The sequence below is a fragment of the Atractosteus spatula genome, chromosome 6, assembly GCF_055471065.1.
Source record: "Atractosteus spatula isolate fAtrSpa1 chromosome 6, fAtrSpa1.hap1, whole genome shotgun sequence".
Lineage (NCBI taxonomy): Eukaryota > Metazoa > Chordata > Actinopteri > Semionotiformes > Lepisosteidae > Atractosteus > Atractosteus spatula.
The window spans coordinates 34705679-34768932 of NC_142711.1; the positions used below are offsets into that span (position 1 = coordinate 34705679).

The window sequence follows — 63254 nt, forward strand, 5'->3', positions numbered from 1 at the left end:
TGTTGTGTAACTCAGAGGAGCAGTGTTGTGTTTGTGTATGATTGAAGCAGTGTTGTGTGTGTGACTGGAGCAGTGTTGTGTGTTTAATCAGGTGGAGCAGTGTTGTGTGTGTGTGAGTGGAGCAGTGTTGTGTGTTTAATCAAGTGAAGCAGTGTTGTGTGTGTGAGTGGAGCAGTGTTGTGTGTATGTGAGGAGCAGTGTTGTGTGTTTAATCAGGTTGAGCAGTGGTGTGTGTGTTTGTATTACGGGAGCAGCAGTGTTTCAGTTCCAGTGCTGTGTTGCCCCATGGCTGGTCAGTCAGGGCCTCTTCTTGCTGACCAGGCTCTCCCTCCCAGATGTGTATCGACAGACGCTCAGATTGATCTCCCGTCAGAGCCTCACACAGACAATAACCGCGCGCGGAATCCCCCAGCCGCCACTAACGGCCCTCAAGACAACTTTTTCCTGCTAAATTAATCTCCTTCCATCTCAGCTCGCCGCTCTCACCCTGCTTAGCCAAGCTGATTTCACTTCTCCTGCTGTTTGCAGTTTTTTTTTTCATTCTCTTGTTTTTCAGCTCTCCCCCAACCCCTCCTTAATTTTTTTCCTTCGGTTTCTGCTCCAGGTTTCCTTTCTTTTGTGTGCCACCTTGTGAACCTGGTTCTGGTTTTGCCTGGAGCAGGATTAACCCTTGTGGCCCTGTCCCATCCCATGGTTATCCACTCAGTTTGTCTGTTTGCCAGGCTGCTGGCAGATGTGTTCTACCTGTGTGTGCGATGAAGTGGTGCTTGTGCAAACAAGCATTGCCAGGAGGTCAGTACAAACCCTTGTCCGGTGGGCACCTCATTCTGAAAACCGGCACAAGCAAGACAGCCAGGGCACAGTATACACACTGAGGTTGAACAGCTCAGTTAAAAAGGACAACAGTGTACTTAGAGCAGGATAACAAATGTCTAAATTGTATAGTGCACTAGTGAGACCTCGTTGAGAATACTGTGTACAATTTTGGTCACCACCTTACAAAAAAGTCATATTTGTTTCCAAACAAATACTCCCTGTTTGGAAACAATCCAGAGAAGAGCAATTAGATCCATTCTAAACTTAATGGAATGTCCGAGGCTACCAGGCAGAACTGAACTGAACCTTTTTTGATATTGAACAGAGGAGACTACAAGAGATCTAAAACAAGTATTCAAAATTCAAATGTTATGACAATAACAATCCAGCAGATTTCTTCTGAATGAATAGTGAACCGTGAACCAGAAGACATAAGAGGAAACTACATAGAAGTGTAAAACTGAGAACAGGGGGCACTTCTTTACGCTAAGGATTGTGGTTGTAAGGAATAAACTACTCAGTAGCCACACAGCTGAAGCTGATAATTTGGTGTCTTACAAGAAGAGCTCCCCCAAATGGCCTCCTCCCTATCGTAGCCAGTCTCATGTTCTTATCACACAAAATGGACTCTAAAACAGATCCTCTTCTGCCAAAAGTTGTCAGAGAGTGAATCTGGCGCTCTTTAACTGTAAAAGTAACACTAGCAAATCTCCTGCTGTGATCAAGAGAATTGGAGAAAACTGCAAATGTTCACTACTGACCCACTCGTACACACACCACTGATCCAGTCTCACAATACTGCTCCTCTCGCATTAAGACAACACTGCTCCACTTGTACATACACCACTGATCCAACTCACACACAATACTGGTCCTCTCGTACACACACAACACTGTTCCACTTGTACACACACACCACTGATCCAATCTCACACACAATACTGCGCCTGTCATACACACACCGCTGATCCACTCTCACAATACTGCTCCTCTGGTACACACACAACACTGTTCCACTCGTACACACACCACTGATCCACTCTCACACAATAATGCTCCTGGCATACACACATACTGTATAACTCTGCTATGCTCATACACACACACAATTCATCCACTTACACAATCATAACACTGCTCTTTTTGAATGCCATTATTATCTCTTTGATTCTTTGGGTAAACAATTCAAAACACCTGTCTTTCATCACCATGAACATGTCTGTAGGTGTTAAAATGGGTGTCTGGTGCACTGACAACTTTCCCTCTAAGATCCAAAATCACAAAAGGGTGAGAGGGGATGACAGAGTCAAGTCAACAGGGTACATGGAAGTCCTTGAAGAAAAGGGCTACAAATTCTAAAGGAAATATTAAGGCTGAGAGTATGAGGCACTTTCTTTACACAAAGACATGCAGGAGTTTGGAACTGCATGTCTTACCATACTGTGAATGTTAGTATTCTGAGGTCCTTTAAGAAAGCTGGGTACTTGTTACTAAAAAGCAGGGTATTACTGGTGAACTATTTAGATTAAGACTGTATTGAGTCAACCAAGTGCCAACATACAAAGACTTGAATTCACCTCCAGTCTACAGTCACAGTGCACAAGCAATGAAATTTTGCTTCTGTTGTGTGTGAACGGTTGCTTTTCACAATTTTAGTTTATGGTAAATAATTGCCCAACACATTCAAGAATTATCCAGAGCTCCACTTTAAAAAAACTGTTGTATAATGTGCTTCTGCTTCTTTTTTTTTAAAGCTGTGACAGGGAACTGTTTCACCAATTTTGTTACCAGCCTGAAGTAAACCCATCTACAGTTTCCTGAGAATTTAATTACTGTAACTGTTCATATTTATTGTACATCATTAAAAGTGCACTTATTATTATCTGACACCCATTGACTGATTAAGGAGCAGTTATGAAACTTGTATTGTTATGGGATGTAAATGAATGGCTCAGGCTCGTGGCTTGAGGGAATGATAAAGACTGTCAATCATCACCAGCTGTCCCAGTCACACCACAGTTTCGGAGCTTCTCAGGTATGGAGTGATTTCTCACACTGACATTAGGCACAGGATATGCTGTGCCAGGACAAGCTTGAGAGCTGAGTTCTGCAGGTCTTCTCTCCAAGATACATTGGCAGCACACTGGTGGCAATCCAAAGAAAGGGGATACTCCCTTTTTCTGAAATGTTAACTCCCTGCTTTTGCAGCAGATTGTAGTATTCCTAAAGCAATAGATATTGTGCTATTCTAAATGCAATTAAAATGGTCTATCAAGAAGCTTTTGTTTCATTGCAAACAATGTTTTATATGGCAGTCACATTTGCATGATGTTGTTTGCTCGTTGAATTCCCTTTGCCCTTTGTCATCAGTGTGCTTCTGTGGGTGATGAAATTGTGTTTCTGGTGCGCTGAGAACTTTCCCCTGTAAGATTAAAACACACAAAACGGTGGAAAGGAGTGAGCAAGTTGAATCACACAATTTGCAGGAACAAATTCTACACAGGCTAACTCAAGGCAAAGAGCTTTCTTTACACAAAGACGTGCGGGAGTGTGGAACAGCAGGCCATACAATATTGTGAATGCCGGCTCTCTGAGATCCTTCAAGAAAATCTTGGCATGACTTCTGGATCAATAAGCTATTAGCAACCGGATGAGCGAGATGGGGCCAAATGGCCTCTTCTCATTTGTAACCTTCCTGATGTTGTAATCATTACATTCTGTCACTGTTGGGAAAGTGCATGCAGGCTTCTCTCAATGACTGCGGAAACTGAAAGGTGTGTGTTTAACTGGGGGACCTACTGCGGCTCTCTTCACAGCTCCGTCTCGTGATGAATGGCTTGTCCTCCAGCAACAAATTACCAGCGGCTTGTGATGGTATACATCAGTGACCAGAGGGGCTGAGGGGGCTGGGGCTGCCCCCACCACCCTCATTTATTACCCCGGCGGAGAAAAAAAAAGATTTCATTGTGTGTTTAAAGCTCGGCTCTCTCAGCACATTGCAAACCCCCAAATCGACTAAGTGAATGTGCAGGGTCTCCGCAGGGTCAGAGCCAGCAGCTGCAGGTGTGACACATGATGACACCACCTTGAAGGAGGGCTCAGGAGCGCCACCTACTGGCAGCCAGGGTGTGTGCGTTGCTCAGAGCTTGGAAGACACTGGCAAAGAAGGCCAATTTCCATACTACATATGAAAAAGCTTTGTGGGGAACTCGTGGGGAATGGCTATACTACAATTTGGGGAAATTCAGAATCGCTTTGTTACAGAATGTGTCTGAATGTCTTTATTTCATAAGCCCTCCTATTAAGACAGTGTGGTATGGCAACTGCAGTATTGCTGACCGCAAAGCCCTACAGCTGGTGTTGAAAACTGCCCAGTCCATCACTGGGGTTGCTCTCCCATCCATCCAGGACATTTATGACAGACGGTGCTTGAGAAAAGTTCTAAGCATCATCAAAGACCCCACACACCCCAGCTACAGACTGTTTGACCCTCTACCATCTGGAAAATGGTACCGGGGCATTCAGGCCCGGACTACCATACTCAGACAGTTTTTACCCCCACACTATCAAACTATTAAACTCCCAGCCGCTCTCACCTATGATCTGAACCTCACAGTGCCAAACTCAAACACACATTGAAATCTACCTCTACCTCACGTCAAGAAGCTCACTCCGCATAATTTTCTATCCTTTATTTCATTCTGTTGATGTCTGATTTTGCACATCTGAAGTTGTTTTACCTGTTTTACCTGTTACCTGTTGTTGTTTTGCACATTGCCTGTTGTTTCTTTCTTTTCTTATACAATTGTATTGTTGTTGGGTTTTTTTGTACTTGTCATAATATTTTTGTACGTCATTAAAATGCTTTACTGAAATACTGGCTCTTCTCGATAACAGGATTTTTAGATAACAGGATTTCTTCTGAAACAGGGCTGAGTTCCTCTGAAGCCAGCTGAATGTGCTCAGATGAAACCACTAAAGCTGGAAAAGAAATAATAATTTTCCCTCAGCCTATTTAACCTGTCACCCATTTCACCTGTCCTGAAAATGAGAGCTAGGATACAGAGGAAACTGTGAAACTGTGACATGAGTGTGGAAATCAAAAACTGATCACCGACAAGCGTGCGATGAAGCAGGGCACACAGTCAGGACTCCAACAAGCCCTCTCAGGGACACCCTGTATTTACAGTGCATTTGAAACTGAGAACAGGGGGAACCTCTTGACTCAAAGATTTGTAGAAGTATGGAACAAGCTACCCAGTCATTGAAGCTGATAGCTGAAGCTGATACCCTGTTTTTTTTCCAAGAAACAGGTGGATGAGATCCTTGGATCAATTAACTACTGAGCTAGATGGCTTCATCTCATTTCTAACTATTCTTCTGCTCTTACGTTCTTACAGGCCTTCCTGAAGATAGAGCAGGTGACACGAGGGGAGGTTTCGAGTGGCAGCTAATTTCAAACGTCCTTCCTCAAGGAACCACCTTGGAGCCATCTCCATCTCGTACAGATGATGATCCACACAATTCCCCCTCACAAACAGTCTCTGTCCAACATTACCTAAAACTTCTAGAGAGTTCTATTGCCGATCTTGGGGAAGGAGAGGAACTGATGATCTACGTCGGTATGTAGAGTTTACTAAACCATTATCCATGCATGAAAGAAAGTAAGATTTGTACATTTGTAAAGATCAGAGCTGATTTTATCAACTGCCCTACAGTGATTTATGTATAAATTGGGAAATATTTATTGAATGCAAGCTCCCAGATAAAAGTACAGGGCTCTCTTTCTGCTATGGGTTCCATGATTTTTGAGATTGTTAATGTTAATATAGTCCGGGTTGTATCAATCCTCATTAATAGCCATGATGATTCAAAATAAGGTTAAATTTAATTGGGTCAAAAAGATAACTAGTGGTATCTGCTTTCATTTTACCAAGTATACAGGGGTCTAGAGGGTGCACACAGACTTCTCAAAGGTTGTGAGATATTCCTCAATAGCATCACTCTCTTCAAGCTTTGAAATAGCCTCTTTAGTCCATCATCCAGCCCCTGCTGTCACTGTAGGTTTGGATCTCCAGGAACGACTTCCATCCCCACACTGCCTCCTGGTATGATTGTTACTGCTGCTTGTGTCCAGATTTTATTCCTTGATGTTGTTCTTTAGCCTTCCAGATTTCCCGGTATGGATTGTAAGAGGGCAGCCCTTGTCTAGACTTCATTCCCCAGAAACCAGTGAGCTCCTACAAAATTCCTAGCACCTCCTCTACATGGCTCCCCTTAAGTGGCAGTATTCAGTTTACCCTAGATCCCTAGTAATTATTTCAACTGATACTTAGACTTCAATCCATCGAATGCAAGATTACATTAATAACAAGGCCTGATTACATAATTGTACTGGTATGTCGGCACCATCTTTTCCTCTTGTGTTTGGTTTACGTTTAGTCCAAAGTTTCCAGTTTAAGATCAAGGTGCGCCATATCGCCTCTTAATTTGAGGAATTTACAGCACATCTAGAACCAGAATTCAGTTGTTAATACAGTACATCACCTAACCCAGCAGTGTACAGCTCCACATTATCTATGTCTCTTGTTACATCTCTGCTTGTAATTATGTTACCGTAATAAGTTATTAGGCTTCAAATATTAAGTAATATAAACTTCATCCTATGGTTGTCTCACACAAATGTTTTGTTTTGTGCGTTGTATTTGAGTATTGCCAGTTAATATCATGTTTCTGCCAACCAATTTGGGATCCTCCAATTTTTTAATATAAGTTATCAATAGGCTCCTATTAACTACTAGTGACAGATAATGTTAGAATTAGACCAATTGATTGTTTAGAAAAGCTGAAATATGAGTATTATTGTAGGTAAGAATGCTGTTAAAAAATTTGTGACATTCAGTTTGTTTCTTGTCAATCCAGAGATTTTGTCCAGAAAGTTCACATTAAGTGTAGACCTTCTCTAAACTAATGAATATGTTTTAACTGCGATTATTCAAACAGCTGAACTAGTATTATTGGTCTTACCTTTATTTTTTAGTTTTTTTACTTATGGTTGACTTACATTTAATATTAGGCCTAACAATACTAAGAAGCCAAAATTAAGACATTTCCTTTCTGAGATCAAATTGTATCAAACTCAAGGTCATATTTAACTGTGATTCTGGTATGTACATGTATAAAAGCTTACTGCTCACAAGTGTTAAATTTGATCAGAGATAAAACCACACACATTCATCCAAGGAGCTGTCCCATTTTTACCAGGAGCACTGAGAGAGCTTGAATGGTAATTTGGTTCTGCCTTTAAAGAGCTGGGTTTTAAGCACGAGTAGAAGCAGCTGAGATAGATACCCTTAGGGAAAAGTTTTAGAGTTTTATTTTTATAATAAATGAAGACTGGAATGCAAATGTTATGATAAAATTCAATTTTCTGGTGAGACTTCTGTGACTTTTACAGCCAGAGCAGTTTGCCAGCTTCTGTATCTACAGCATGTGTCACCAGATGTGCAGCTCATCTATACCTGGATGCTCATGCAGATCCAGGACATGACTGGGATTTTATGGAAAGCATGTAGTTCTGCTCTGACCCTACCGGGATTCGATCACAGTCTCTCGCAGGCTCAGAGCAGACGCAGTGCCATTTCTTAAACAGAGGAGAACTCTGTGACATCTGAAGACCGCCACAGGAGAATTCGACATGGAATCCATGTCAGGTGAAGCAGCTCTGTCAGGAATCAAACACGGTCACTAGAAGGCCCAGAGCCATGCAGAATTGCTTTAGAGAGCGGAGAATTACACTGCGCCACAACACTGGGTCTTCAGAACTGACAGAGTTCTGGACTGTCAGAGGAACTTGCTCAGTGTGCCGAGCCAGCTTGTGTCCAGTCCTCTCCTGTTTTTTTTTTTGTTTTGAAGCTGGGAAACAGTTCCGCAGTCAAGAGCACAAGAGCAGTGTCTACAGTGGGGACTTGAACCCACAAACTGTGAGTTAGGAGTCCAGAGGATCACCCACTACCCAGTGTCCCCCTAGTTGCCATCTAACATCTATTTCACTGTGCAAAAACTAAAATACAGTATAAGGGGAGTGAGGTTCAGGAACAAAAGGCTTTTCTTGTCAGATTATTCCAGCAGCTTCTCAGGTTTTAAGTTTAACTTACACAAAAAATATTATTTTCCATTAAATAAAGAAGCCTTGAACTGTCTTCAAAAATTACTCCTTTTAAAATTCCAAACAACAAATTTGCTCAGCTGCGCAACACCATGCCAGCTTGAAGTCAATTTTTATTCAACCATTGGGAAAAAAATCATATATTTCCTAATTCAATGGTCATTCAGCATGTTGTTTCAATCCTGTCAAGATGAGCATTCTTCCCATATTTATTAGCTTTTCAGCGTCCCAATATTTACTACAATACCAGTTTTTTAAATTCCTTTGATCAAGCCATTTCGTTTTTTGTCAAAGTTAGGGCTAGAGCTGAAAGTTAGAAAAGGTTTGGGGCTAAAATAAACATGGCAGTGCTTCTCAACAAGTGGTCAGTCATGTTAAGTCCAGAAGTGGTTAACCTGAGCACAGTCCCCAGCAGTGTTGTCCTCACACTAGGACATTAGTGCCCAACACTGGGCAATACAACCATTCCACACTATTTGAGGCCACATTCCCTGTACTCTTTTCCTCACAAAACTGGGGTGGAATGGGAGTGTAGGGAACAAGGAGAGCCTCGCAAAACAAGCACTTCCGAGAAGAGACATGAATTGTTCCCATGGGGAGGGAGAAGAGAGTTGAGCTCATTCCCCTGGAGAGGGATTGGAATTAGGAAAGCAGTGGCAGTCGGAAACATGTAGTGCGAAAGCAATGTCTTACTGGTAGAAGTAGAGGCAGCGGTTTTAGGGGAAAGAGTATCTGTTAGGGTGAGCTCACACCTGTCGATTATCGTTCGCAATACATGTCATTGACTGGCCGCAGTTAATTGCTCTTCTCCTTGCTGCTAATATTGCTAGGGTTTTATTGTCACTCAAGGGTTTTTATACAAAAATTGCAATTTTTCCATTAGGCTATCAGTGATTTAGCAAGATTTTAGAAAATAATTACAGGACGCATATAAGCATAAGTAGCCTCGCTATCTCTGTTTGCTGTGTTATGGAGAACTATTCCCAATGGGCAGTTATTTGTAGTGAAATGTATACAAAAGCAGTGAGTTGTGGAAGGAAACCTGAGTGTTGCTCTGAGCCACCTCCCATGAACAGCAGTGTGAACGCAGTAAATACCTCCTGCTGCACCTGTCTCGCCTCTGGGACCAGTGAGAATTTGAAAAGGAGACTAAGGAGTGGTGAAGACATGCATACACTCACACACACACTCCCTTCCTTAATTAACCACAACAACAAAAATAATGAATCAATTAGAAGCCAGCTCTCATCTGCAGCTGAGCAGAGCCGTTGTTTTTGTATTAATGTGATTAATAAGACAGCAGGCTACAGCAGTAATTATCCGGTAATATGGGACAACAGGGTCAATCCCCAGTCTCTCTCACACACTCTCCCTGGGCCTGTTCCTTCTCACTCTCTTCCTGCCTTCATTTTTCTTTTCCTCTTATCTCTCTCTTGCTCACACTTTGTATTTCCAGTTTATCTCATTTCACTTCCTTTCCCCCTCAACCTGCTTTAACCCTTTCTGCCCATTTCTGACAGTCTCTAAATTCTGGACCCATGGGTGACCCAGACAGGCAGCGGTGTGGAGCAGCCATGAGGATTCTGGACTCAGGACTAGAAGAGTGTGGGTTGAAATTTACCAGGAGAAATGCTGATGCTGTACTCATGAACAAAATACTTCAACTGAATAATCCTAGTAAAATAACCCAACTAGATATAAGGAGGTGCAAATAAGTGACTTTGGATAAAATTGTCAGCCAAATAAAACTAGACAGGCTGAATGACTTCTTCATGTTTGTAAACCATTTTTATGAAGTTGTAATTGACACCAAAATTAGGAGGAAGCAAATGCCATAACAGCAGCAAAAGCAATGCTAACAAAACTCGAGAGTGGGCTTGAGGAAGGTACAGTACCTTCTGTATAAGAAGGACTTTTTTATTTGAGGTGAAAACACTTGCAAGGGTTTTTATGTGGCCAAATGTGCTAGGCACTGTGGAAACAATAAAAAAGCTAAGAGAATACACTTAGAATATTTTAGAATAAACTTCATGGATAAAACTGTAAAATTTAAACCATGTTAAAACTTTACAATATACTAATGGCATCTCATATGAAACATTGTGGTACACTGGGGTACAAAAAATATCTCTGGAATGAGTTCAGAAATGAGAGGTCAGGCATAAAGGAAAGTCATTTATAAACTTAGGCGCATTTTCTCAAAAAAAACATGTGGAAGAGATCCTTTTACCAAATATCTCCCAAAAACCAGATGAGGTAGATCTAGACTTACAGTCTGTAATTCATCGGCTTCACAGTTAACCCTTTGCTTTACCAAGTGTAAGAATGAAACATATGATTTATGTTGTTATGTCTATATATTGCTACCCTTTAAAAAAATCTTTCCTGGACTAAACCACTTAAACAGAACTGAATAAGGCCCTTATTTCTATGTATTGTTGATCATCTCTTGAAAATTTCATGAGTGAGTGGAGTTTACATGATGAGGGAGCAGCAGGTTGTGTGTGTGTTGTGCCTCTCCATGTGTGTGCTCACCGGGTTGTGGATACCTGTGTTAAATGAAGCCTGTTGTGCAGTCAGGAGGCCCTGTGTGGCTGCAGTAACAATGAGCAGAGGGCCGAGGCAGGCCAGGGCCTGTAGAGCAGAGCAGGGATTGGAGAGCACCAGAGCGGAGACTTTGTGTGTGCGCAGAGGGGTGCACGCACACGGGCCTTAAACTAAAACTGCTTGTTTGCTACATTATTATCAAATCTATTGTAATGGACGTCCTTGTTTCATTTAACAGCTCCAACATGGTAGTCCAGAGAGCTCTGGGTGTGCTGACTATCAGATCAATTTAGGGGAGCCCTATAGACCCCTAGTCTGTCAAATAAAGGCAAATAAAGGCAATCAATGGCAGAATTGTGAGCATTTGCCTTGCATTTTAAATATCATGTTACTGATGTATGAGTTACATGGTTCAAGTTTACTGTGAGCTCCAATTAGAGGGCCCTGGTAAGAGTTAACCCAAGTTTTCTTTTTTTCTTCAAGGCAGTTTAAAAAATGAATGTTTGGCCATTATCAGATCAGCAGCGCTGTGAAGCCTGGGTGTGCCACCATCATGTTCCCATTTCCCCTTCCAGGAAGCTTTGGAAAATGCCCCCTTTAACTCACTGGGCTGCTTGAACTTCACATATCACTGCAGGAAAACAAAAAAATGAATTTGAGAAATGTACACATGGTTTTCGGATTTCTTCACTTTATTCATCTGAGCACGTCTTCCGTTTCGTGTCGCCAGCCAAGTGCTGACAACTGGGTCTTGTCAGCCGTTTCTGTGGAGATTCTACTGTGTGTGAGCACCACCTACTGACAGATCGAAGCAATTGCACACACATGGTTCTCATCAGTAGAGCAAACTGTCTTGAAATTTGGTGCTTTGCTGTTTTCAGCTTCCCACCATTAAGTCTAAAGGATCCGAATTGTTGAACCACAGCACACCATTTCTCTCAAACTCTGTCACTGCACTTAGGAATATTAACTCACAATCAAAGCAAACAGCACACAATTTCCAAAACATAGTATTTTTACATAGAAATTGAAACATGGGCATTAAGACATACACAAAATACACTAACCTCTGGAAGATTTCATCATAGTTCACAGCTGACCGCAGAGAAAGACCCTGATGGTAGCAGCAGAACCATTATACATATATCTAACAATACATTAATGTTCACAGGACAGAAAAACCTTAAATACAAATTTTCCCTGGACAAGGACACAGCTATGTATAGGGCCTCTTGGCACAGTCATTTCACCTAGCTCATTTCAGTGATTTTGGGCAGTTCTCCATGACACACACTACTTCTCAGTTTCCTTGTATGATACCAATATTGCAACATATTTATTCAGTGTAAATATTAACAACTTTTACCAGCGGTTAGTGCAGATCACCCTATTGTACAAGCATGTTATGACTTGGACTAATTAGTATGTTAACAGAATGCCTTTCTCCATTAGTTTGGCACATTTTTTAATAATTTTCCAGACTGGACAAACTTGTAGGCTGTTTTGTGCTATCCAAGGATCCATGATACCAGTGACAAAGGTATCAGAATTGAACTACAAAGAAATAAAGACAGAAAGCTGCTCGGGGTACTCTGTATCACAGCAAAGCTCTTCAGTCTCACAAGTCATGTGAGTTATTGTCACATTCTGTACCCTTATGCATTCTGCCACAATCTCACCTCATTATAAATTAAAATAACAGGAAGAATAAAAATCCCAATTTACATTGCAAATATGCCAAGGACCTGGTGGGTTCTGCAAAACCTGTGAACAAGAGGTAATATTCACTCAAACACACGTATAGAAAGCGAGTCTGAGGGCACAAAATTAAGTGTATCACACTGAGAAGAGGAGGTGACTCCAGTTCTCCAGATGCAATAGGAAAGGCTTTCTAGGCAACTGTTTCTGTAGTCAGGGTAATACCCTTATTGGCCTTTGCCTTTTCAAAAATACGGTTTCTCTAACCAGAGTGAGGAGCAGGGCAGGCTTTGCAAGTCCTACCTGAGCCAAGTGACACACAGAGAATAATGTACCATAATTCACTGCCAAGCTGGTTTCTAAAGTCCCGACTGAGAGATGCAGAACCCTACAGACCTCAAAAACTAAAAGAAAAAATGCAATGGCAATAACACCCATTTAAACACCTGCAAACACTCTGAAAAGTCCCATAAGACACTGCACGATCCATCTCTGATCTGGATTAAAGAATCAGAGAGCCTTGTCCCGGATTTCGGCCTGGGCTCGTCTGTGTTCATCCTCAGGGCTTAGCTCAAGCTCCCGGCTTCACACAATCCTGGAGCAACCAAAGCAAGCAGGGGCTTATCCCAGCAGAGAACTGGCTCATTAGATGATTCCCAAGCCACACCGTCCAGGAAGGACTGAAGAGCTGAAATACCCTCTCCGCTACAGGAAAAACAGAAGTAAGTTTTGATTTGTGTTCTTCCCGTCTCCCCTGACGTTTGTATCGATCAGCAATACTTTAGGAAATAAAACTATCTGTTCAGATAGGAACATCTGGATTTCCATTGAAAAAAAATTCTTTTGTTTTACTCTTGTTTTTTTGCAAACACCTAAGGTTAAGGATGCATCTCAAATTCACAGTGTATCTTTTTTTTATCAGCAAAAAGTATCATAATCCAAATAATCATGCTACTAAAATTTTCAACTGTCATCTACTTTGTCTTCAAGAAGATCTACTGCTTGATGAAATAACCACTGTACATCGCAGAAATTAAAATTCAGCTCGAACAGAAACAGGTGATTGATTTAAATTTTATCAACCATTCCATGGTGCTATACAGAACTCCACTGATCTTCTTAAACCTTCTTGAAGGAATGCTGTGAATTTGCTTCATACATCACAAGCTCAGATGATTAAAAACAGACATTTTCCTTTCCACTTCATTTAAACATTATTTTGGCTTTTAGATGATTTTATTGAAACCCCCACTACAATATGCAATTGTCCTATTCCAAACCAGAACTATTAATTTGTGACAAAATTAAACATAAAGGACAGAGTGTGGCACCCCTGAGATATATTGTATGAAACAGTACACAATTTTATCCTACACAAGTGGGACTCCCCCATTGGAAACAGTTAACTGTTTCAGGTTTCTGAGGCAAAGAACCTTTCCCCAGGTCCCTGTGTGTTCTATGTAAATGCACCAGAAGTATGACTTCAGCATAAACAGCAGTGCTGCATCAGAGCTGAGAACACAACATGCCATTTTGTGCATAAGAACAGTGTTAATCCACAACTCCTTTAAAATCATTAGAAACGTTCAGCCTGTCATGCTTGGTAGCAGCCTGCTGATGTTGGGAAAGCGTTTCTAAGAAAGACTCCCATGTACCCAGGGACTCAGCCTAGCGCCCTGAGACTAGAACACTCCAGTACATAAACAGCTGTCCTTTATCAAGCACCTCACTCACCAATTTCAAACAATACATCCACTGCTATTTTAAATGGCCAATTGGATTGTTTAATTGTAAAAAAAGAACAGACTTCTCCCATAAATTAATGAAATTATTTGCTTGCTGTAGTTGCTTCCACTTTGAAAGCAATATTTAAACAATACCAACATCTTGGTGTCTGGGGGCATTAGAAAAACAACACCAGCCAGGGAGAAAACAAGTGCGTTGTTATGTTTGAGGAGAAGGGCCACTCAGTATGTTCAACTGATGTAGGATTCCCTGGAAGGTCACAGTGAACCAGCTACCTTAACAATACAGCTTGACAAGATCTTCCTTACCCCAGGCAATATTTCTCTTGGAAATGTGCATCGTACTCCAAGTCTCGGATTAAAACTCAGTTTTCCAGTTGAGCTGCCTTAGTCCCCCGCTGGCAAGGAGGGTAGCAGTGTGCAAAGAGCAGCATCTCCACGAACAACGTGGCTAACTGTACAGAGTTCCGCATGTGGGTGAAGCCAGTGTGTCAGGAAAACCGTCTGTAAAGTATTTTCACAACAAAGTGCATCGCACAAGGAAACCTTTCAAAAGAAATATGATTTTATCCCTCTCTGTTTCATGCTGTTTTCAGACGATGAAATGACTCGGACATCTGAGTGTCAACACAACAATGCTGACTGTACTAATTGCGGCCCTGTTTTGGGGGGCAAACCACAAGAGTGCAACACAAGGTAGGGAACAGTGCTGGAAGAAAGATTCCCTCCTTGAAAAGCCTGGTGTTTAAACAACCACTGAGAAACAGAACAAGGAAACAAGTTACAGAAAAATGCTTCCAGGGTGAGCCCAGTAATATGAGCTACATAAAACCACTGTTGTTAAACCCATTGACTTCCTATTTAGTGTACTGCAAAGGACTGTGGGAAGGAAGTGGAAATATGGCTGCACTATTCATCCACGCTTTATCAGAAAGCTGCTTAATTCTGGTAAGAGAGGTGTGAGGGAACCTGGTGCCTCTACCAGGAGCAAAAGGCACACATGTAACAAGCACACAGGAACAATTCAGACACACCAGTTAACATAACTAGCATGTCTTTTAGAGGAGGTAAACACATCATATAAACTCTATATAGCAGGCACCCCAAAGATACTATCCACTGTGGCACCATGCCACCCATGGCTCCAGAAAGTTAAATGAAAAAAGGGTTAACATTTTCATAATGCTCTATGTTTGTGCATGTTAATCAGAGTGTAGATATAAATAAAGTGTAAAACCAGGAAAGATAACACTGATAGGCCTCCAGGCTATTTATCGAAACATAATGCCATTTTTTCAAGATCAAACTCATGGATTTGTTTTTTAATCACTTGTGTAATGTGTAATTAATATTGTTCCACTCAAACTTGAACTGAGAGCTTGTCTGTGTTACAGATCCCAGGTCACTCATCTAAAGAGAACCCAGCGCACGAGTCAGGTATCTCCAAAAATGATGCTGGCAATACTGTATATTTTCTAATTTAAAGAGACATGATCTTCCATCTTGCTTTCCTCAGCCCCTACAGTTTTTCTCTATAGTCACTTTGCAAAAAATATATTGCATTTAATTACATTTAACAGAAATGGTTGTTCTTTGACAACTGAACCAGTCACGTCAAAGAGCAAAACATTGTTTATCTTCAAAAGGTTTTGTTTGTGAATTTTAATTTTCTTTTCATTTACACTGACTCCCAAAACACAGCTGCAATGAATGTGCTGGTGTTTAGACTTGAGATTAGTTCAAGAGGGTCCAGTGGCAGCTAGAATGAGTACAATATAGTGCCCAGGTGAAACACTGTGCTTCCCCACTCTGCACGTGCCTTGGTCAGTTCTGCCAGGGTAATAACACTGCAAGAATCTCCTTGCTCAGCCATCAGGAGCCTGTGACAGGGGCATCTCGGTTTCAAAACACTGAAAGCTGTGTTGCGCGGACTCCTGGTTCTGTGTGAGGGGTCAGTCTGTTAGAAATATATTCTGCTGCTATGTGGAATGGCCACAGTCTGTAAATGAAGGTCATTCAGCCCATCTAGCTCACTGGCCTGCTTGTGACACCATTTATCTCAGCCATCCGTTTCTGGACAGAAGCGATGGATGATACCATTTCTTGGTATCAGCTTGAATAAGATGGCTGGACAGCTTGTTCCAGAACCCAAAAACCCTTTGTGTAAAAAGCACGCTTCTTGTTCTTGGTTTAAGAATGACTTCCAGTGAGTTTCGAAGTGTATCCTATGGGTCACATTTCACTCTTGAATTCGAAGCAGTCCACAGGCAGAAGCAGTTATCAATCAAAGCCGAAGAGCTAGTCAGTATGGTGTAACCAGGAAGCCACACAAGAGCATGGTCTCACTGGCTTATCGGCTCTACATGCTGGATGGCTTCCAGCTCTGAGTACTGTTGCGCAGTCGTCTACCTAAAGTTAGCTGCAGCTCATGTTGTCCCCAACATCCACCTCACCTCACCACAAAAATGTCTACACTGCTGCAGTTCCTGAAATGGGCACATTGCCCATGGTTCCTATTTTCTTCTCACTACACGCTATGGCTGTGTGTGAATTTTAAGAGCAGACAGCAGTATTAACCGTGTCTCTACCATGTGTGCCACAGTCATACCCGGCACCACCTCAGTCCGCCCTCTGAGGGAATCTCTGTTTTCTCCATCGCCGATTACAGGCTCTCCCTCCAGTTTCTGCGGACATCATCCCGGCGTGTCTCTGAGAGCCTGCTGTCTTGTTGGCCCGGGCATCTCACTCCCTCGCTCACTGTCCACCCCCTGCTTAGTCCACCTGTATTCAAGGTCGTTCTCAGGAGGTGAGCTTGGATTGGTGTCTCTCTGGGTCTCCCTCCGCCTCCCTGCCTAGTACATGGCCTCGCTGTCTCGGAAGTTGGCAAACGGGAGGTTGAAGGTGCCACCTGCCCTCTTTTTGCTGGCAGTGCTGCTCTTCTTCTTATTCCAGAGCAACAGGGAGCCAGAGCCTCGGACAGCCGTGCTGGGATTCTTGAGCCGTGCGTTTTCCTTGTCACCCCCCGCAGAGAGCAGCACACACTTCTTCTCACCCTGCACAGAGGAAAATCTGGTGAGCATGCTGTCAAAGGAATACAGGCCCGGTGCCAGGAAGTATATTCAAATCATAAGCTGTTTTATTTAGCACCTTTCAATCATCTCAAAGAACTTGAGAATACATACAGAACACAGTACACAACAAAAAATAATGAAAGAAAATTCCAAAGCCAAGAAAATAAACCAGATATGAAGAAAAAAATAATTTCTAAAACAGCATTTACGGTTACTGGGCACCCTGAGAGGACAAATTACAGCCATCCTGGTGACTGAAAGTAATTGATTTGGTGCTTTGTTTGGACACAACAAGCTGCGGTTCTGAAAATCCAAAATATTGGCCCTAATTTTAGCATCTAATTTGGCTAAAGGCCTTAGAGACAAAATGTATCCTTATTTTTTAACGCAAAAAAGTAATCGCCACAAAAAGTATTTTATTCTTATATTATTCATCCAATACAGGGTCACAGGGCAGCCAGAGCCTATCCCAGCAAGCAACAGGTGCAAGGCAGGGTACACCCTGGATAGGACACTTATCCATCGCAGAGCAGACAGATACAAACACAAACAAGGGCCACTTTTTCTAGAAGCTAAATAACCTTGAAGTATGTCTTTAGACTGTGGTAGGAAACCCACGCGAACACAGGGAGAACATACAAACTCCATGCAGACAGCACCGCAAGGCAGCAATGCTAACCACTGCACCCCGGTGCCATTGTATCAGAATTTCTTTATTATAACCAAATGATTGACTATCCCAGCCCTAGTACTGGATACCTAGGTACTAGCCCTAGTACTGGATTTTTTAAGTAACTACTGATACACCAAAAATGAAGAGTTTTTTCAGGAGCTGTGAAAAGTGGTTCAACATTCCCTGCAGAGTCCCTCTCGTGCCCACGGTAATGGAGACAAGCCAGTGTGGAGCGTCCTACCTGTCCTCCCTGCTCTGGGCTGTGCAGGGTGATGACGCCCAGCTCCACGCCTGCCTCGCCTGAGCTCTTTAGGATCTGCACCACCTCGGCATGCTTGGCCCACCTGCAGTCCTCCCCATCCACCGACACAATGTAGTCTCCCTCCCGCAGGCCCGCCTCCTGAAACACACACAGCATCTCATCGCTGCTCCCCTGGAAGACCTTTACCGATACCACACACCTGACAAAGTATAATTACTGATGGTCACACTGTATAGTCAAAACCTCCTTGTATTATCCTGAAGAGGAGTGCTCGCTACATCCCTCGGGGAACTCCTATTTAAGTTGTGTGGTCTAATTAAAAGGGAGTAGATTTGAATTAGTTTGCATTACTGGATTACCCTCCTGGCTGAGGAGACTGGTATCCCCCAAAAGAAGCAAGTGGGACCCCTTAACGCTGATGCCAAATTAAAGTTAGAGAGTTTCAAACAGAAGATGAAAGGGGATAAGGCTAACAGATTAACAGGACTGCCAGGGATGTGAACGGGGAGTCCGGACTGCTCTGTTCAGGTGGATGCAGGAAGGGAAAGAAACTAATACAGAAGATGTTGCAGGATGTGGGGGAGGGTAGGACGCCTGACGATGAAGACGGAAAGAGAAGTTTGAAGAAGGGAAGGAGCAAACCAGGCAGGCCAGGAAAGATTGAGAGAGTGATAGTGGGAAAGAATGGATGGGTATAGAGGGCAGGACGGGTGGCAGCCCCTGGGGCGAGACTCTGCTGGAGCCCCAAGGAGGGGAGCCATCTTCAGGATGGGCAGATGGAGAGGGGAGAGTGGACAACTCCAGCAGGCTGTTTGTTTTCCCTGTGTGGACAGGCCGGACTGGTGTGGCTCACTTTTGAAAAAAAAAAGACACGCGAGGGAAAAAGACGCTGGACAGAAATTTGGCTACCAGAAGAGTTTCAAGCAAACTGGTTTGGCTGAGACAGACAGGGTCAGACGAAAGGCAGAGTGGCGAGTAAACAAATACTTGTTAAGTCAGTAATGATATTCTTAATAGAAGAAGAAGGCTCCACAGCCGAAATGTTGTTTATTTTCTTCTCTTTGCAGCATGGAATAAACTTTTGCTTGTTTCTTTTCAGCTTATGTATGCCGACGCAGCTACCTACAGTATTTGAACTTCTTACTAATACTATTATTATAATAGTAATATATACAATAATACAGATAATATCAGTAATGACATTCTTAATAATCTAATAAGAATTTTCTCTGTTATGGATACACTACATGAGCACCCTGTTAGCTGTAAGTTAGGGCTGTGCAGTTTTAAAATGCCAAGAGGAATGAGCCGAAGAGTAATGGAGAAGAAGGGAGTACCGCAGCACAGCCCCCTGGCACGACGCCGGCAACCAGCACAGGTGAGTCCCCCCGCAGCGTGAGGCCGAAGCTCCTCTCCCCCCTCCCCAGACGGACCCGCCGCTGGGCGCTCCACCGGTGTTTGGCCGAGAAGACCGACAGAGGGCCCTGGAGATACACACACAAGCACATCCTTTTACTTAGGACATATATACAACGTAAAGCAGCAGCTCTACAGGCAACCTGGTCTTTCAAACAAAGAGTCTTTTAAAATCAAGGGCAGCAGGAGTCTGAAGGACATTACCCTGCCACAGTACCTGGGCTTGCTCAAGAAAATGCTCAGATCAATGGGCTACCAAACAGCATGGACGGGCTGAATGGCCTCCTTTCATCTGAAAACTTTCCAATATTCTTAGGTCCATTACAGTACTCTCACATAGCTGCCACACCTATTGTTATAAACAAAGCCAGTTATAATGTGTGAGAGAGGTGACAGAAGTAAAATCAATGCGAATTCGAAGGGCTGCAGAGTGAGCAGTTGATCGGAAGCACGTTCTAAGTTTGCGCTTGTCTGATTCCAGCAGAGGGGGCTGCTGTGCAGCTTCAAGGACATGTTTCCAGCAGAAGTACAGTATACAGTAGCCCTGCAGGTTCATGTCTCGCCAGAGGCACTGAAAGTGAACCCATCTCTATAGAATGGTGGGGGCTACTGAATACTGTTACCACCTTCTTTAGACTTTAATTTCAATGTGGTAAGTTATTGTAAGGAATTGTTTCCAAACTAAATTTGGATTTTCTCTTTGCTTTAATAATGGTGACCAGAAACAAGAGCTGGATCAGTAATGCCACTATTTCCACACACATTTACACAAAACATTGGCACTGAAGAAGGCTCCACGGCCGAAACGTTGTGTTTTCTTTCTTTTTTTTTTCCAGCATGGAATAAACCTATTACTTGTTCACTGGTACGCAGTGGTACATAGCCTACTTAACAGCCAACGTCCTGCATGTCCCTTTACAAATACTTACCAGCTGGTGAAAAATGTCGGTAATTCTAACTTTTGAAAAGTTTGGAGTTTTGATTTCTGGCTTCTGCTGCGTTTTAGCTGAAAAACAGAAGAATAAAAGCTATTCTGATATTTATCTCAATTTCACAGAAATGTTTTGCTAGAAGAGCATGTAGAATGAACTTTGTGGGCTTGGGATTTGGAATAAACCCCATCAGAGGCTCCAGCACTCTGCCGTGGTAGAATGTCACAAAGCAGTGACATTTCACAGAAACATGCCAACACGAAGACTGCTCCTTACAGATAATCTCACTTTACTTAATATCATAGTGTCAGAAAATATATCACTGCCCGGACTCACACAAGAGACTACGTGAAAAACCCAGTTTGTGACTTTCAGCAGATGAGAATCTTTTGGACTTCTTTATTTCTAAGGGCAGACTTCTGAAAAAAATGCAAGACCTTTTAGCGGCAATTCAATTTCATGAAATTTGTGTACAAGAACTAGAGACTGTATCACACCACAGCTTTAGTGAGGGTATCTCAGGCCAAAAAGGCATGCAAAAAAATCAATTATAAAGAAGGCAAGCACACAGCAGCACTTCAGTGCATAAATATTTATTCTAGTGCAATATAAGCTGAGAAAAACAGAAACTTGGCACAACTTTTTAAATTGCTGTTCAACTTTTTTCTCTGCCTCTTACAACTTGCAATTTTCTTACTTTTATGTATAAAATATTAAATTAAATAAATTGTAATCATTTCAAACATACTATTCTTTAAACATTTATATATTATTTTACTCAATTTGAATTAATTAACAGTAACTAGGCATTAGCTGGTCTCTCCCATCTCTGGAGAACATTTTTCCCTCTGGCACGATAAAGACCTATTGGTGTCTGGTTCTTTGGGTCCTTCGAGCAGGAAGTAAGTATTATTGAGTCTGTTGTTTTGTATAAGTATTTGTGATGATTTTAAATACCTTTTGAACCTGTGTTCTTTATCTGTGTGCACCCACAGGTGCAATACTAGCCACAGCAAGAAGAACCTATTGTTTGGTCGAATGTGTATGTTTCACTTTTCCTAACATGGTGGTGACTGTAGGCTGGAGCCTGCTTTGTCACAGACCGCAAAAACTGGTACTAAGCAGCTAATTGAAAAAAAAAATTCTACAATATCTTACAGTACATGTTAGGAGACATACGATGGCCTTCAGAGGGATAACAAAGAATACCCAAAGCTCCAGTACTCACGGTGAATGCTGGGAACCTCGCAGGTCTCAAAGAAGTCGTCCTCGTGGTCGATCTCAGAGTATTTGTCCAGCGAGCGCCTGTGCGTGAAAGACAGCACTTCCTGCAGGATGTCCATCTTGCGCAGGATCCTGCAGAGGCTGTGAATGCGCATGGCCTCCTCGTGCTGGATGACAGCCCTCTTCAGGTGCGCCTTCCCTGCACACAGCACACACCGGCCATGAGCTTCGAGCTCAGGAACACACACATTCACAGTGAAGGGGGAACTGCGGTTATTAAATAAATTCCCTGACGGTATGGAAAAATGTTCCAAATTTTGAATTAAGCACAAACATTTTGTGAAAATACTGCAAGTCTTGTTGTTGTTGTTGTGGCACCTTCCTGCTCACTAGTCTCCGTAAATGACTAATGCAATGTGATGTATGAGCTTATAAATACAGATTGTGCAGCAGACGTTTCACCGCAGAAATGTTCCAGCGCGATCTGCATGTAGAGTTAACAAATAAGTAGTATTTGTCGGAAAAATAGTCTCAAAAATCGAAAGCAATATTTCTATTGGATTAAAAGAGATATATTTACTAGCTTGAAGTTTTGTTGCCACGTTCTAAAAAGCAGAACATAGCACTGCACATACCTGGAAATTTAATCTATTTTGTGATGTAAATTATAGGTTTTACAAGTTACTGTGTACATTTTAGTTCATTATTTAGTCACTAGTTCATCAATACTGATTCTTTCTAACTCCAAAATATAAAAATAGCGCTGCAGTTCCTTTTTAACACCACTGAAAATTGCCCAGTCAACCCTGTGCTCATACACTGAAGCATGAGATGTAGTGAAGCATTAAAAAAAGTCTGTAACTATCCCACTGTATTACACAAAAGAAAAAAAGATGTTACAAATGAGAGGACCTTCAGGCCAGTTTGGTGGTTAATAGTTAATGATCCAAAGATCTCATCCAGTCATCCCCTGAAAGAAGTCAGGGTACTGGCTTCAACAACACGAGTGGGGTAGCTTGTCCCAGACTTCAACATCCCTTTGTCTTAATAAGTGCCTCCTGTTGTCTGCTTTGCTGTAAATGTTCTTTCCCATACCATTCCAGGTATGTGCTCTGGAAATGTTCATTCTTCCAGTGCTGTTCTGTTAAATGTTAACTGTTAATTCTGAAGTGGCTGACGTTTATAGTGCACTTGAGGACACTTGTTTTGGGTCTCGTGATCTTCTCTATTCAAGTCTAAAAAGGTTCAGGTGTTATGCTAGTCTGACCCCAGAATAACTCATCTAAACGGGATTTAGGCATCACTGATTTAGATGGTACCTGGACGCTATTAAGGTGTCAGAGCAGAGTGTCTCTGGAAACTGATGAAACTGATGAACAGCAATCGAGACAGTCAGCAGTGTTGCATAATGTCTTACGCGTAAAAACAGTGACAAACAACAGGAGGTCATTAATCCCATCTAGCTCATTTGGAAGTTAATATTTAATTGATGCAAGTATCTCACCTCAACAAAAATCAGATTTTGGCTTCAATTACATGGCAGGGTAGCTTGTCCCATACTTATTTACACAGCAGATTTTGTCATTTGTGCTCTGATCATTTCTACACACAGCAAGTGTATAGTTTTACTTACAGTGAACTTACTGTAGCTTTTTGTAAAGGACAGATGCATGTGAGAAAACTGTCTGACTAGTTTTTAACAGTCGAGTTCTGTCCTGTTGGCATTTCAGGCTCATGTATAGTTTGAAGAACATCAGAAAAAGACTCAGTCTTTGAGACCTTGAGACTCAGTCTCAGTCTGGGACTTCTTTGTGAAGTCTCAAAGAATTTGACCTGTATTTTTTTTTACACTGAACACCCACAGCAAACACTACATACTGTACAAATAGGATTTGCCTTGTGCATCTGTTGGTTTCAGAGTGGGCTGATCCAGTCTCCTGTCGTACAGGTGTGGACCCCTGAGATTCTGTGGACACGTATGGATCTGACACTGAAGGCAGACTTTCCTGCATCTCTATATCTGTGGACCCATGCAGACGTGCGGTGAGGAGACAGTGCTCACCCAGCCTGCGCCTCTCCTCGGCATCCCGCAGCACCACATCGAGCGAGGGCCCCTGTGGCTTCGTGGCGTGAAACTGCAGCAGCGCCTTCTCACTCTTGCCTTCATCCTCCGCAGAAGGCACTGCCGGGAGACACACGCACACCTTAACGTGGCGAAGTGCATACATACATAAGAAATATTTCTAATGAGAGGTCATTCGGCCCTGTTTGATAGTTAGAATGTAAATGATCCAATAATCTCATCCAGCTGTTTCCCAAAACTAAGATTTTGGCTTTTTTCAAGAAGGCTGGGTAGCTTGTTCCCTACTCCAACAACCCTTTGTGTAAATTAAAATTGTGCAATTCCTCCCGTTCTCAGTGTTAAATACACATTTCCACCTATGTCTGACATTGTAAGTGTGTGTAGTAAAACAATGTGCCATGTTGTGAAAATGCAGGCCAGAATGTGAATCTCTTGCTGATTCTCTCCAGCAAGACAGAACATCCTTTTGCTGCTGTGTTTACTATTGCTTTGGTGGTGTTACTCTCGAAAGTCTTATACTAGGTCTCCCAATCAGATTACAGTAGCAAGGCAATGTTTAGTAAACCACTGAAGAATGACTGATCCATTCAACATTTTCACATTTACTGCACTCTTCAAAAGAAAAGACTTGGAGATTGAGAACAGCAATGAATTGGAAAGCGCAGAGACACTCACCATCGTGGTCGCACAGCGCGACAGCAGCGTAGTAATGAGAGAGGGCCTTGAAGTGCTCCGCCTTGACCTGGACCATGGTGGCCCAGGAAAAGGGCACATAGTCCTTCACGGGTGGCTGGGCCATGGTCTGGAACACCAGTGAGTACACATCAGCCACCTGCCCAGGGCCGAGAGAGAAGTAGCGCCTTCAGTTCATACCTCAGTGCTCTCCATGGAGTCGCCTCTTTCACCGGCTCACAAACTGTCGAAGGACTGGCTACTGTAGCGTTGTATGAAGTCACAGCACAGTTCAGCAACGGTTTGAAGTAAGTTTTAATTTTTCTTACGAATAGACATCTTCAGAGAGTAGAGGCATACAATTCTCTCCCTATCTGCCCTTCTATACTGTAGAAACATTAAAATGTCAGAGTCCGGGTATTGGTGAAAGAAGAGCTGTTTATTCAGGAGATCATCTTGTAGAAGCTAGTCTCTCCGAAAGATGTTGCTCAGCGCTTTTTATACACAGTAACAGACAAACTTCCTACCTTTAACATAGATTACCTAATCCCTAAAATGAACCGTTAGTTCTTAGTCAAGCTTGGATAATGGAAAACAACTCCTTACTGAGACTTTCGTTATTGCTTACATTTGCAAAACAAGAAATTCGACTTCCCTTTTTACTATATTTAAGACATGAGCTGTACTTTTCCACAGACCTATAGATACCCCCTCGTATGTTCCCACTTGCCAGTGTTATAAGCAGTTAGAAAACTAAAAGATAAGCAGTTTGTTAGTTTTTATAAAATGTATAACATTCCTTCAAAACTTTGAAACATCTCCCTCATGCACCGTAAATGTTAGCTTTAAAGAAACATCATGAGCACATACAGTGGTGCTAGAAAGTTTGCGAACCATTTAGAATTTTCTGAATTTCTGCATAAATTTGACCTAAAATTAGATCTTCATCTAAGTCATAAAAATAGAAAAAACAGAACCCAATAAAACAAATAACACACAGAAAGATATACTTTTTCATTCATTTATTGATCAAAATGATCCAACATTAAATGTTTTTGCCAGAAAAAGTATGTGAACCTCTAGGATTATCAGTTCAGTTAAGGAGATAATTAACTGAGTCAGGAGTGTCAATCAATGGGATGACAAGCAGGTGTGAGTTTGGGTGTCCCTGCCCTATTTAAAAAACATAAACCTGAGTCTTCACTACCAAAGGCTGGTCTTCACCACAGGTTTGTGAGTGCATGCCATGCCATGCCATGCCATGCCATGCCTCGCCTCGCCTCGCCTCGCCTCGCCTCGCCTTGATCAAAGGAGATTTCTGAGGACAGGATGCTCATCAGGCTGGAAAAGGTTACAAAATGATTTCTAAAGACTTTGGGCTTCACCAGTCCACTGTCAGGCAGATGGTGTACAAATGGAGAAAATTCAACACCACTGTTACTCTCCCCAGGAGTGGTCGTGGAACAAAAATCACTCCAAGAACAAGACGTATAATATTCCGGGAGATCACAAAGAACCCCAGGGTAACATCTAAGGATCTGCGGGCCTCTCTTGCACTGGCTAATGTCAGTGTTCATGAGTCCACCATCAGGCAAACACTGAATAAGAATAGTGTGGATGGGAGGATAGCAAGGAGGAAGCCACTGCTCTCCAAGAAGAACATTGCTGCCCATTTAAAGTTGGCTAAAGACCACCTGGACGAGACAGAAGACTACGGGAAGAATGTTCTGTGGACCAACGGGTCAAAAATAGAACTTTTTGGCTTAAATGAGAAATGTTATGTTTGGTGAAAACCAAGCACTGCATTCCAACACAAAAACCTCATCCCAACCGTGAAACGTGCTGGTGGCAGTATCATGGTTTGGGGCTGTTTTGCTGTCACGGGACCAGAACGGCTTGCCATCACTGACGGAACTATAAATTCTGGATTGTACCAGCACATTCTACAGGAGAATGTCAGGGTATCCGTCCATGAACTGAATCTCAACAGAAGATGGGTCTTGCAGCAAGACAATGACCCTAAACACACAAGTCAGTCTACCAAAGAATGGTTGAAGCAGAAGAAATTTCATTTTTTGGAATGGCCGAGTCAAAGTCCAGACCTTAATCCAATAGAAATGTTGTGGCAGGACCTGAAGTGGGGAGTTCATGCAAGAAAACCCACAACCATCACTGAGTTGAAGCAGTTCTGTAAGGAGGAATGGGCCAAAAATGTTGGATCATTTTGATCAATAAATTAATGAAAAAGTATATCCTTTTGTGTGCTGTTTGTTTTAGTGGGTTCTCTTTATCTATTTTTATGACTTAGATGAAAATCTGATCACATTTTAGGTCAAATTTATGTAGAAATTCAGAAAATTCTAAAGGGTTCATAAACTTTCTAGCACCACTGTACATTTGTAAAAAGAGGTGCAAGTGTAATTCGTTCCCAGAAACCCTTTTGTATTGTGAAAAGTCCTAAAAAGAAATATTTATTTCCATTTCTTATGGGGAAAAAAATATGATCCACTCTGGACCCCAAAAATATCACTGTTTACTTTTTTCACCAAAAAATGACAAAAGAAACAATAGTAATAATAACTGACATTCATATTTTTAGTAATAAAAAACACTGCTTACCTAGTTAGATATCATGAATCATTAAGTATAGTACAGTACTGTACAGTAACCACTTCATTTGCTTTTAGCGTAATTAAATTCACAATTTCATTCTCTTAACGCCTTTAGGGTCCATGAAAAAGTCTAACCCACAAATATTCTTATGAATAGGGCGGAGCAGTGGTTAAGGGTGGAGAGGTGGCTCTGTGGCTAAGGATCTGTGCCTGTGACTGGAAGGTTGCTGGTTCAAATCCTGCAGCTGGCAGAGGAATCCTACTCTGTTGGGCCCCTAAGCAAGGCCCTTAACCTCAACTGCTCCAGGGGTGCTGTACAATGGCTGACCCTGCGCTCTGACCCCAAGCTTCTCTCCCTGTTTGTGTGTCTGTGTCTCATGGAGAGCAAGCTGGGGTATGTGAAAAGACGAATTCCTAATGCAAGAAATTGTATAGGGCTAAAAAAGCAACACATGAAAACTAAGTTCAAACAATGCAGAAAACAAGATGTGGTGAACTGTATGTTGTTCCTGCCACACCTTATTCTCTGTGCTAGTTCTCAACCATACTAGCTAGTGATGGGAACAGTTGATATAAAACGAGTTGCATGAGGACTTCCTCTTCACTCACTACATTGGGTAGAGGTTTCTAAATTTTTCTTCGTATCGCTTCTTGGTAGTTTCGTAGTTGGCTTTCGTTGTTCAAAATGTGGGTAACAATTTACATGGTTTCGAATTTGCATAAAAAGAAGTACGGGTGTATTTCAGGACCAGTATATATGTAGGATTAACACTTGTTCAACATACAGATTATTTTATACAGCACAACAGTATTTTTGACAACACTTATCCCCCACCCTCACGTCGCTTTGAAATGTGTCAGTCTGCAAACATTCCACACAGCTGGTGTCTCTCTGTCATCCTCGGCACATACAGAAATTAACCGAATTTAACGCTGCTCTGTCCAAACCCTGGCGCAGGCCGCGGCGAGGGGTTGGTGTGGGACACTCACCCTGGCAGCCTCCTGAGCCACCTGCAGGTGGGCAGCAACGTCACCGTCCCCCAGGAGCAGCACCACCTTCTCAAACACACACTCCTGCACCTGAGCGACCATGAGGCGCACCAGCATGTTGAGGGAGGGAGCACTCATGTCGAGGCTGGGCGCATTGGAGAAGTTCTCCTTCAGGTAGTTGAAGGCACCTGAACAGACACGGACCATAAACGCCCAGGAAAGCAGGAAAGTTTAGTACTTGTTCAGAACCACTTTCAACAGAGAACGGTCGGCCAATGGGCTGTGGTTTGTGGTGCTAACGATTGTCATGACCAGAATCACACATGATCTACTCCTGGCAACACTGCAAAATCCGAACCCTAACCAACCCTAACAGCCAGCTACCTGAAAATCTAGCCAGCAGCCATATCACCCTGCAACTGGCAACCCACTGAAGCTTAGCAGGTTTGAGCCAGGTCAGTACCTGGATGGGAGACTCCTGGGAAAGACTAAGCATGATGCTGGAAGAAGTGTTAGTGGGGCCAGTAGGGAGCGCTCACCCTGCAGTCTGTGGGGGTCTTGATGGCCCAGTATAATGAGGGGGACACTATACTGTAAAAGGGCGCCATTCTTCGGATGAGACATAAAACCAAAGTCCTTACTCGCTGTGGTCATTAGAAAACCCAGGGCGTTTCTCGAAAAAAGTAGGGGTGTTACCCCGGCGTCATGGCCAAATTTCCCATTGACCCTTACCAATCATGGCCTCCTAATAATCCCCATCTATGAATTGACTTCATTACTCTGCTCTCCTCCCCACTGATAGCTGGTGTGTGGTGAGCGTTCTGGCACACTATGGCTGCCGTCACATCATCCAGGTGGGGGCTGTACATTGCTGGTGATGGAGGGGATCCCCATTACCTGTAAAGCGCTTTGAGTGGAGTGTCCACAAAAGTGCTATGTAAGTGTAAGCAATTATTATTATTATTATTAAAATCTACCTAGATTTCTAGGCACAGAATTAAAATGGATAGCCCTCTACACAAAGGCATAGCAATGCTCTATCTTTGCACAAAAACACACAGGTGCTTCCAGCATTATAACAGCGTGGAAATGCCTTAAACACTAATATTGAAAGCGGTGACACCTGTGCAGCAGTGAAGATGTAACAGGTCTGGGTCATGAAGCGCGGCGGTTGTTTTGTGCTGCGGAGGCACGTACCTGCGGCCCTCTGGAATGCGTCGATGGCGGTCTCAATGCCCTGCACAGTGGAGCGGTCCTGCCGCGCCCCTATCTGGGTGTACAGCGCCCCAATGTTGAACAGTACGCTGCCCTTCTCAAAAGCCAGGGCTCGCTGGCAGGACGGCACTCCTGTCAGAGAGTCGTACCTGGGGAAGTGAAAACAGGCGAGGGGAGGATTTTCATGGAGGCCATTCATGAGCCTGGAAAACTGTGGTGACTTTCAGCTACCTGATTGCGTACCCCTGCACTGATTTCTGAATGGGCAGAGTGTCCGACTGGCTAATAACTGTACCTGAACACATAGACATCAGCTGTCTGTAGGAAACAAGATTACAAAATTCTCCCTTCAGCATAATCCGAATAATAGGGGGATTATACAGGAAAATCCCTATAACATTGGGATGCAGCAGGATGCTTGATATGAATTTGTATGGAATTCTAAAATCCAGTTACAACAAATTTGGTCAAGTAATAGTGTTGCCCGGTACCATTGATTATAAACTGATTAGCAATTTGAAATTTTCAGGTAAACGATTAAAAAAAAAAAACATTCGTCTTTTCATTTTAAAACAGTTCTTCAAGACAGCAGTCTATAATGCTGACAAACACCACTGCTCATACCGTTCCCACACACACAACTGTGTGTGCTGTCCCCACACCCAGCCTCCCCAGACAATGTCCTCTGCAGCCTCACCAGTGAAAGTAGACGCCCAAGTTCTTGCCCGGAGGGAAGAAGCGATGGTCGAGGAAGTAGAGCTGGTTGTAATACTCCATGAGAAGCTCCAGACCGGCCTCGTTTCGGCTGGGAGTGCGCATGGCCTGGTGGGACAGAGCACACAAGCAGCCCCTGGTCAGTACAACATGAACGCCGAGACTCGCAATCTTAATGAGTTTTACCAACGCCTCCTTCTTCAAAAGACGGGCTCTCCTGCTGCTGCACAAATGAAATTATGGTCATAAAAGTAAGAATGAGACAATTATCACTCCCTGGAAATGAGGGAATTTGGCTGAACTTTGTGTCATTCTTTCCATCCTGCTGCTATTCATGTGACATAAGGTTTTATTCACCTTTGCAGATAGGAAAAAGATGAAGAAGATATGAACCAGAAAGGTATTGTCTAAATCCAACTGTTAGATAACTTGTATTGTAACATAGGTTTCCAGTGATTTGTGGTCTGGAGGACATATGAGAGCTCTGGACCAATTGGTGGCCATTAACACCCATACACAGATTATTTCTTGTACAAACATATTCTTGAGCACTCCTGAAAATACTGATCCGAGAGCATGCGTTTTCCTTTAGTGCTGCAGGACTCTGGGTTTAGGCTAGAAACCACTGGTTTCAGGGATCCCCGTAGGAAGCAATCCAGAGGTGGAAGATCTGGACTATGAGGCCTGCTTCTTTTAATTTGTGCTTTTAACATCCGAACATGACCTTTCTAATATTTTTTGCAAGGCGTAGTACAGCGTAGGGAACTGTTTTGGTGGAGGGATGAAGTGCTTAAAATCAATTTCTTCTTTCCAAGAACATCACCTTTGACCTCACATAATACTGATAAGACCTGGTAGGGTTGGAAACAGCTCTGACAGTAGTTTCTCAGGCTGGCTGCTCACAGGTGGCATCGGTGGTTCAGCAGCTGAATTCTCACACACCATGCAGGAGGCCCAGGTTCAAATCCTGGCAAAAGCACACATTTTATTTTCTCAGGCTTCTTCTTTCCTTCTCTTTCACTGCAGGTTTGAATTAACCAGGAGTACCAGTTATTTCTCTGCAAACAGATAAGATACTAAAATTGCAAGATTTCATTCTTACATAGGTATTGTGTAAAAGCTGCAAAAAAAACAACAGCAGGCAAACTGATACCTGGAAAACATTATTACTATAACACACTGCCAAACCTCCACACTGGAAAGCTTCTGGATTTTTAAGGGGTGATCAAAATTTGCACAGATAAAAAGAACTGATGACAGGAACACCAGTCATCTCTCTCCAACTACTCCACACTAAAACGTTAAAGATACACTGACAGAGAGCCATGTGGCTAAAGTAACTAAAATGCAGTTGTGAAGAACAGTTTATGGCTCAGATTACAGCAAAAACAGTTGTGCAATTAACCAGCTGCTCCACTAGATGGTAATGTTACAGTACACGATATTTTCACTAAGATATGATGGGTTACGGTCAAACCACGTATATGCACATATATTGCAGAAGAAATAAATAAGGCAAGACTCAATACTTTTCTTAAATTAAGAAATGCAAATTAAGTTTTGCAATACCGAATCACCCAACAGTAAGTTAGCATGAATAGAGGGGTAATGTGAATCTCGGGCAAGCTCAAACTAGTCGCAGGGCAGCTACTGCACAGTACGCTGAAGTTACCCTGACCAGCTCCAGACAAACCACCCCTGGCGATTTGGGTTAAAACCCGAGTCTTTGCACGGCACATCTCCACCTGCCTTCTGAGCAAGCACCTTTACTGGTTCATCCACTCGGAGGCTCCTGAATTTTTTTTAAGACACTCATTAAATTCTGTGGGTTGAACAAAATGCTGTGAACGTGAATGCATTATTTCTGCTAGTTCAAAACGTTTACAAACTTCCTAACTGCTCAGTACATTTCATAAAAACATTTCTTGAACGAAATCAGGATATTGACTTCAACAATGTAGCTTGATCTATACTCTTAGTATCCTTTGTTCAAATACTTGCCCCCAGTTCTCACTTCTAAATATAATTTCTACTTAGTGAAATTTTTTTAAATACTATTCCATTTATCCACCCATCCATTTTCTAACCACTTCTATTCAATTCAGGATTTAGGGCAGCCGTAGTCTACCCCAGTAAACAACGGACACAAGGCAGGAGTCATCCTGGGTGGATGTCAGTCCACCGCACGGCACACAGTCACAAAAATACCCACACTCACACTAGGGCCAATTTTCCTAGAAGCCAATTATCCTACCAGAATGTTTTTGGACTGTGGGAGGAAACCTGAGCCCCCAGAAAAAAAAAACACGCAAACACAGGGAGAACATACAAACTCCACACATATAGTACCCCAATAACTGAACGCAGGGCTCCAGCACCGCAAGGCAGCAAAGCAAATCACTGTACCACTGTGCCACCCTATTCCATTTATAATTCCAACTATTTTTTGCCAAAATAAAAAACCATGGACAATTCAGAAATGTACACACACACTATCAATTAAGCTGACACTTAAACTAATATTTACTAAGACGTCTCCCTAGATAAAGTGCTGCAGAGGCACAAGTGAAGCCAGATAGTGCAGGCAGACACCAGTTTACTTCAGCGGGGATTTCAAAAAGTTGAAGGCAGCCTGGTTCTTTTTATTCTTAAACCAGTTTCTGTAGTGCAGAAACTTCCCAAGTAGCTTTTTGTGGTTTATATCTCTGAAGACTCTTAGCTCTCAGTATGCCGGTTTTGATGAGGCAGCCAGCATATTCACACCATGGAGTAACACCAGCTCTGAAGAACTTCATTCATAAATTCACTACAACAATGTGCAATTATAACACTAAAAGGAGAAAAAAATATAAAATATGGAAGAGCTGGAAATATGAAAGACTTTGTTGTAAGCTAGTGGTCCCACACACCCTAAAACCACTAATAATTTAAATGGGAATCAGGTCTCCCAACTACTAGTAAGTCTTGGTTTTAGTGCTACTGAATGGGTTGAACGGGAGTCTGCACAGGGTTAAACATCCTGTGACAAAAAACAGCCTGTGAGGGGTGGAAAGGTTAGCCACTCCTACTCCGGCTTTCACTCTGCTCTCTTGCAGGCAGCAATTCGCAAAGGAGGAGGGCTGAGATTTCACAGAGCAGGGGTCAAAAGTCACCTGACCAGATACACATGAAGAACACACATGTCATGCTCAGGCAAACCTGTGCTGCCCTTGAAGGCATTATGTTTCTCATTTTAGAAGGTCAGTCCACTTTTTCTCCATGTATAGCAGTTTAAAACAGCCATTTAAAGACACCACTCAAGCAAGGACCCACATACTTGAAAACATGAAGGTTTATCACACTGAAGTGATAACGTATCAGAATTCTGGTTATATCCCAGAGAAACTGAACCAGTTATGAGATAGTGGCTCACCGTTGTCAAAGTAGAAACAGGCAAGTGTCACCTGCAGGGACAGACTACAGTGGCTAAAGCCTCAATACTGTGAACGCTAAACAAGACTAAGTGGTTATCTCTACTGCTGGGAAGCTATGAACTGCACTCCTGTTTTTTTGGGTCATATACTACCAAACTGACATTGGAAATAGAAAGCCAGCCTTCCTCTCTATTATGGATGAATAACAGGATATTTAGAATAAGTTAAATTCCTTTTTCTATATTGAAATTGTTCCCTTTATATTTCTGAGCTCTGGGTTTGAAAGGAGCAGCCCAGAAAATTACATTTATTTTTCAGTCTTTTGCATTCCTAGTTCTCTCAGCTTGGGGACGCACTATAACACTTCATGTAGTTTTCCATTTTAATGGATGATCCCCCTTTAAGATATACTCTGTGCTGCTCTAATCCTGTTTAAAGGCACTTAAAATCCCACACCTGCTCCACTGAAAGACGTGTTTAATGAAAAAACAGGTTCTTCGCAGCCCCTCAACCAGTGGTTACTCAAGCTAAATAGCACAAAGAATAATAGCACATAAATTGTTTGCAAGCTTTCAAAGGACCGGAACGTGTTTTGGTAACTGATATGTCGGATACTCACCTGCCTGAGGTCCATGAGCTCCTTGATCTCCTTCTCGTACTGTGATCCGTCTTCTCCATAGTGCTCACAGATGAAGTCCTGTGGAGGCAGGGGACAGAGTCAGAGAGCCACACAAAGCCGCACTACTCTGTAGTACACGTCAGAGTTACTTTTCCTAGTTAGAAAGAACAGATTTCATCCACACTGCTTTGGAATCTTAATGGATGTCTGAGCTCTGACAAAGAATTGTAACCTCTTAGGAAGATTGGTGTGATGTGCTAAATCTAGAGAACCACTAAGCAGCCACCTTTCCTTTTCTGTGCCTAGGAATAGTCTGTTTTCTAAAATAAAACCCTGGCAGATGAAGATGAATGTTTTTTTTTTCAGACAAGAACTGTATAGGTTGAAATCTCTACAGTTGCAAGTAAAAGTGTGTCAACCCTTTGGAATTACCTGGATCTCTGCATTAATTACTCATAAAAATGTGGTCTGTCGTCTTCAACTAAGTCACAATAATAGACTAACACAATCTGCTTAAGCTAATAGCACGCAAACAATTGTACTTCTTGTCAGTACTGAAACTCTAGGCTAATAACTTCTCCAAAAGCTAACTGGAGACAGGTGTTCCAATCAATGAGATGAGATTGGAGGTGTGTGTTGGAGGTGCCCTGCCCTTTAAAAAAGGCACACAAAGGGTGGTTATTGACAGAGTCTGCTCTGCTCAAGAAAGAGCTGTTCATGTGAACCATGGCCTGATTAAAAAACAAATCAGAGGACCTTAGAAGAATTGTAGAGATGCATAAAGCTGGAAGAGGCTACAAAAGCATTTCTAAAGGCCTGGGTGTTCATGAATCCACAGTAAGACAAACTGTCTACAAATGGAGGAAATTCAGTAATGTTGCTACTCTCCCTAGGAGTGGGCATCCTGCAAAGATCACGGCAAGAGCGCAGCGTGCAATGCTGAAGGACGTGAAAAAGAACCCTAGGGTAACAGCAAAGGACCTGCAGAAATCTCTTGAACTTGCCAAAGTCTCTGTTCATGTGTCCACTATAAGAAACCACTGCTCTCCAAAAAAAACATTGTTGCACATCTCAAGTTTGCAAAAGACCACCTAGATGTTCCACAACGCTGCTGGGACAGTGTTCTGTGAATGGATGAGACAAAAGTTGAACTCTTTGGCAGAAACGCACAATGCTGTTTGGAGGGAAAAAAGCACCAAAACCTCATCCCAACCATGAAGCATGGTGGAGGGAGCATCATGCTTTGGGGCTGCTTTGCTGCCTCAGGGCCTGGACAGCTTGCTATCATAGAAGGAACAATGAACTCAGAATTGTATCAAGAACTTTTACAGGAGAATGTCAGGGTAGAGGTCCATCACTTGAAGCTTAGTAGAAGTTGGGTGATGCACCAAGACAATGACCTGAAACACATCAACAGAATGGCTTAAACAGAAGAAAATTTGTGTTCTGGAATGGCCAAGTCAGAGTCCAGACCTCAACCCAATTGAGATGCTGTGGCATGACCTGAAGAGAGCTGTTCATGCAAGGAATCCCAGAAATACCAATGAACTGAAACCAGTTTTATAAGGAGGAATGGTCTAAAGGTGGTTCTACTAGTTACTAAATACAAGGGTTCACATACTTTTTCCAGCCTGGACTGTGACTGTTTAAACAATGTGTGACAAGATTGTGTGATGTGATTGACAAGAAGTACAATTGTTTGTGTGTTATTAGTCTAAGCAGATTGCGTTTGTCTATTATTGTGACTATTGTGAATCCAGGCAATTTCAAAGGGATCCCAAACTTTTTCTTACAAATGTATATCACTGGGGATATTTTTCACTCCTTTGAATGCCCTTGGGCTCACACTTTACTTTACCCAAAGACAACAAGCTTGCACTTATGCTTCTCAGATGTGTACATCAGTTGACATACAACGCCAACAGTTGCCCTGGCACTGTAGTGCACTGCAGAAAGTCACTGTACACCTCCTCTGGAGATAACTGTACAAATTCATAACCATACAAAGAGACAGCTTTGACTGTCGCACAATGTAGACGTACATCTGTTTTTCAACTTTAATTTCGGAAGTCAGCCTAGCAAACAATCGTATGCTGCAGGAAGTTTTTTGTGGACTATTTTTGCCATTATCTTGCCAGAAATGGAAACACATTCATTTTGACAAAGCTTGAATCAGTATATAAATATACTCCCTAAATTACTGTTTTCTGCTCCTTCAACATCTAACACTATTTGTTTTCAGCAACAATCTGATTTGTGTGCTTCTTCAAACAAAACATTCGAAAATCCAGTCAAGGGTACCAATGTGCCGCTTCCAGTTTATGCAACAACTGCAGGTTCTGATGTAATGACATTCACACACTCTCGCATAGCAGCAGACCAACACTTGGTCGTGCATGACCACTGCTTGCAGGTCTCTTAGAAAACATAGAAGACATAATGAGAGCACTGAGAGCCAGAACTGATGGCTGTACAAAAAACTTGCCCAACATTTAGAAACTTGGCATCACCCGTTAATTAGCAGATATTCAATTAACTAAAATCAAACCAGGCCACAGATGTTGCCAGAATAGAGAGGTTCAATGTGTGCTACAGTTTCTGAAGTAGTGACTTTGATATCCATCTTCTATTTTTTCTGTTTTAAGCTCTTCACAAACAGTTGAACAGAAAAGTCTTCAAAGATATTAAAACATTCACACCACTCCACCCATGTCTGGATGATGTTTTAAGATGAACCAGTGGAAAGCCCCGAGTTAGATCTGAACCCTGATGCCAGACCAGATGAAGACACAGGCTAGTGAGTTAAAACACCTTGGCCTTTCAGAATGAGCTCCTCCACAGTGATGTCTCACCTTCAGAGGAACAGCAAGATCCACCTCCTTTGTCTCCTTCAGCCCCAAAGGAATCATGGGCACATTGATTGATTCACTGCAGAAAATAAAAAATACATTACTTCATAATCCAGGTTTTACAGCAGAGTAGGATGAAGATAACACCATATAAAAATAAAGTGCGGTAGATTAATTCTTGGCTAAAACCCTGGAGCAACACCTTTACACTACCCATAGAATTTTTAACTGCTTCATCCAATTCAGCGTCGGAAGGAAGCTGGAGCCTGTCTCCACAAGCAACAGGGTGCAGGGTGGGATACACCCTGAATGGGAAACTAGTCCCTCGCAGGCCCATTACACATTTACTACAAAAAGGAGCACAAAACTGCAAGAATTTTAAGTTAATGTTCTCTTCTGTCACAAAAGCTTATTCAACTCTTGTCATCAGGGGTCGGCCAAAGAACAATTATGTATATTTAAGGGTAATTAATGTCCTATTTAATTTTTTTGGAAGAGAAAATGCTTTAAATTGAAACTAATCCATCATAAAAATCCACATCCAATGATTAACTCACAACAGCCCTTCTTTACAATTAAATTAAAAACAAAAAACGCTTATTACACTTTGCTCTAATTTAACACACCTGTAGAAGAACATTCTCCCATTGAGCAGAGAACACACATATTCTTGCTAAACAATATCTGAACATGTCTATAGAAGTGGCCTTATTCTCTAAAGCCCCTTTACTTTTAATTATAAACTCCCACAATAAACAAAACTGCATCATTTACTTCCACGCAGACAGAAATACAACCATTGCCAAACAACAAACGGCCTTGCCCTCATGTCCTTGTTGTGAATTTTTTCAAACAAACACAAATCTCCTCTCTATTAGTCTACCAAACACATCATTAACCTGTGAAAAAAAACAAAGGCAAACCTCCAGTACACTTAGTTTGTATGCCTACTCATTAAAGCAAAGAGGAGCATACAGAGAGCTAAAATTAGTGTGAAAAACACACTCACTTTGTTTCTCTTAATAAGTCCCTGAGTTGGAATGCAGAAAGCCCCTCAAAAAAAGAGTTCACTGCAGATTTAAAATTGCAGGATCACTCTTGGCAAATTCTGAGATAATAATAACCTCATTAGGAGATGGAGGGGCTTTTCACTCTTAAAAAGCCAATACAGGTACTACATTAAATTTAAAAACAATGTTTCTGTAAGGGAAAACTGGATTTAGTTACAGGAGAGTGGAAGCTAGCAGATCACCTGGTTTTGACAACTGATTCCACCCGTGTGTATGTGCCGATCTCTGACTGTGGTGCTGTTGCAGTGGGTGTTGCACAGGATTATGAAAAGACTCTTGTCTCTGGTAAATTCAGGCAGTCGCTCACTTCTATTCCTGGTAAACCTCCATGGAGCAGATCGGTTTGTCGGTGCGTCGTGGTTGTGTATCTGTACTTACTGTCAGTGTGTGTTTTGTCTATGTTGTGCTGCGTCAGTACAGTTCAGTTTATCAGGGTGTCATGGTTGTGTATCTGTACTGTCAGTGTGTGTTTTGTCTGTGCTGTGTCATGGTTGTGTATCTGTACTGTCAGTGTGTGTTTTATCTGTGTGGTGCTGTGTCTGTACAGTTCAGTTCATCAGGATGTCGTTGTGTCTACCTCTGTACTGTCAGTGTGTGTTTTATCTGTGTTGTGTCAGTACAGTTTGTCAGAGTGTCGTGGATGTGTATCTGTACTGTCAGTGTGTGTTATCTGTGTGGTACTGTGTCTGTATAGTTGAGTTCATGACAGTGTTGTGGTTGTGCACCTCTGTACCGTCAGTTTGCATTTTGTCAGTGTGGTGCGGTATCAGTACCCACCTCTCAGTCTGGTACACCTCCATGGAGCTATTGAGCTCCTCCAGCTCTTCCTTGAGCAGCTGCAGGTTGGAGTTGACAAAACTGAGCTCCAAAGCCACAGTCTCCTTCACCTTGTGGTTTGTGGTGGCCCTGGAAGACATACAGCACATTTACTCAGGCTTTCAGGCCATGACACAGTCTTCAAGAAAGACATTACAAACTGAAGAAAGACTGCTATGATATTTCAATAAAAATCAACTCGAACACAGGAATTAACTGGATTAGCCACAGTCTTCAAAAAAGTCAGCAGAATCTGAAGAGGATGCACCAGTTAGACTTTCACATCCTGTAGTGAGTTAGAGTTATAAGGATGTCCTTATTCATCATTGTTTTCTATGCCCATTCCCAGCCACTACAGTAAAAATGCTCACATCATGGCCATATGACTTCTTAAGTCCCTTCGGCCTCTGGCACAGCAGGAAGACTGACAGCTTTCTAATAACTCAAAAGAAGAACTCTAACCTCCTTCAGAAAAACCCATGACACGCAAAATCCAAATAAGATCCTCTGATTTATTAGGTAATTTTACACAGCTTTCAAAACACATTAGACTCACTTGAGTAAATATAATTTGGGTCATTCAGTTCCTGTTAGCTTAAAAAGCCTTACCACTCCATTTTGTTTTCCATAATACGCGATCACTGTTTTGAAATCACTCATGTATTACAGAATCTGGCCAGCTGTACAGATATGTAAATAGATCACACTGCAGAAACCTTTGCAAGTCATGTTTGGTTATTTTTTACTCTAATCACACAACAACAAGCTCTAGGCTCTAGGCTGATGTAGCTGACCTAATGTCTTAGTGATGTCTCAGATACTAGCAAGAGATTCTCTGTGCTCCCCTTAAAGCTTCTGTAAGGGAATCAGGGCAGAGAAGCTGAAAAAGCTCAGCTATCCCCGCCAGAAGACACACCTCAGCTATCCAATTAGTCAGATCTAGGCTGGGAAGACAGCAGCAGGATTACTTTGCTCCCACAATCTGTCAGGATACAGAACCACAGCTCTCACACTGACTAACCCATTGGAAGAGGAAGAAATGGGAACTCCGCTCTCTACGCAACAACAAACCAGGTATCCCCGATTTCCTTAGTCAGGACCTACTTCTCCTTCACTCACAGTAAACCCCATTTTAGAAAATACAATACAGAAGTCAATTAAGTCTGTCCCCCAAGTCTTTTAAAAAAAGCACTAGTCAGCAGGTCAGCATTCCCATTGCTAGACAACAGTAAAGGCAGGGATCGGGAAACTAGCTTGAAGCTCAATTCCTAAACTACCGATACAACTAATTTTGTTTTGGTTAGCTCAAATAATTGTATTTGTAACCAGCTGAAATGTGAGAACTTGTCTATCTCACAGTCAGATTAGATTACCCACAGGGCACTGAAGCTATTAAACATTTAAAGAGTGATGCAGAAGCTACTCCACCTCCACAATTGCATATATGTTTCTATAATGAACTTCTTACACTCTGCAATCATAATCTCAAAACAATATTGGAAAGTGTAATATCTTTTATGGAATGTGTAGATCACATTCAAACAATGTACAGAGGTGACTACATTTATATGCTCCAAAACACATACAAGAATACCATACGTAAGTGGATTACTGTACTGTATAACAGTCCTGGCTTTGTATTTCAAATTATTTGATCCCAAGTTACTTAAATAATTATTTTAAGAATATAGCAATAGTAGTATTTCAATTAAATACCCAGATAATTATATAGGAACCCTGGATTAATATATATACAATACCGTGCTCTACGAATTATAAGAAGATCCAATCAAGACACCATTAAGTACAGGTCTTCCAAACAACCAGGAAACTTCAAGCAGTTCTGAAAGCTTCCATGCAGCATGGTAAAAACACCACTTGAACAAAATGAAATCTTGATGGTGGATGATCTTGAAAGGCAATGGCTACAGGGAGATGAAAATCCATCCACTTTAGTCTTAATAGTGTGGGGAGCCAAGAGTTGACTATGAGGAAGCAGAATGATTCCAACCAAGTCCAGAGTTCTTTGGCCAACCGGTTTTTGAAGAAGTTCAGTTAGGGCATGTTTGCCCAACAAGTGATGACCTGTCACAGTGAGTGTCACGCCCTCTGCAGCCAGAGGGCGCTCCTTCTCTGTCCTGTCCCTGGTTTCCGGTCTGCTGTCCTTCCGGTCCCTGTCTTTCCCTTGGGCTATTTATTTCCGGGTCTTGCACTCTGTCCTCGCTCAGCATTGACGTTCGGATGTCCTGAGACCCACCTAGCACCAGGGCGCCCCACGTCCGCTCCCTGAGGGCATAGGTTTCTATACGGCATTCCTGAACTCTTTGCACTATGAGCCCGGGCCTTTTTCCCGTCTCGCCGCTACGCATATGGGTCTTTTTCTGCTCTCCTGCTCCCCACGGTTAGTCCCTTTGGATGTCCGTGACAGTGAGAAGTGTCACTGTACCTTGTGAGGCACAAGTCTGAAGCAGGCTTCAGTGTGCAGGAATCTCCCACGTTTCAAGCCAACCGGTGTGGCAGCTCCTAAGACAGTGGCAGGTGGATGTTGGGAAATTTAATGCCAGCCATCATGATGAGGAATAATGATGCATCAGATTTTAATGGTACACGAACTAGAATGATATTATTTTTAAAGTTAAAAACAGTTTTGAACAGAAGTATTTAGTGTTATGGGCCAAATCTCAACACCAAAGACTGATGTAAGAACCCAGTTTTTAGAAATATTCACCCAGTTGGACCTAAAATTAGAACTGTATAGTTTATTATTAGGGGTGGACATGACAGGTGGTGTTCCAAAAATAATTTATGACACATCCACTACATCCCTCAGGCTGTATGGAGCTCCTGCTGTCTCTCTTGCAGATACTGCTTTATTTTACTTCTTCAGGAAATGCAATGTCATCACTAAAGCACTCTGTCACTCATCTGCAGCTTCTCCTCATCAAACTGTCTTCATGTACCTTTTGAAACTGCACACTCAAGTCACTGATGTTCTCAGAGGGCTTTTTTTTAGCCTACTGTGTCCATAGGTCTGAAGTGGTGATTTCTCCTACTCTCTAGTACTCCATCTCAGAACCCTAATCTTTCCCCCTCTCCCCTCTATCTTTATCTATAGTTCCTGACAGAAGAAACCAGGCAAAACCGGAGATTATTGTATCCAGTCCTGTTTGGCCAGAGTTGCTTATCTGTAAAAGAAAACAAGCTCCCTGACAGAGGGAGCAGGTGATAACAGTTTCGTCTTCCAGCCTACTCTAGACGTAGACGCAGTTCCCCTTCTGACCTGTTCTTTTGAACTCTTGGGAAAGATGCTTCTCGGAACACGACTATAATTTCCAGGTGAGAAACATATTCTCCAAATTTCCCAGTGGAAATCACGGGAGAACTTGCTCAGGACATTAGCTACCTCTAGTGGCTACAAGCAAGGCTACAGGTCTCATCCGATGTCACCGTGCCACAATACAGTCATCACTTATCCTTCCCGCCTCCGATGTGAAATTGTCTGTGGATAACGGTCAATCAATTTACACTAATCAGTGCTACGAATGTTGTTTCTGAAGCAACGGCAGTATTTACTGACAAAGCACTTGCACAGCATAAGTCGCCAGCTCAAGCCTGCTGATCCATAATAATAATAATAATAACAATTGCTTACACTTACAGTATATAGCGCTTTTCTGGACACTCCACTCAAAGCGCTTTATAATAATAATAATAATAATAATAAAATGTATTTTAAATAGCGCCTTTAAAGGTGGCTTCTCAAAGCGCTTTACAGGATGACAACAAACAATAAAAAGAAGAATACACAAGATAAAACACAATTACAATATAAAGAGGAGACCGTGGATGGTGGTACTAAGAAAAGCAGAGGGGTGAAGAATGGAACCAGTTAACTAAAGGCTTTTCTGAAGAAGAGGGTTTTGAGTCTGGATTTGAAGGAGTTTAGAGAAGGTGACTCTCTGATATCCTTAGGGAGAGAGTTCCAGAGCTTGGGGGCATAACAGGAGAAGGCCCTGTCACCCATACAATGTAGATGGGCTTGGGGGACAGTAAGGAGAGCAGAATTAGAAGAGCAAAGGTTGCGAGATGGGGAGTAGGGCGATAATAGTTCAGACAGGTATTGTCAATTTTGATTGAAGCTCAAGTACAGAACCATCTAGGGTTACAGAACTGGCTTTACGAAGTTGATGGGGGATGCCGTCGCAGTTAAGATGAAGGAAGTTTTGAGTCATCCAAATTTTTATGTCAGAGATGCAATTAGATAGAATAGAGACAGCCACATCAGTGTCAGGTTTGGTATGGATGTATATTTGAGTATAGTCAGAGTAAAAATGAAAGCTGAGGCCATGTGATCTTAAAAGCTGACCAAGTGGAAACATGTAAATGCTGAAGAGCAAGGGGCCCAGTATTGAGCCCTGAGGAACACCAGACTTAACAAGACCAATTACAGAACTTTACAGGTAGTGGGAACTCCCCTCCACCACCACCAATGTGCAGCATCCATCTGGATGATGCGACGGCAGCCATAGTGCGCCAGCACGCTCACCACACATCAGCTATCAGTGGGGGAGAGCAGAGTAATGAAGCCAATTCATAGAGGGGGATTATTAGGAGGCCATGATTAGTAAGGGCCAACGGGAAATTTGGCCAAGACGCCGGGGTTACACCCCTACTCTTTTCGAAAAACACCCTGGGATTTTTAATGACCACAGAGAGTCAGGACCTCGATTTTACATCTCATCCGAAGGACGTCGCCTGTAGTGCTGCTCAGCCAATTGTGCATTATTGTTGAATTCAAACCTAGACTCAGAATGCCGGTGTGGACTTCAGGGCTCTACATCAGGACTTGACAAGCCTTTTCAGTGGAGGTACACTTTTCACACCCCAGACTCTTTAGCAACACATTTATGACAAAACATTGACCACAATCTTTTGAAATGGCTCATTCATTCATTTTCTTGTCCAGAATTTCAATGTAAAATGTAAGTTTGCTTCAGTGAATAGAACCGTTTAGTATTTTGTTCACACATTTTGTCCACACAAAACTCTCAATCCACACTTTTTAAACATGGTCTCTTCTAATTCCACAGCACACCTGAACCCTTTCCACAAATGGTCTAGAAAGCACAGCTCTGCATGAATTTGGTGTTTTTGTTACACTGAAGCCTCAGGTTTCAAAACGTACTCCTTGGGGCTTTACACTGAATACTTCTAAGATATCAACGCCCTCATAAACCTATACGCATTGATGTCTGGACTCACACCACATTGTAAACAATTATTTTTTCCAGTTGAGCCACTCAGGAGCACAAACACTCAGATTAAAATCTGCATCTCTTAAAAATGTGTATTTTCACAAAGGAACTCCATCGCAGAAAAGCAAGGCATCACTGTTTTAATTTGAATACTATAATACTCATAGATTTTAATCCAACAGAGATGAAGCACACTAGCACTCGAGTCCATTAGGGGTGACGGCGTTTGGCTCTCCTCGTTAAACGCCTGGCTCTTGAGGTTTCGGACCTGTAGATCAGGGTGCTGCTCTCATCCTAATGGAACAGGCAGGAGGAAGAGAAAAATCGCACCGAGAAGGGCAATTCCATTTCGATTCATTTTTTAAAGTGCAAATTAAAGTCACACTTTGCTCGTAGCAGGAAGTTTTACCATAGATGCCTGCTTTCTAACAATGCTTTCAGAGGGTGGTTTTCAAAGCTCAGCAGTTTTCACTACTGTGTTTCAAAGCAGGATTCCAACTCATTAGCGGAGAAATGGATTCCAAGAAGCGGAGATATGCCATTACCTGTTAGTGTCTTAGAAACGAGAGGCCTCTGCTGGTTCAGGTCATGGCCAAGACAGGAGAATTTCCCTTTATAATAGAGCTGATTTCACCCTCCCTAATTAATTTTGTCCAGCCACTCACATCTGTATGAATCCACAGCAATGTGTTAAGAAATATAAGCCTATTATTTTAAACATCAAAACTCCATGGGCTACAGCATCAGCACAACCCAATCTGGAAACATTCGGGCATCAGCATGCACACAGTTTCTTTACTAACCAGCTCACCTTGCTTTGGATGATATAATAACATACAGTAGCATAATAAAACTGCTAAAGAGGGTTATTCAACTCAGGCTAATTTATTGCCGGTTTACAGCATGTTGCGTAATTCAGTCATGTTACTGAATTAAAGCAAACTACACTGCCATCCCAGGATATGGTATGTAATTCTACATAACTGTTTTTCAAAAAGATGAATGTTTTACCTCCTTCTTATAACCAGTTCAAAGATTTATAATCAAAGAACCATAGATGCCCGTTTTACAGACCGGGAAATGTTCCCAGCCCTGGTGAACCTGACAAGACGGAGTAAAGAAGAGAGCACACTGGGAAATGCAGCTGTGCAATACAACTTGCATAGGGCCTGAGGGGATCACACAATAGCCTCGTACCCCAACCCTCCGGTTCCCTCACCGCTCAAGAACTGAAACTCGACTTAAAGAAAATGAATAATGAAGAGAAGAGCATCACAATAACCGAGGGGAAATTCCTTGTGTTCCAAGAAGGACTAAAAGGATTGCAGTGGCACCCTTTGCATGACAATCAGAGAGGCACAAAAGCCCAGGCCCTGGCTGACTCAGTGTCACAGGGACTCGGCCTCTTTGTGCCCCTGGTACTCCCTCACAATAGCTTTACCAGATACAAAACTGATAAGGGCTTTGTCTCTTTGTCCCATACCAGTGAGTCATCCCTCCGAGAGAGGGGCAGACAGTGAAGCACAGCGGACACCGCCCCCCACAACCCCATACCTGCCAGAATCTCATGCCCTCTTTCCGGGCATGCCATGAAATGGACTGATTCAAGCAACGGCAAAAGAATAGCGCCAAAAAAGCCCTTTTCAGTTGACTCTGTTTTTCTTTCAATGAGAGTGCAAACCAATTTCTCCAGCCTCCAATCTAGCATATGTGTGACACCCTGATCATCTCTGTAACAGCACTGATACGTGCAATGACAGTCCTATTTGATTAGCACTGGGTTTCGGTTTTGTGGAAGAAAGGCAGCTTTGCAGCCCTTCCCTGTTACAAACACACCTTTTCTGTGAAAAAGGCTCAGCTCAAACACTACGTTTAAACTCCCCCCCCCCCCCCCCCCGTGGATTATTACCTTAGATAACAACAAACAGCAGAATTAGCACAAAGCATGACATTTTGGAAAGTGGCACACTGGATTTACCCACCCAGTACAAAACCAAAGAGTAAATCTTATAACCATATTTTATGTCTTTGTGGGCACACTTTTCTGTTTGGAAAAATTATATAACAATACAAGTACAAATCTAAAAAAACAGTTTCCTGCTGTATTAAGAAAGAAAACCAAATGTTGCTGACGTTCTGATCTCCTGTTTGGGTTGCTAATTAAAAACGGGGCTCTGTGTTTTCATTAGAAGGCAGAGGGAGTGGTGTGTGGCATGCTGGCTGGCATGTTCCACAACAGACGTGTGGGACAGCCTTGTACACTGATACAGGCAGCTTAATTACAATTGAAGGTGTTAAATAAGTGTTTTACTGCTGTTTTAATTAATCGAATCCAACCTTCTTTACTTGCATTTCAGTAATTATTGGCACAGAATGAATGCTGCTTTCTAACTATATTTTAATTCAGGTCTACAATCCTGCTCCTGAAGGGCTATTTCACCCATCTGAATGACTTGAATTAGCTTATTATTGGCTTAACTGGATATAAAAGTTTCTCCCAGCTCCTCAGATACTGGTGTTTTAAGGACACTTGAAAAACTTGTAGACACACTGGCCCTCCAGGACCAGGACTGAAGGATGCTGTAGATACACCGGCCCTCCAGGACCAGGACTGGGGAGCCCTGCTGTAGACACACTGACTGACCCTCCAGGACCAGGACTGGGGAGCCCTGCTGTAGACACACTGGCCCTCCAAGACCAGAACTGGGGACCCCTGCTATAGATACCCTACTCCTCTAAGACCAGGAGTGGGGAGCCTAACTTAAGTATAGCTCATAGTTCAGCCAGAACATTCCAGCAATAATCCCGTTATACAGGCTTAATTTGATCCTCAAAAACTTGCTCATAAAGTGAGAACCCATTTTATGGTAATTAAAGTCTCATTACTTCCTGTGTTATAATCTCTGATTGGCTACCGGAACTCAAGAAAAGTTCCCTAAACCACCCAAACTTCACCTTAAAATGTGAAACAGGTAGGAATTACTTGATCCTGTATAAATGAACACTCATATAGCAAGGGATTACTGTACTTTCAAGTGATGGTTCCTTAAAACATGCACATATGCACCACGTCACCAAAGCTACCGTATAATCAAATACCAAAAGAATAAAATGGCTTACATATAATGAGAGACATTAAAAATACAATAAATTAGTACTGGAAATTCCTCTCTGTATATATCACAGATTTAAACCCGCAATAAAAATTCCAAGTTCTTGTGTTCACACTTAACGCAAGAGAGAAAAAAGAACATGAAAACAGCAACTTAAGAAAGGAAAAAGTCAATCACTCTGAGATTTCCCAGTGAGGGGCAGAAAGTGTGCTTTGTTTGCTTTCAGCCCCTTGTCTAATTGAAACATCTGTGGAGCTCTGGAGGAGTGTGTGCACTCCACTAGCCGGAGAACACAGGGAGTGTCGGAGAGTTATTGCGGCAGGAGAAAGGAGGCTCTCCATGTGCACTGTTTACTCAAAGACTGATGGATGATCCTCCTTCCAAAGTACAGGCCTGCTTGCCTTCACCTAAAGGTGAGAAGCCAGTTCTCCCCTTGGCTGTCAGCCCAGGGTGGAGTGGTTCTGCCCTGTGTGTGGCATGATAAAAGACTATGAGAGTTTAAATATGGAAAATATTCCTTGTTTTTTTAACTTCCTGTTTTCCAATGAACAGTGCTTTCTTTCATCTTTTGGGAAAGGGAATATCTGTAGCATTTCCCCCCAGAGTTACCACAGCACAGAAACGCCACACTGTAGTTTACACTGTCTGCCTGCCCCTACGTTTCCACTTCTTAAGAACACATTTTAGTCACAATGGCCACCAGAAAAGATACAAACATGACACAGAAATGCTACGGACAAAGGCCCATCCTTCTGAATGACACCAGGTTTCTGTGTGCTAATGTTCATGTTGGAAAATTGTGGTTCTACCGGGAAAGAGCTCATGGAACACAGTAGTCAAGCACAGTGAAGTCAAATGAAAGCAGGAAAGAGCGTAGAGGGGTATGGGAAGATATGTAGAACTGTAAAAGGTACAGCAAATGTTAAGTATGGTGTAACTCTGAAAACATAGTCAGGTTTGTTAGAGTACATATATGAGAGCAGAAAGAAAGAAACAGTATAGGAAATTTAAAATAAGGACACCCCCTTCTACCACAAGCCCTGTCAATCAGTCTCATCCATTATCAATCACTGCTCTTTGAGTCTTACCAGTTCTGTGGAAGCAGTCTAGTGTATGAGCCATTATCTGTAACTATTCCGAAATCCTCAGGAGAAGCAGGATGCAAAAGGTTTTACTTACTGCCTTATCCAAAACAGCAAAATTTACTAAAAGGAAGTTGAAAGACAGGCCAAGACTGTGTTTAAAGATAGAAAGGGCCAGGAGACTGCTAACAGCTCAAGGTAAAGAAGAAATTCTTCTGCATTCCTCTCATTAAGGTAGGAATAAATTTTAATAACAGCTTGCAACCAAGCCAATCAATAAACAGTTTCACAAAACAAACATTCTGGTTCATTTTAAACAGTGAAAGAGAAAGAAAATGGTATTGCGAAAAAAATAAAAGTATATTCATGCAATCCGCTGCTTGTGTACTGTATTGCTTCAAATCTTAATGCAAAAATTCCAGATTAATATCTAACCTAAAACCATTTCAGTTTATTTTTAAAAATAAATACTGTTCCTACAGCAACTGCACACCCATCAGGTTAAAGACAAAAGAACATTGCAATAGGGTAGATAAGTGTTGCCAGACATGACAAAGTACACCAACATATTCCACAAGAAAAAATTCCAGATTCTTCTGAGACTCCATCAAATTAACAATAATTCCTTACACTGGAAACTCTGGACACTCCACTCAAAGCGCTTTACAGGTAATGGGGACTTTCCTCCATCACCACCAATGTGCAGCCCCATCAGGATGATGCGACGGCAGCCATAGTGTGCCAGAACACTCACCACACACCAGCTATCAGTGGGGAGGAGAACAGAGTAATGAAGCCAATTCATAGATGGGGATTATTAGGAGGCCATGATTGGTAAAGGCCAATGGGAAATTTGGCTAGGACACCAGGGTAAGACCCCTACACTTTTAAAGCAATGCCCTGGGATTTTTAATGACCACAGAGAGTCAGGACCTCGGTTTTATGTCTCATCTGAAGGAGGGCGCCTGTTTACAGTACAGCGTCCCCATCACTATACTGGGGCATCAGGACCCACACAGAGTAAGTGCCCCCTACTGGCCCTACTAACACTGCTTCCAGCAGCAACCTTAGTTTTTCCCAGGTCTCCCATCCACGTACTTACCAGGTTCACACCTGCTGAGCTTCAGTGGGTTGCCAGCTGTGAGTTGCAAGGTGATATGGTATGCAATTAAAACCGGTTACCGCTTACAGATGCATCCTGACATGTTTGCCAAACATGTTCGGCATTTATCAGACTGAACTTCTTTCAGCAGGTGGCTGGAAGGGGTTGGGGGCTCAAGAGCTACTTGCAGACAAAATCCACCTGTTAAGACACCAGCTAGCTTCCTGCCTCTCAGCCCTGTCCTGCTGGGTCTGGCTCCCTGGGCCTCACCTGAAGAGGTTCTCGGCTCCGGCCCGCATCCTCATCTCCTTGTTGATCTGCTGGTTGATCCTCACCCGCCGGTGCTGCAGTCTGCTGCGCTGCGTCTGCGCCAGGGGGTCGCATCCCTGCGGGGAGAACATGGGAGGGTCAGGATCGAGGGGACAGCGCCGGCCCTGAAAATCTCCCCCAAGTCCATCCCTAATGGAGCACACAGCCCTTTTAACCTAAACGTGTAGGCTCAGCGCAAAATCTGTGATGCCCCCAATTAGTGCAAATGAATCAACTAAACGAGAAACAGAAACTGCGATGGACGGGCGTCTTGTCCAGGGGGTAGTCCTGTCCAAGTGGTTAGAAATTTGATGGAAGGACAAACAGGAAAAAAACACACCTTGAATGCTGGCTTTCTTTATTACAGAAGCTGGACAGCTGACTCCCTCAAAAAAAAGACTTTTTGGAACTCATGTGATCGATGACCTTGACTTTATCAGCTTTGTCAGCTTTTGTCAGCTGTCTCCCCCGGAAACTGAGCATGATCAGCCTCTGGGGCAGAGCGGCCTTGATTTAGCCTGAGCCTTCCCATCTTCCGGCAAAACAGCCACCCCAGGTGTCTCCGAGCTCGCGGGGCTGCTGGCTGAGCGATCTTGCCGCCCTTGTCTCCTGAACCCACTGCGAAGCCTGTGGCTGGCAGAAGGCGCCATAACACCTCTCGGAGGATGGCATGAACAGCCCTTATTTGCCCTTATTCTCCAAGCCAGGATGATGAGCAATTGGTAGGGTTTTTAAAAATAAAATCAGTGAATCTAATGAAAAACCTGGCAGGGAGGGCCTTAGCTAGCCATGGTCTCTTCATCTTTGTGTAAAACAGCCTGCATCTCCACTCAGCTCCAGCTCTCCTCTGCCAAGCTTCAGGTGAGTCGGGGGATGAGGGTTCCCACAAGTGGGCATGTCGGAGGAGTGTGGCCAGCCTGCCTGCAGGGACAGTGCTCCAGCTAGGGCAGCAGCAGTTAGTGCTCTGGCCTCAGAACTGGAAGGTCATGGGTTTGAATCCTGGGTGGGGCACTGCAGTACCTTGAGTGATGAACGTCACTCCGACTCCTCTGCTAAACTGCCCAGCTGTGTAAACGGGCACAAATGTAAACTCCTTTGGATAAAGACATGATATAAATGTACAACGATAAACTACAGAAAAATTCAGGTATGTAAAAACATTATAGCCTGATGACTGAGATCAAAGTAAACAAAATACCATTTGGATTTAAATTGTAGGACATCCCTGTACTGCATAAAACCAAGTGTTGGACATAAAAAAGCTAAGAAAATACTAAGCTGAATATTTGTACTGTACCTTTTCACTGACATTTACAGTACATACAAGACTTCTGTAAACTGCTGATTCAGATTGTGTTCCTCTGCAGTGAGGAACAAGGGGGCAGAACATGCTTATAATCACTCAAACATGCACATAGGGGGCAATTAAGAGAAGCCAATTACCATGAGCAGCATGTCTTTGGACTGAGGAAGGAGACAGATGCAGAGAACACTCAAACTTCACACAGAAGGTGCCCTAGTACAGAATCAAACCCAGGACCCAAAAGATCAGAGGCAGCAGTGCAAAGTATAATGCCACTCTTAAATATATATATATTTTCATTCTAATAATGTGTGTATCAGATACCAAGACGAACTCTTCCGAGAGACAAAGACATAACCAACTTATAAATTTTCCATTTGACGTTCATAAAACCATACTATTTCTTTGCATTTATATAGCACTTATCATCTCAAACTTCTTCACATATTGAGGGAACCAACAACATCCATCCCTGAAGTGCAGCACCTACTTGGGTGACGCTCGAAAGCCATTGTGCACCAGCAGCTCCTCTACACAGCAGATCAGGCAGAGCAGAGAGAAAATGAATTAAAGTGGAACTTGAGGAAGGCCTGACTGTACGAAATAAGTTAGTTAATGCTTCTACTCATGAAAGGTTCCACAGGATCTTTAATGACCAAGTAGACAGGACCTTGGTTTAATGGCACAATAAGGTTAACTCAGTCTGTTTGGATATTGGTCTCGGTGGCTCTGTGGTTAAGGATCTGCGGCTGTGGCTGGAAGGTTGCCGGTTCGTATCCAACGGCCGGCAGAGGAATCCTGAGCAAGGCCCTTAACCCCAGCTGCTCCAGGGGTGCTGTATAAATGGCTGACCCTGCGCTCTGACCCCAAGCTTCTCTCCCTGTCTGTGTGTTTCATGGAGAGCAAGTTGGGGTATGTGAAAAGACAAATTCCTAATACAAGAAGTATAAGGCCAATAAAGTGATCTTAAAAAAAAGTCTGGTACACAGGTCTGTCAGGTCCACAATGCATCCAAAACACTATCATAGCCGTAAAAGATCATGTGTTGGTTTGTGGATATCTACAGTATATTACTATTGCACAATTTCATACAGCAACTTTAATTCATTCACAACCAGCAGAGACTGAAGGGGATGTCCCAGGATATCAACACTATGCTTGACAAGCACAGAGATTTGAAAACTTAATCTTTTAGGTAAAATTACATAAAAGGTTACTGTAAATTTTGAAAAGGGCAGTGAATTCCATTAAACAAATCAGAAGGAATTAGGAAATCAAGCTTAAGGAAATGTAGGTTTCCTTGTAAATGCAAAGAGGTTCCAAAAACTAAGACGCAAAAAGTTTTTGTCGAGTCAATTAACTGGTATGCTATGAAACATGTTCTGAGATTCAACAAAAGGGTTTGACAAGGTATTAACATTAAGGGTACTGTAAATTGTTTATAAGTAAATTCAACTACACCTAATATTTTAAATATTTTAAAACTATGTAAAACTGCACAAAAATGCAATATGCCATATTGTCAACAGTTCAGCAACAAGCTTGGGAATAAGGTGAAGTTAAATAAACTCTGAGTGATTATCACAGTGACCCACGTAATCACTGTTCAAATAAACTTTTAAAAGGTAAAAGTTCAAACAGGGTTTCCTTTGTGAAAATACTGCACTGCAAAGAGTGCCAGAATCCATTGCTCAACAGAAGTCAGAGTCACTCCCACCTGAAAACGGTAAATCCAAGTAGCGTCTACATCACTACCTAAGGATTATCACACAAAGAAGGAGGATTTCCAGCAGGTCTGTATTTACTCAGTTCAGACTGGTGACAATTAACTGAGAAGAGCATCTGTGAACTAGGCCAAAGTGAACTAGGCCAAAGAGAGGAGTTGTGTGCCAGGGCTGTAGGAAACTTAAAATAGCAACAAACATTCAGATGCCTGTCCTCTCCTGTGTCTGTGTCTGACACAAGTCAAAAACCTCTCTGAGGGGGTACGGGAGTTATCATCCAGCCACTGCCCCCTCTGAGCAGAAGGCTGGATTTCGGGAACAAGTTGCTAGGAAACACAAGAAGGACTGCACGCCCAATCATGTGAGCGGGAACTCCTTCAGTTCAGGGGAAGTTGTCACAAAAACCCCCGCCGCTGCCTGCTGATCGTCTCTGCTTCTCACCTGCCACACCCAGTGTGTTTCCGTGGCAGCTCAGAGAGAGAGAGAGCACATCCCTCACTTACTGTAGGAACAAACACTAAAGACACTGTCAAATACCACCTGTGTAAAATAGAATTCCATCCATCCATATTCCAGCTGCCTCTTCCAATATGGGATCGCTGGGGAGCCGAAGCCTATCCCAGCAAGCAACGTGCGCAAGGTGGGATACACCCTGGACAGGACACCAGACCATCACAGGGCAAACACAGACACACACACACTCATACAGCAAGGCCCCTGGGATAATTTTTCCAGATGCCAATTAACCTGAAGTATATCTTTGAACTGTGGAAGGAAACTGGAGCACCCAGAGGAAAACACACAAACATGTGTAGAACATACAAACTCCACGTAGACAGCAGCCCAGGAATTTGAGCCCAGGGCCCCAGCTCTGCAAGGCAGCGATGCTAACCTCTGTGCCCCCATACTGCATATAACCCAACATACATTTGTTAAATCCAATTCTAAAACACTGACTATATAAGCCAGGAAACTAGATGTGGACCCAATATTCAAGTTGCCTTCCAGAATACGATGTTAGGTAATGTATACTTTCCTGTAGAAATCCCTTATGATCTAATATCCATCATGTTAAATCCTGGTTACTACCACAATGCCCCTTCACTGTTAAATTATATTTTAACAGTTTTTCAAAGTTGGTTACACTGAGACTAAACAAAGTTCAGCTATGGCTTTAGAGTACTACAGTACTCATACAACCCCTCCCAAACATACAGAACCTGGGACAAAAATAATAAAATTGAGAAAAAAAACTGAGCAGAAAAGAGATAAACTGCAGCCAGAATCAAAGGTTCTCATTTCTGTCACGGGAGGTGCAATTGAGTACTGATTTTCTCTGTTTGGATGGATGCAAGCAGGTGGCTGAAGACCGTCAGTGAAGAAGGAGACCAGAAAGGGCCTGGAAGCGAAGCAGCGATAGGCTGCTGGTGACATTTCCTGAAAGCCTCCTGTGCAGAAGAGACTGTTTGCATCTCACAGCAATCAAGATCAAACACTGCTCTACCAAGGCTCTCCCGTGTGGCTTGACTGGTAAAAGAGTTTGCCCAGGCACAGGCTGAGCACTTTGATTGCGGGTTTGAGCCTAGATGATGTCACTGGCATTTTCTGTGCCAGCAGACCATACCATGTTACACATACAAAGTGTACAGCGATTGCCTATAAGAGCCCTGATCACCTAATCCCACCCTACCCACCACCAGTCATTATCAGCTAGTAAACAACAGTGGGCAGAGTAGGATTAGATGAACAGGGCTCTGTGCAACACAGTACCAACAAAAATAACGGGCAAATTATGGAGGGAAAAAATGATCTGCAGACAAACTACCGCTTCATACAGTATTACAATTACTGTATTTTGTGTGAGCTATTGGCACATAAGATGGTATTACTTGGCCATTGTGTTCTTGGGATAAATGTGAATTACACATCAGTATACTGCCTCTGGATAATCTCTAAATTACTCTGACAGATGATAAATTTGGCAGTGGGTACAGAACAAGTAAACAACATGACTAACCTCCATTCCTCACTCCTTTTTGAATAAAGAAATTTGGTGTGTCCTTTGCAGAAAGAAATTACTCCTTTTACAAATGAATTTTGGAAATGGCTCAAATCACCCACATTCTGTATCTGTACATTCACCCCCTGATTTCACAATACTTTTAACCATAGGTGTGGCTTTCTCTGAACTCTAAAACTAAACATAATCCTAAATCAAACTGACTCACACCCTCACGCCAATCTGTGTGTACAGACAGTCTGCAGGAGCTGTGGGTATCCTACAGTCCTGGAAAGCTTATGGTTATTGTCCTGAGTCATATGAATAAAAATACTTTACTACTTTACTTGTGAGTAGCAGGCCTCTGAACTCCCTCTTCACCAGCCCAGTGTCCACAGGCTTAATGCTGGACTGAAGATGAGTTTCAGTTTCAAGGTACAACAGCAGTTTCACAGTTCATATTTCCATGACATCTATTCTACACCACTTCACAAAGTTGTGACAAGCACGTTCTGAAATTTACAGTCACACTGCAGCTTATCATCTTAGATAAAAGAAAAAGATTACCGTGGTTAAAAAAAATAGCAGTGGAAAACCACACACTAGAAATGAGTGACACCCACAGGCAAATGGATGAGAAGTTTATGTTTTAGGGGAAAAAAAGAGACACGATGTTTCGTCAAACACATTACCAGTACATCACACCTGTGTTACCAAGGTGTCTCATAAAATTCCAATGAATGAAAAATTTGAAAATTTGCTCCCTCACATGTTCAAGATAATAAAACAGATTATGAATGTTTCTTCCCACATGATTGTTAGGCAAAAGCACAAATGTGCATATCAGGCTTGACATGCAGTAGGTTAAATCACCTCGCACCTGTGCCCAGTCAACTCTCTCCCTAACAAGGGGAATCAGTGCTTCTGCATCAGTCACAGTCACTTGAGTGTAGCATTGGCAGTCATAGATGATCAAGTCCTCAAAACAACCCCAAAACACTTAACCAATATCCATATACTGTGCCTATAGAAAATCTCTACGCCCTTCCCAAAGTAACACATTTTGTGGCCTTACAGCCTGAAAGACACACAAAAGCAGAATTTATTTGACCTTTATTTAAACCTTGTAACACACAACTTCTAAGTGAGAATAAATGTTCATTCTGTAATGTAATTACAAATGAAAACCTAGGAAAGCTGGCTACATAAAAATACATGTCCCTTAGTAACATCAACTGCAAATTAACTCTGGTGTAACCAATTGCCTTCCAAATCACACAACAAGCTAATTAGCCTCCTCTTGTGTTCATATGAAGTGATTCTGGTGACTTTAATTTAAAATCAGCTGCTCCTGCAGGAGCATATTCTAAAAACATGCAGACATGTAAAAATAGTGAAACTCATATTTTGAATCTCAGCACATAAAAACAATGTGGTGATCAACATTTCCAAATGAAAGGCTGTTTTTTTCTGGACTCCAGACAAGCCACATTCACAATCAGGGAAACAGCTCAATCCCACTTAATGAAACGCACAACAACTGCATTTTGCAGCCCATGGCTAATGAGCGATAATGAATCTGAGCAGTGTGAATGTGAGGTGAATGATTTTGAAATAATCAGGGGAACTCGGAGACAAAGGCCAGTTTTTACACTGGAAACAAAAGTAGTATTTGTGAAATTAAGGGGGAAGACAAATCTGAACATAAAAAGAAAGAGGCTGTTGTGTCTTCTTAGAAAGCCAACACAGTGGAGCTTCGCTACAAAGACACAAAGACTAATTGTCTTATAAATACTAACCTCATTACTTACAATTCACCAAACTGTAGGACTCTTTTTCCAGACATCTTTGTGCTTAATTGGACACAGTGGTGAAGACAAAATTTGGATAGATTGAAAAATATGAAAGGGACTGCTTAGCAATGACCAAAAAAAAATCCCTCTCTCTACATGTACTAATTAAAAGTGTATTGCACTCCAGCAAATCAATGCATGCAGTGCAGGAAGAAAACTATTTGATATGCAGTGAAAGTAATCATTATCAGTTTCTTTTATAACATTCAAAGTGCCTGTCGAGAGGTGTATAACACTAAGAGTCCAAAAGAGAAAGTTCTTGTGCCTCCTAATAGGCTCTTCAGGACAAGGTCGTTGATTTTCCAGGAATCTTTGGAATCTAGAGAAGGTTTGGTGAATATAATGCATTGCACACATGTGCCGATCTTCCTGTTCAGCTCTAACTTGGCATCATCAAAATGGCACCTTTCATCTGAATCTGGTTCCAGACCCAGGACACCCGTTTAGAGAAATGCCGTAGGTCTGGTCGATTTACATTGATTTGGCATGACATGTTCCTGGCATGTGAGGCACCAATTGGTGGATATGACACATTGCACACATGTGCTGATCTGTTGTGTATGAAATTGTGTACTGAGAAACAGTCAACTCTTCTTTTTGACAGGAGATGTATGATGGCAATTGATAACGAAGCCCACCTGATTCAAATGGCCTCATACTCTGTTTCCTTGACAATCTGCATATTCTTTTCCAGAAGATCCCTCTCTTTTGCCTTTACCCAACATAATAAACCTACTCATGACAAGAAGTCACACACCGGACCTTGTCATCACCTGTGGTGTGGCCAGCACATCCTTGAACTGGGCATTTCAAATCATCTACCTACAAGACAAAGTGTATGACCATATTTTGAAGCATCAGTTTGATTCATTCAGATTTACTTTCCCAGTAGATTTTAAATTCTCCTGAAAGTGGCCCGGAGAAAGTCTTTGGGAATCCACCACACTTTAGAGTTCCACCCTAGGTGGTTGTTTAGATCTGTTTGCTCCCTTAAGAATTCAAGTCGTCTCATTTTTTAGTCATTCCCTTTGGTGCAACAACCAACTTTGCTCCAGGAATCGCATGGGAGTCAACTTGAACAAGGAAGAACACAATACCAATGCTATGTTAAGACACTGACTGCCACTAGGTCTGTGTTTTCAGGAAACCAATCAAAGAAGGGAGCCCATCTGTCACGTCTGACATCCCGCCCTAGAGGGCGCTCCACTACTCCTGTTATTGTTCTTGTGATTAAGCTCCCCAGGTGTACCTTCTTAGGTGTATTATTTAAAGACTAGCTCCTCCAGTCCTCGGGGCTCATCAGTAGGGTAAGGATGTCGCGAGGCCCGCCCAGCACCAGGAAGCCCTACATCCATCTTCTGAGGGCATAGGCCTCATCCCCGACACCTCCCGCTTCCTGAGCTCGGGGTCTGGAGGATCTCCCCCCGTCTCCCTTGGACCTCCATGTTTTGTCTGTCTGTGTGTTCCCCCCTCCCGGGGATTTTAACCTTGTCGTGTCCCAGGATGGATTACTCGCCGCTGGACTCTCGGACTGTGCCCTGACCTGCCTTTGCACCCGTTTGGATTTGGATGCCGTTCTTTGTCTCCCCCATTCACTGTCTCACAGATTGTCACTATTATTTTTGTGCACTATTAAACCCCTGTGTGTTCCCTTTTACCACGCCTCCTACAAGACCTGACACGGATTTCAGTCCGTGTTCGTGACACCATCTTTCATTATATTTTAAATCAAATAGATAACACTCATCTTAAAGTCATTTCAAATGGGTTTCATATTGACTCATAGCCCAAAAACAGCTCTTGTTAGGGTTGTTAATGATCACCAATAACCGCTGTCTCTGGATCCGATTTGTGCTGCTGGACCTTAACAAGCTGAATCGTGTTGAAAACACATCCGTTCGGACCTTATCTAAAGGCAAGAGTTTATGTCATCTGTTTAAGCTTCTAGGCTCTGGTTCCCATTGGATTTCAGAATAGGTTTCACAATATTACAGCTCTCCTTTAGAAAGGCTTGAACGGTTTGGCTCCTGACTACATCATTGAACTGTTCACTCCCTTCAGATCCTCCCAGTCCTCGAAGCCTAGGAGACTGTGTTTCTCTGATCTGTTCTTCTCTGCCCCAGTGTCATCAATCACTACCTCTTCTCCCCCAGGTGTATAGCAATTGGTTACATTTTGACACATCCTATCAACAGTAAATTACCTTATATAGGAGAATAGGCAGATGCAGGTTCAACAGAAGGAACAGAGCAAGACTGTATGATATGAAAGGCATTACAAACTGTTCTGGATAAGTGTGCTCATTTTTTGCTGCTCTTTGTGTCAGCCCTGATATTGTTTGTTTTATGACCATACGACCGCTAATCCCCTCTGTGCCTGGGCGGATTACGGAGCTGGACACAGTCCAGCCACAGATTACTAGACGCACACAGAAAACGGGTCCGCCGCACTCAGCCCTGGCTCCGGTCGTCTTAAACACAGTATTTAAAACAATATGTAAGCAAATGTCCAGGTAGGGAACAGGTCAGCGTTCTACAGAAGAATTTTTTATGAATTCGTCAGCGAACCGCTGACCGCATACAGTCACACCGCGGAGCACTGAAGTTTAACGACACAATCACAACTGTCATATGTAAACCTACATGTGAAAATCAATACACAAGAAGCGCCATAAAGCAAAAATACTACTCTACAAACTGCCTACCTGCGAGTACTGCGTTAACTAATTCTATTCCCGTCTCTATAGGAGGCAAATGCTTTAAAGTATATGTACAGTATACAGCATATGCATTTGAATATAGCACGAAGATGAAGTGTAAAATAGTCCATTGTCAGTAGTATGAAACTGTGTTACTTTACGTAGCCCAGGAGAAACTGATTTTCGATCACGAAAAGCCTATTTAGTCTGATGAGTAAACGCGAACAATCATTTCAGCGCTGCAGCCTGACACCTGTTGTTCCTCTTGGTTTGCATGTTCCTGAAACAAACCATGGTTTGCATGGTTTTCGTCGTTTTTTTTACAAAAATACATTGCAAGTGATGCATTCTTCTCAAACCCTGACCCTTGAAAACCTTAAACGCTGTAAAACAGTAAGAATGCATTAAACGTCTGTTTCCTAGGTGGTATTCAGTGATCTATAGCTGTCTTTGTCTGATCGGGTATACGATCTTAGATTTTATCAAACGACATTCAGGAAACATCTTAATTCATCGGTCAAACTCACTTCATTGTGGCGACTCTACCATGAGAATGTTTTTCTTCGCTATTTTTCGGGATGATTTACTTAAGACTGTATTGTACAAATCAGACAGGGACATATGTAACTATCACGTGGACACTAAAAGGAATCCAAACAGCTTCTCAGGAGACAGATGACATTGTCACACTGCCATTAGATTATGCAAATATTGTCACCTAGTACAAATATATTGGATTTAAAACACACCAGAGATCCTGGTCAGTGAATGCCATCGCTCCAGTTACCACTGTACAGCTTTTTAACTCATTTGAGGCAACTGGGTTTATTTTATTCCTTTTAAATTCGTTTATCAGATTTCAAACAGCTCCCCCCCTAAACGGGCACACGCCCGATCTCCACACTGGTGCATGTTTTATCTCACCTGATACGCGTCTAACTGAGCGGAGCAGGGTGTCCTCAACCCACTGCTGCAGCTGCTGATGTTGCGGTTGTTAACCCCTTACCTTCCGGATGCTCCCGGTTGGGCTGATCTCCTCTGCCTGCGGGCAGAGATCCTCGTCCGAGCCTCCAGACATCCCCGCCAGACCAACGCGCTGGCAGCGATCACAGCATCGCCGCTGATTTGCCAAACCGATCGCTTCAGGTCGCAAACAAGCAGGTGTATTATGACAAAATACTAATACTGTATAAATATTAAAGGATGCCACAGTCTCTGTAGCCCCAGAACTAATCTACATTACATCAAGACCCGAAACGCTGAAGGTGTAAAAGGACGTGCTGCGATATCCTAAGCAGCATGCTGATTTTAAAGCAGCTTCTTTTCCCAGGCCTTTTTTCTTCTGGATTTTAGTATTTTACTGTAGAACCACAAGCAGTGCGATGTATGCTGGTACCATATCAAGGCGGCTTTCCAGTTTCAAGTTAGGTGCTCCTTTTCCTTGCAGTGCTCCGTTTGACCTCCAGTCTCCGCGAGTTGCTGGTTAAAAAATAAAAGTTTAAGAAATAAGTGGAAATTTTATCCCGGAACAATATGGAGCAACAGGGTAAAGCTCACCCACTGCATCTGCCTGCTCTCCAGATCTTCTGTGCTGTACTCGCGCAGCTGACTTTCGCACCACGAGCACCGCTTGCTGCTAGGGGTGAGGGAGGGGATAAAGGTGTCGGACAACCAATCAAAGGTCAGACTTGTATAACTGGCGCGGGTTTGAACAATGAGAAACCCACAAAGCCCTTAACTGACAAGCGGTTTTATCCAATGAAATACCTAAGGGGCGGAGACCGCTTTCGGCTCTGTACTGTGGAATTTTTGTTGCCCTTAGCAACACATAGGCATTAGAGGTTGGGGGCGTAGTTTTCATGGAAATTACGATCCACGAAGACCACCCATCAGGACAAGGGGGTGACGTAATCATGCCTCTGTAACCAAGCCTCGCTTTTGTGAAGATTTGGATAACAAAACCAGGGGAGTCTTTATTCCACTACATTCATCTCAGAGCAAAGCCTGTTCTGGTTTAAACTGCGGTGCAATGGGAGTCATATCCGTTACACACATTGTAATATGGGAAAAGGCAAAATAGACTGAGTCAGTACCACCAGAGTAAAGTCATAAACACGTGGACAATCAAAGTAAGGAAAAGACATCTTTTATTATAAGAACGTAAAGAAAGAGCATCTGTTTATTTGAAAAGTAACTGTTAGCTCAGTTTCTCCCCACACGTTCTCTGTCTGGTTCAATTTAAACACACCTGTATTTCACACAATATATTAGCTTTGTGGTCACAATAGCAATTAAAATTTTTTTACATTTTGAAAACATTTTTTTCAGGTAGGCAAATATTTAGAGTGGAATTAATGTATGTGGGTGTAGGAGGCACAGTACACAGGAGTCCCTGTGACCCTGCAGAGATCCTGAGTGACACCCACACACCCTGCTGTGATTTGATTATATTTTTGCCAGTGCCTGATGGGCATGCTGACATGAGTGAGAACTGCTATTGTTCAGGGACACAGGGCCGAGCCTATAAACCTCTATAAGCCCACCACTTTAGAAACCTGCAGTAAAATATATAGGCCAGGGACCTCAAGCCCAATTTCTGGAGGGCACAGTGACTTAGGTTTCTCTTTCACCCAAGCTCTTGGTTACCTCATTGGTTAATTATTTAATTATCTGCATAATGATAAAACGTCCAACCAGGTTTTGACATGTTTTACTTGTAAATGTTTGTTTTGTGAAGTGAACATTTTCAGTCATCAGCTGGAAAAGACCTTTTGAATGTATGTCTAAGAAAATAATTGCATTAATTGTTTAATTGACTTCTCAAGATGGAACACAAAGAGGAGACACTGGCCCTGTGAAACAGACCCTTGTGCCCCCTGAAACGGACCTTATCTATGGCATTATGAGGGGGTCTCGAGCTGCAGGAGACGTCTAACCGCTCCCTGGCCAGAACAATCCACAGATCTTGATCCCGTGTTACAACAGATGGGACTGGTGGGAGAGGAAGTTCATTGCCAAACACCATTACCCTCATCACAGCCTCAGCTGGAGGCCGCCCTGCTGGAGGAATGATCTGGACTACAAATATTTCAAAACCTTGCCGAAAATATGCTATATCCTTCGATTCTGACACCTTATATAGTGTGGATTCCAAACTTAATCTCCACCAGTTAGCATTGGAAGGTTATAAAACAAAATATAGACAAACCATAGTAACTAGCCTGTCTGTCCATTTTCTAACAGCGTTATCTAATACAGGGTCATGGGGGAGCTGGAGATTTGTCCCAGCAAGCAACAGATGCACAGTAGGAAACAGCCTGGACAGGACGCCAGTCTATCACAGGGAACACACAGACACAAAGACACATTCACTCCCTCAAGAGGCAGGTTTCCCAGAAATTAATTAAACTACCAGTAGGTCTTTGTACCATGTGAGAAAACCCACAAGAACATTGGCAGAACACAGTTAGCACCTCAGGAACTGAACCCAGGGCAACTGAATTTGAATTTGAATTTCAATTCAAAATTAGCTAAGATTGAAAGGATTTAATTGCCATGGCGAGGGAAAACACTGTCCCTTAATGGCAAAGTGACTTTCTTTAATTGACTCTTTAATTGTATCACAATTTGTTTATCTTTTTTAAGCCATTCCTTCTGCAGACAAAAGTTTCTTCAGGCAGTATGAGGCTAAGATATCTCAGTTTTTATGTAGTGGAAAACCAGAAAAAAGGTACAGTAAGCAGAAATATATTGACAGAACTTCTCAAAATAGCAGGTTGAACTTGGTTAACATCGAAGCATTGAATCATTGGTTAAAGCTTCTTGGATTCAGAAACTTTATGTAAGTAAGAACTGGACCTATTCACAAATTCTTTTTTAGCCGATGTATAATGTTTCCTCTTCTCTGAGTCCTTTGAGCTCCATTCCATACTCCTCTGGAAACTGCAGGCACGTTTTAGTCCAAATGGATTAACGTACCCATTCATAAAGACCCCATGGAGTAATGATTCCTGCAACATGTCTTGACTTCTCATTCATGAATCCTTCATGATAAGCACATCCCTGGTATAATGAGGTGAAGCAGGAAAAACCACTCAGGAAGTCTAAAATGTCCTGAATCTTTGGAAGTGGGCATCTATCAGGAATTGTCTATTTATTTAATTATTTTAAAATTTATACAAAGGCACAGGCTTCTTTTTTGTGACCCATCC

At 42.5% G+C, this 63254-nt stretch overlaps 1 protein-coding gene across 1 annotated transcript; it reads right to left on the minus strand.

The window, feature by feature from the left end:
- Positions 1-13446: 13446 nt before the first annotated feature.
- rhpn1 (rhophilin, Rho GTPase binding protein 1) lies at positions 13447-60638 on the minus strand. The gene is made up of 15 exons (XM_088919669.1): positions 60050-60638; positions 49428-49543; positions 38567-38695; positions 36723-36798; positions 33871-33948; positions 29822-29946; positions 29107-29273; positions 27910-28097; positions 24311-24467; positions 23615-23734; positions 21557-21751; positions 20326-20402; positions 19318-19464; positions 17960-18118; positions 13447-17027 (listed from the first exon to the last, which is right to left on the minus strand). Exons 1-15 carry the CDS (start codon positions 60119-60121, stop codon positions 16827-16829), a joined length of 2007 nt encoding a protein of 668 aa, XP_088775795.1. The 5' UTR covers positions 60122-60638; the 3' UTR covers positions 13447-16826.
- Positions 60639-63254: the final 2616 nt, after the last annotated feature.

Excerpts from the sequence above, each read along its gene's own strand:
- rhpn1 (XM_088919669.1), bottom strand. The coding sequence starts at position 60,121 with ATGTCTGGAGGCTCGGACGAGGATCTCTGCCCGCAGGCAGAGGAGATC. Across the intron at positions 36,799-38,566 it reads GAGGTGTACCAGACTGAGAG|TGAATCAATCAATGTGCCCA; the intron begins GTGGGTACTGAT and ends TATTTTCTGCAG. Across the intron at positions 24,468-27,909 it reads TGGCTCAGGAGGCTGCCAGG|GTGGCTGATGTGTACTCACT; the intron begins GTGAGTGTCCCA and ends GGCCCTGGGCAG.